General features: G+C 43.4%; 3 protein-coding genes across 3 annotated transcripts; 1 reads left to right on the top strand and 2 right to left on the bottom strand.

Annotated features, from left to right (window-relative positions):
* Positions 1-15877: 15877 nt before the first annotated feature.
* On the top strand, positions 15878-28953 carry AMDHD1 (amidohydrolase domain containing 1; the record flags this gene model as incomplete). Its single annotated transcript, XM_082062339.1, has 9 exons — positions 15878-16014; positions 17266-17372; positions 18309-18373; positions 18969-19246; positions 23782-24007; positions 25039-25163; positions 27744-27837; positions 28234-28394; positions 28839-28953. 9 exons carry the CDS (start codon positions 15878-15880, stop codon positions 28951-28953), a joined length of 1308 nt encoding a protein of 435 aa, XP_081918465.1.
* Positions 28954-32316: 3363 nt separating this feature from the next.
* HAL (histidine ammonia-lyase) lies at positions 32317-45358 on the bottom strand. Its single transcript, XM_082065705.1, has 20 exons — positions 44999-45358; positions 44522-44582; positions 44323-44350; positions 43944-44018; positions 43761-43833; positions 43611-43677; positions 43370-43407; positions 43165-43290; positions 41731-41870; positions 40942-40989; positions 40379-40526; positions 40199-40294; positions 40023-40081; positions 39137-39217; positions 38046-38111; positions 37786-37951; positions 35255-35389; positions 34080-34188; positions 33918-33987; positions 32317-32959 (listed from the first exon to the last, which is right to left on the bottom strand). The coding sequence occupies exons 1-20, from the start codon at positions 45243-45245 to the stop codon at positions 32810-32812; spliced, it is 1983 nt and encodes a 660-aa protein (XP_081921831.1). The 5' UTR covers positions 45246-45358; the 3' UTR covers positions 32317-32809.
* Positions 45359-47732: 2374 nt separating this feature from the next.
* LTA4H (leukotriene A4 hydrolase) lies at positions 47733-64757 on the bottom strand. The gene is made up of 19 exons (XM_082069728.1): positions 64534-64757; positions 62872-63002; positions 60686-60806; positions 60117-60185; positions 59352-59456; positions 57012-57064; positions 56308-56380; positions 55856-55996; positions 55614-55637; positions 54702-54772; positions 54477-54588; positions 52740-52884; positions 52551-52654; positions 52165-52235; positions 51541-51595; positions 50587-50682; positions 49979-50061; positions 48649-48753; positions 47733-48326 (listed from the first exon to the last, which is right to left on the bottom strand). Exons 1-19 carry the CDS (start codon positions 64687-64689, stop codon positions 48206-48208), a joined length of 1836 nt encoding a protein of 611 aa, XP_081925854.1. The 5' UTR covers positions 64690-64757; the 3' UTR covers positions 47733-48205.
* Positions 64758-71113: the final 6356 nt, after the last annotated feature.

Here is a 71113-nt window from a genome sequence, read left to right as displayed (position 1 = left end):
CTTTGAAGACTTCTTGCTCATTTGATATGACAAAGACTTTGGAGCCACAGCTCACTTTTGAGCTGCAGACCAGGGGGCTTGTGATCCAGCAAGCTGGAAGGAGTGGTGCTGCTGTATTCACACTCACTTTCATTGGCAAGGACTATGCTGACCACCTTGGCTGTCACGCTGCAAACACACCTTTTCCTAAGCGCTGAGCCAAGGGCAACTGCTTTAGCCTGGATCCCGACGTGCGTTAGATTCCAAGGGCAGAAACTTCCTCTAACAGGCTCCTCTCCTTGCACTTTTCCTTCTACCCAGTTGCACGTGCTGCAAAAGGCATGTGTTGAGCTGCAAGAATTTCCTCTAAGGGAGTAGGTAATAAACCATCCATTGGAAGAGATTTTCTGCAGGTTGGAGGAAACCGGTAGCAAGCACTGCGATGACCTCTACATCGCATGAACACACAAGCGTATGGGTGGTGCGTACGTGACTACTGGAATGTTGCTCCTTTGTGCCCTTCTTACTGTACTAGAGTGAGCGTGTCTACAGAGCTGCATCGTGCAAGCAAGCTGTGCGCTTTTCCCTGTTTGACTGGGCAGGTCTTCTGGAATGATGATACATCTATTACGTGTTAACTCTATCGCAATATCATTCCTCAGCCTGACAATGCTAAAAGCAACTTGCTTTGAGCCCTACAAAAAACAAAACCAACCAAACCAAGAAAAGCCATCCAGGGGAAGTCCTGAAGAGCCTCCGAGGTAATCCTAGACATGTTTTCATGGAAGATAAGAAACAGTAAAATAGACACCATGAACAGTCTGTAATGCAGTTTACAGAAATACGATGGTGTCGAGGTTTTTGATTGCGGGGTGACAATAAAACCCTGGCAGATGTATTGTTAACCCCCTCTCCCCCCTGTTCCCCATTCAGCCTCTCCCTCTCCCCACTTCCCACTGAGGACAGGCAATTGGGAGGAAAGAAGGACAGAGAGAAGAGAGTGGGAAAAATTAAAAATGTTTTACTGATGCTACTAATAGGAATAGAGAAACTAATACAAAATCTACAAAACCAATCTTGAAAGTCCCAGCAACTGCAGAGCTGGCACCCGAAGTCCTGGATTGGAGTCTGCAGCCAACCGGAGCTGGATTCAGTCTCTCACTAGGCCTCAGTTCGCAGGGACGACTCGCAAAGTCCTCTCCTAATGTCGGCCATAAAGAAAAAAGGAACGAGATCCTCATGATTGCCCACTTTTACATGAAGTATTCACGTGAATGGGATGTTATACTCCATTGGTCAGTTTCTTGGACACCTGTTTCTCGTTGCCCCTCTCGTGAGCGGTGCATCCATGCTTAGCAAAAACTGAAAGAGAAACTTGTTTTTAACAAAACCAGGACATAGAGTGGTTTTAGAGATGGTTACATAGAGAAACCCTGTATTACATGGGCAATTTTGTTGTATCAAAATGTATTTAATACAGAGAGAGCCATGCTTTATGATAGAATGAAAATGTGTAATTGTCCTGGTTTTATTAAAAAACAAGGGATCTCTGGCAATGCTACGGGCGTGAAGCATCCTGAGACACCTCCACACAGACTTGTGACCCAGAACAGCTTGGCAAAGTTGCTGGTAAAGAGCGTGGCACAAATGGTCCTGGGCTCTTGGGGGACACCAAGTTAACCAGGAGGCAGCAAGGTGCCCTTGGCCAAAGGCGGCGGCGAGTGGTACCTTGGGCTGCACGAGGCAGAGCATTGCCAGCAGCTGGAGGGAGGTGACCCTTCCCCTCTGCTCAGCGCTGCTGAGCCCAGGCCTGAAGTGCTGTGCCCAGGTCTGGGCTCCCAGTCCCACAGAGACATGGGCGTACTGGGGAGAGCCCCCAGTGCCCCTCCCCCACCGCTGAGGTCATTAGAATGGCGTGCTGGGTTAACCCGGCGCTGTCCCGGCAACGGTTCTGTGCCAACACGGAGCGTCACGGGCAGGAGCCAAGCTCTTGCCCAGAAGCACCACTCGGCACTGGGCGTCCCTCTGGCTGGCTGTTGCCACCTGCCTGGCCACTCTCTTGCGCCCCACAAGCAAGATTTGCAGGAGGCTTCTGCTTGCCTCGTCGGGATGGGACAGGTCAACTGCTGCCGCGGCTCCAGGTAGGTGTCCCCATGCAATGCTCAGAGACACCGCAGAACAGCCGTACACCGCAGCAGCCAAATTTCTCATGCCCGACACCGTTTGCTCTGCAGGGACGAGCCTGAGCCCGTGCAGCAGTGCGTGCCCATCCCGGCATCATGGGAACCACTGCTCCGGCAGCGTGTGCGGGTGACCCAGGGCCGTGTGACGAGGAAGAGGGACCTCCTCCTCTTCAGGGACACGCTGGTCATCGCCAAGCACCAGTAAGATTTGCAGAGCCCAGCTGCCTTTCCTCCCGAGCACTGGCCCTGGCACCAGGGCAGCGTCATCCCAGGAGCAGCCCCGGGCCAGCAGCACCCTGGTGCTGGATACAGCCATGGCCGTGACTGTGGCAGGGGGACTCGGGAGGGGAGCCAGCGGGCTCCGGCTCCTCCAGCTCACTCCCTGCCGCTCCTCTCTGCAGACGTGGCAGCGCCCCGCGCCCAAAGCTCTGCCTGGCCCTGGGCCAGCTGCAGGTGCTGGGCAGCACCAAGGGGGCAGCCGGCGATGCCTCTGAAGAGGAGGAGGGCAAGCACACCACCTCACTCCTCCTCGTCTGGCCCTGCGGCTCGTGTGTCATCACTTTCCGGTGAGTCTGGGTGCCACCTCCCATGGCTTCGTCCTGTCCCTGTGACCAAACCCACGGGGCTGGGCTGTGCCAGCGCCTGCCTGTGCCCGCAGGCTGGGGAGCAGCGGCACTCAGGCTGTGTCTCCTCTTTCTGCAGCTGCCGGGCAGTGAAGGAGCTCTGGCTCAGCGCCCTCCTTGGGTAAGCCCTGCCTGGCAGTGAAGCCTGGGGGACCTGTGCTCACCTCATAGGGGGATGCTCTAGGTATCATAGCCCTACGGTGTGGAAACAGGGCTCTACAGCTGAGAAGAGCTGCCCCAAAGGCAGTGGGCAGCTCTTGAGTGGGCAAAGCTGGTGGAGCACCTTCACCAGGCTGTGTGCACACAACACCTGCCCAGCCCCACCTGGACCTTTGCTGCTGCTCTCCGCTCGGCTTCCGAGTGGTACTCGGGTGCTTTGGGCAGCTTGGAAGGGCTCCCTGGGCTGGCAGGGCAGGGAAAATGTGGCTTGTGTCTCACACAGCTCTTTCTTTGCTCCTTCCCCACGCACAGACCACCGGAAGGAGTGGAGGGAGCCCAGGTCACCCGGCTGCCCTCCTTCAAGGCGCTGCTAAAGGAGCTGAGGAGCCGCAATGCTGTGAGTGTCCCTCCTGTTTCCGCTCGGTCCCCAGAGCCTGTTCCAGCCCAGCACCAGCGGCATCACTTCTTACCTTCTTCTCTTTTTGCTTGCCCAGGCCATGACACTGCACGCCGCCAGCCTGGAGAGGCTGCTTGAGGGCCAGGCAACGGTGAGCATCGCACAGAGAGAAATCTCAGCCATGCCCATCACTCACACGTGGCCAGGGCACGATGCAGCTCGCTGGGGGCCCTTTCTGCTGCAGGGCTGTTGGGCGAGCACAGCACATCTCTTGCAGGCTGATGCAGAGGAGCGGCCCCCACCTGTCGCCCCCTCTGGTGGCCGAGGTAGAAGTGGCCAGTTGGCTGGTGAGTTGGGAGAAGACGGGCGCAGAACAGCCCTTCCCTCCTCCTCTTGCAGGCGGGCACTCATGCTGCCCTGGGGCTGCTGTTGCCCTTCCTGCAGGGCAAGTCTGTCCCTGTTATTCTGCAGCAGGAGAGACCTGAGCCCCGAGGGTCCCTTCTTCCCAAATGACACTTGTCCCATGCACTGGCGGGTGGGGTACAGTGTGAGAGGTTCCAGGAACGTTGGTCTGGTGCTTCTGCTCCACCTTGCTTTGTTCTCTTCTCCTTGGCAGAAGGTGAGACCCGCAGCCAGAGGAGGTGGCTGCCCTGGCGCTTTGCGCGGCCAGGGACCTCGGCGGCTGCAGAGGCACAGGGGCCGTCGCCCTCTGCCCACACGGGGGTTCTCTTTGGCCGGCCCCTGGCAGCTCTCTGCAGCCAGGATGGTGCACTGCCCCAGCCCATCCAGGTAAGCAAGCCCGGCCAGGGGATCCCCATCCCGCTGCCTCCTCTGCAGAGGCAGTGTCCCCATTGGAGGCATCCCAGATGAGCCTTGGGAATAAAACACACTCCTCCACGTCAGCCAACTCCAGCCACCCCTCTGTGCAGCCCCAGGGAGAGCTGCAGACCATCCACACTCCCTCCTGTCCCTGAGGAAGCTTGGCCTGTCCCAGGGCCTGTCTCCAGCCCAGCAATGTCCTCCTCTCTCCCCTGCAGGACCTGCTGGCTCTGCTGCACGAGCAGGGCCCATCCACGGAGGGGATCTTCCGGCTGGCGGCCAGCGAGCGCGCCTCCCGGGACATCAGGGAGGCCCTGGACACCGGCGCTCAGGTCCACCTGGCCAGCCAGCCGGTGCACGTCCTGGCTGTCATCTTGAAGGTGAGCCCTGCTGACCTGGAGTCTGGCGCTGCTGATGGGCAGCTGTGCGAGCAGGAGCCCAAACCCAGGAGCTGCTCGGCACCCAGCGTGCTGGGGATGCCGCCTGTGCTCCCGGCGGCACTGCTCGCAGCCTCACCAGCAGCCCTTGCCATTGCAGGACTTCCTCCGCAAGATCCCCTCCAAGCTCCTCCACTCGGAGCTTTACCAGCAGTGGATGGACGCCCTGCAAAAGACCAGCAGGCAGGAGAGGCTGGCGGGGCTCAAAGAGTAAGTGTGGCCAGCAGCCTGGCGGCTCCACAGGGACTGCCAGAGCCCGACACCTGCCTGCAAAGCCACAGCCTGCCTGAACAGGCCGTGCTTTTGGCCACCCACCTCTTGCTGCTGCTGTGGGCTCAGCATTCTGGGGGGAAAGTGGCACAGAAAAGCATTTGTCTCTCTCCTTGGAGCACTGCCTGCAGGCATTGGGGGTGGCTCCACAAAGGGACTCTCAGCAGAAGGGCTGGCAGGGAGAGAGGTGCCCATATCTCAGCGAAGGCAGTCCCTCTGCTGTAGAGCCAAGGAGCCTTGCTTGGGATGGGCTTGCCTGACACCAGCATGGGACACCTGTCCGGACAACACCTACTTCATCCATTCACGTTGCATTCCTGTTCCCGCAGGGTGGGCAGCAAGTTACCTGAGGCCAACCTCCTCCTCCTCCGAACCTTGCTCAGCCTGCTCCACAAGATCAGCACCAATGTCCCTGTCACCAAGATGACTGCCAGGAACCTGGCCATCTGCGTGGGGCCCAACCTCCTCAGCCCACCCGAGGAGGACACGCTGGCCCTGGATGTCCTGATGCAGGTGACAGGGAAGGTACGCTGTGTTTGCCAGCCCGCTGCAGCCTTCCAGGCCCATGCCAGCTTTGCTCTTCAGGGCTTCCTGGCTGCCTCCTCTCTTCAGCAAATGCTCGTGGGGGAGCTGCTGCCAAGAGCAGCCCCACAGCTGCAGCTTTCTGTGCAGAAGGCAGCATCAGGAGTGGGAAGGGCTGTTGGACCCATTTGCAGCCAGCGGGTTGGCAACCAATGGTTTCCTGTGTGCAGGTGACGGAGCTGGTTGAGTTCCTCATCCAACACCAAGAGGAACTCTTTGAGGAGCAGGAGGAGGAGGAGGCTGAGCTTCCAGGTGCACCGGCCGAGGCTGAACTTGCCAGCCAACAGGCCGAGGAGTCACCGGCACCAGAAGAAGAAGGAGAAACTGCCCAGGTATGTGAGGTCCACCCAGAGCGTGAGAGAATGCCTCCCCACCCAGAAGGTGGGATGGCCACTGTAGGGACTCTTTGTGCGGTGATCCCAGCAGAAGTGGCACAGCTGGGCTGAGCAAACCCATCCAAGGGATCCGCCTGTTAGGGCTGAGATGGAGAGTGTGCAGGTGTCATCTTCTATGTTTCCATTGCAGGTGCCTCCAGTTGCTCCAGAATGTGAACCCCAGGAGAGCACCTCTGGGCAGACCAGGTGACATGAGCTAGCTGTGATTAAGAGTAGAATTGATTCATGGTGATCATGGCTGTGCCTGTCTAACAATCCTCCTGAATGGACAGGTGTCCAACCTCTTCGCAGCGAGGGGAAACACCATCCCCCAGGAAGAGAAAGCACAGCTGCGAAGAGGAGGTCGGTGGCCCGCCACCCAAGCGAAGCCGAAAGCTGTGAACAGAGAGCTCAGCAATGGGTAAGTGAGACCACCCAAGCAGGGTGAGAAGACCTAGGAACCCAGGTGTGTAACAGAGCCTGTTCTCCCTCTTGGGAATTTTCACGCTGCTCTGAGTATAGGAAATTGTTCTGTGGTGCCCATTGATGGTCCCAGAGAGGAAGCGGTCACCTGCCCTTGGGCAGTATACTTTGGGTTGGAAGCGACCTTCCAAGGTCATCCAGTCCAACCCCCTGCTATGAGTAGGGACATCTTCAACTAGATCAGGTTGCTCAGAGTTCCATCCAGTCTGGCCTTAAATGTTTCCAAGGAAGGGACATCTACAACCTCTCTACCACCCTGCATTCTTACTGCAGCTGCACCCAGGCCTGGCCCTTACAGCAGAGATTTGTCCAGCAGTTGAGTCAAAAGCTGGTGTGTTCACTTAAGCCTCCCCAAGCTTCAGCAATCTAAATAATTAAGAGAAAAACACCAAAGCCTAATGAGCAGCTCTAAGGAAATCTGCAGTGGAGATCTGCGGATGGATATTGCCTTTCACGTCAAAGCACAAGTTGCTTGTTCGCCTCTCAACCCGGTGCCTAATGCCTGTCCTTTCCCCCCATCTTTCTCAAGGCAGGCTGTAGAGGTGGCCGAAGAAATCACCCTCATGCTGCCACCCTTTTGGCTCAGCTGGACGATCTAGTGGGGCTTCTGAGAAAGAAGATCACATCTCGTCCTTTCTGCAGAACTTTCACCAGCCCATGAAGAAGTCTCACAAGTGTTGGCTGTGCCAGCCGTGAAAAGAGCTGCAGAAAGGGCACTTGAGAGCTTCTAACGCATTTGTTTTCACATGCCAGTTGGCAATTTTCAGATGTTTAGAACAGTGTTTTTAGCCACTAGGGCGAGAGAGTTTGTTCGTTCATTCGTTCGTTAGTTAGTTAGATAGTTAGTAAGATAAGAAGTTAGTTAGTTAGTGAGTTAGTTAGTGAGTTAGTTAGTTAGTAAGTTTCTGCTGTAGGTAGCTGTCTACTGAAGACGTTTTTTTCACATTGCAGTTTTCACTTTTCAAGTATTTCCAATAACGTTTTGAGCCAGTTTGGCGAGAGAGTTTGTTATTTAGTTAGTTGAGTTTCTACAGTAGGTGTAGGTGTTCACTGTAAATCCCACCGAATTTGCCTCTGATATGACTGTGATTACTCTTCGTCTCCAAGCAAAGCACCGTGTCAGAAGAGGATGCGGTCCAAAGAAGGATTTGTTGGGCCCCTAAGCATTTCAGGCTTTCTGAAATCACATCAGAGCTAGCAGGAGATGCAAACGGGGAAATATTGATTTCCACGTAACCAACTACTATTCCTGTCGCTGAGCCAAGCGCACAAGTTGCGGGTCACTACATTTTAATACCGGCTCTCTTGATTTGGAATGTTATTAAGACCTTGTGAGTCCCTCAAGGTAATGATTCCAAATGAGGGCGGAAAGTAAGGCACGGAAGATATGTTATTATTTCTGGGAGACACTAACCAGAAATGTCAGAGTGCACACCTACAGAAAAGTGCTGGAACCTGTGTCTTTCTGTAGAAATGAATAAATGCTGAAAATAATTCAGTTAAACTCAAGTTTATTTTAATAAAAGCCAGAGGGACTGGAGGTCGGGGGTGTGAGAGGGACATGCTTATCTGATATTTACTCTGGTCATTATTTTTCTGGTTTTAGAACTGAATAAAATGTAGTTGTCTATTGCTTTGAATTTTTAGATCCTACAACACAAAAAACCTCTATCCACCTATACTTGTGTGTGAGGGGGTGCAGCAGCGCCTCTGCTGGATAGATGTAACTACCATACTCCAGAAGCTCCCGCTACCATCAGACAGTTTTTTCCTGCCCATTTCTCCCTCTTCCCTATCAACATTCTTCCCTATGACATCCATTTTGGTTTGGTTTGGTTTATCTTTTAAACACGAGACAACAACATCCTAAGAGAAAAGATGTCATTTCCTTTAGGTGTCCTTCCCTGGAAACAAACTCAGTTCCCAGAAGCAGAAAGCAAACACTGTACTGCCTGCTTTTGTAAGGCAAGATGCAGTAGCAGAAATACCTACTAGAATGCTCAATTTCGGAGCCAAAAGGCTATTAATTAATGAAGTACCCTTAGTGTTACTTTTAGCAATGAATCAAAGGTCAGAATCACCATGCTGAGACATAATTTTCAACTCATTTGAAAATATAGGAGATTTTGCGTATCTAGCAAAACCTAAAATTAAGGACATAATCAAAACCATACTTGCCTGTTCAAGGGGTAATTTAGTAAAATTAAGGAGAGAAATCTGTTAGGTGTTTCCCTTCCCCCTTTCTACAAAATGGAACAAAACAGCTTGGGTTGGGGATTTTGGCTTCTCCTGACTTGGCTTCATAGATTTGGAGCCAAAGAGACAACAGGACTTGCTTGAGGAGGCAGAAGGACAGCTTTCTTCTGTCTACCAACTGTCTCAGGCATGCCAGGAAGAGTGGGAAGAAGGCAATCCCCCTGGGTTGCACTGTTCTGATCTGCTCTGTTTCTTGGAGCTTCTCCTCGATGTTTTAGAGGCTGGGGTCTAAAAGGGAGTACCAGCCACTGTCTCTCACAGTATGCTCTTGGACAAGTGGCACTTGCCACTCCTGGCAAGTGTCAGATTTTGCACCTGGGACACGGCAACCCTGGCTGTACATACAGACTGGGGGACGCGATGCTGGAGAGCAGCTCTGCAGACAGGGATCTGGTTCTGGTTGAGGGCGGGTTGAACAAGAGCCAACAGTGTGCCCTGGCAGCCAAGAGGGCCAACTGTGTCCTGCGGTGCATCAAGCACAGCATTGCCAACCTGAGGTGAGAGGGAGGTGATTTTCCCACTCTACCCTGCACTGGTGCGGCCTCACCTGGAGCAATGGGTGCAGTTCCGGGCGCCGCAGGATTAAAAGGATACAAAGCTACTCGAGAGTATCCAGAAGAGGGCTACCAATTCGGTGAAGGTTTTAAAGAGGAAGTCATATGAACAGCAGCTAAAGTCACTTGGTTTGTTGAGCTTCAAGATGAGGAGACTGAGAGGAGGCCTCATTGTGGTCTACAGCTTCCTCCCAAGGGGAGCACGAAGTGTAGGCACCAAACTCTTCACTTTAGTGACCAATGATAGAACTTGAGGCAACGGCAGAAAGATGTGCCAGGGGAGGTGTAGACTGGACATTAGGGCAGTGGAGCACCGGAACAGGCTCCCCAGGGAGGTGTCACAGCCCCAAGCCTGACAGTGTTCAAGAAGAGACTGAACAATGCCCTCAGACACATGGTGTGAACGGTTGGGTTGTCCTGTGGAGGGACAGGAGCTGGACATGATGATCCCGGTGGGTCTCTTCACACTGAAGACATTCTGTGGTTCCACGATTCTATGAACCACCACCTTTTACCCAGATGTTCTGTGAAGAACAAAGTTGGTGTGAAAAAGCTGGACCTAGGGAAAAAAGACAAAGATGGAGTTCTGTGGAAACTCCATCTCTGGACCCTGTCAACAGGGTGCATCCTCTTTCTCCCTGTCCCATAACAAGAGAGAGCCTTTCCACCTGCACCACTGCTTTGGCTGCAGGAAACATGCCCTCCACATCCTCATGCATGTGGCACCTGGAGACCTGCAGAAAGAGCGTGGAACTGACTGCAGATGGCACCGGTACGGGCATGAAGCATCCCAGGACACATCCACATAGACTTGTGACCCGAAGCAGCTTGGCCAAGATGCTGGAAAGCAACATGGCAGAATATGTCCTGGGTGTCCTAGCGGACACCAATTTGCTCCACAAATCCAGGCCGGGTCCTTTAATAGGTGACCAATTCCGGTAAGATAAAGCTCTGGACATTGGTTATTAGTATACAATATACCCTGCAGAATGACTCTATACAAATTATTTACCTGAAAAAAATCTCCCTTACATGTACTCCCTTTCTCTGATCTCAGAAATCTGATTTCCTCAGTAGCAGGGTATTTTAGAATGCGGTTGATTTTCACTACAAGCAAGGAAACACCTACCCTGTCCATGTCCTACTTGCTCTTTGGCCAGTGTGCTTGCTGCCACCCAGCACCTGCTCTGGGGCAATCTTCTGTCGACCAGGTGCCTTCTCATACGCAAGATCTAGGAAGCTGCTCAGTGTTCACTGTAAAGTGCCACTGAATTTGGCTCTGATTTCAGTGGGAGAGAGCTACTTAGTTAGTTAGTTAGTTAGTTAGTTAGTTTCTGCTGTACGTAGCTGTGTACCGCACAGAGGAGGTCAATAAGACATCCCGCTGTGCTGTCACTCATAAACTAGTTGAAAGAAAATCTAACTGCTCGTGACATCACTGGGATTTTGCAGGAGTGATATTCTTGAATTAACTCATAGAATCATAGAATATCCTGAGTTGCAAGGGACCCACAAGGATCACCAAGTCCAACTCCTGTCCCTGCATGTGACAACCCCACAGATCATACTGTGTGTCTGAGGGTGTTGTCCAGTCCCTTCTTGAACACTGTCAGGCTTGGGGCCATGACACCACCCTGGGGAGCTTGCAGTGTGCCCTGAAACTGCACAGGTATGTGACGTCCACAAACAGCGTGAGAGAATTCCTCCCCCTCAGAAGGTGGGATTGCTGCTGTAGGGATAAGCAAGTTCATCCGCCAACCTGCAGCTTTGCAGAAGTGCCGAGTGAGGCTGATGCAGTTTGGCCATCACTCTTTGTACATTAATCCCAGCAGAAGTGGCACAGCTGGGCTGAGCAAACCCATCCAAGGGATCTGCCTTTTGGAGCTGATCTGGAAAGTGAGCAGGTGTCACCTTCTACGTTTGCATTGCAGGTGCCTCCAGTTGCTCCAGAATGTGAACCCCAGGAGAGCATCACTGGGCAGAGCAGGTGACATGAGCTTGCTGTGATGAAGAGTAGAATTGATTCATGGTGATCATGGCTGTGCCTGTCTAACAATCCTCCTGAATGGACAGGTGTCCAAGCTCTTCGCAGCAGGGGAAACACCATCCCCCAGGAAGAGAAAGCACAGCTGCGAAGAGGAGGTTGGTGGCCCGCCACCCAAGCGAAGCCGAAAGCTGTGAACAGAGAGCTCAGCAATGGGTAAGTGAGATCACCCAAGCAGGGCAAGGAGAACAAGAAACCCAGGTGTGTAACAGAGCCTGTTCTCCCTCTTGTGAATTGTTCTGTGGAGCCCAGAGATGGTCCCAGAGAGGAAGCAGTTACCTGCGCCTGGCAGAAGGTGGATGTCTGGAGGAAAAGAGCACTCCAGCATTGGCAGTTTCCATTTTGCACTTAGAATCATCATATCAAATAATAATTTGGGTTGGAAGGGACCTTCCAAGGTCATCTAGTCCAACAATCTAGTCCACAATCTAAATAATTAATAGAAAAATGCCAAAGCCTAATACCCAGCTTAAGGAAACCTGTGGAGGAGAACTGTGGATGGGTACTGGCTTTCATGTCAAAACACAAGTTTCTTGTTCTCCTCTCAGCCTGGTGTCTAATGCCTGTCTTTTCCATCCATCTTTCTCAAGGCAGGTTGAAGAGATGGCTGAAGAATCCACCCTCATGTTGTCACCCTTTTGGCTCAGCTGGGTGGTCTAGCAGAAGTTCCAAGAAACAAGATCACTATTCGTTCTTTCTGCAGAACATTCACCAGCTCATGAAGAAGTCTAAGGAATGTTATATGCTACAGGCATCAAAATAACTGCAGAAAGGACACTTGAGAGCTTTTAACACTTTCGTTTTCACATGCCAGTTGGCAGCTTTATTAAGTTTACAAGAGTTTTTTTAGCCAGTAGGGTAGAGAGTTAGTTACTTAGTTAATTAGTTAGTTAGTAAGTTAGTTAGTTAGTTTCTACTGTAGGTAGCTGTGTACTTAATGCATTTTTTTTCACACATCAGTTGGCAACTTTGAAATATTTACAATAGATTTTTGAGCCAATATGGCAAGAGAGTGAGTTAGTTAGTCACACTATGCTTAGAGAGAACCATTCCTGCCGAATTAGGTCCCCTGGGGCAGGCTGTGGTGTTCCCCCTGAAAGGTTCTCCCATCCCCAGGGGGTTACCAACTTTGCCAAAGAAGTTACAAGACAGAAGCTGGGAACAAAAGGGAGGATTCAGAAAGTTCATCTGAGCAAATGCGATGTTTCCATGGTTTGAGAGATGTGAAGTTTCTCTAAATAGGAAAAATAAAATTCATAATTACTTCACCTTTGTAAAACTGCACAAAAAATATTTGTAAATCCAACGTAAAAATCTGATATGAGGGGAGCCAGGAGCACACAACAAATTTGTAGTTTTGTCTGGGTCAGTTCCACATCTGAAGGTCAGTTTTATCCACACGATGCAATTTTGATTTTTGATCCTGAGGGTCCGGTAAACTATGCTACTTTTGTAAACAGGGAAATAGCATTAAGTAAATTCCACTAGCAATTCATTCATAAGCCATGCATAGTATCTCTTTTTGGGACATTTCATCATCCTGTGTGTGTTTTTGTAAATGTCTATTTGGTAGACCAAAAAACTTACATAAAAATTTAAGGAAAATGTAGCAAATATTGGACTAAGACTATTGGACTAAGACTCATATCCAGCCTTGGGCCTTCTGTATTTAACTACATGTTGTTTACAAGAATAAATATTAGAAGTAACCCTGACTGTATATTTGAAAATATGTTCCTTAAGGAACAAGTGTATCATACACAAAGCACCAGCAAGAATAGATGAAATTTCTGAAATCAATAACCTGATAGTAAATTGACCTTTTTAGTTATTTCCACTTGTTTTTTTTTTTTTCTCCATTCCTTCTCCTGCCTTAATTTGTTTAATTTTTGTTTAATTTTTTTGTGAAATGGGTTATTTCAAATGCGAACTGGCAAACTGACAGAACTTAAAACATCCAGTGATAATAACATAAGTAAAAATAGCATAGGATATAATATCTCAGGCTGTTTTAGGAACACACACCTTTTCCACAGGCAAACACCCACCAGCTCTTTAAAGAATTGTCTTTCCATCTTTCACTGTCTGTGTGAACGAAATAAACTCTTACCTTATAAGCACAAAATCTTCACCTATTCTAAGGATTTAAATCAGGATCTGCCCTTGGTTCTTGGAAAAGTCCAGTGTACAGAACTGAATTCCATCCTTGTAGAGTGTAACAACACACTTCTCACAGGTATAAAGCTTAACACAGAATTTATCTTGCCTTTTTTCCCCCTTTCACCAAAACTAATGTGATAAATTACTAGAGTCTGAGATCGGATCACCAGAAATGGAGCTGCAGATGTCGCCTTTGCTCTCTGAAATTCCCTGGTATTGCTGAAAGAGACAAAAAGCCAAAAATGTGTAGATGTGAGAAAGATAAATGTAAGAAGTGTTCAGGCTGGTTTCTGTTCGAGTTCTAGCCCTTGGTCACAGAAGCAGCGGATGGTCAGGCATGCAACTAAACATGGGGATGTGCAAATACGGGTGGGAATTTAATGTTGACTGGTCGTCCTCACAAGAGCAGAAAGAGCAGGTCCTGGAACATACACCCTGAAATATTTGTGACTACAAGGAAGACAATTTTGCAGGACTTACACTGCCATAGGACAGTGCCACGGTGAAGCCATTCACTCCCGATCTCTCCCTTTGCTGCCACCCCACTGCACACAGAGGAGTGAGCTGCATGCAGGTGGGGGCTGCTCCCTTCTGCTCCAGCTGGATCACCTTCTCCCCGCTGCTTTTCTTGGCAGGATCGATCCGGCGAGCGCTCAACTCCACCACAGCATGTTGCGTTTCACTCCTGACCCACCAGCTCTCACCCCACCACTGCTGCTTAAGCAACCCCAACCACCATGGAGTGTCCGTCTGTCTTTGCTATGAGTCTGTTGGAAGGTTCCTCTTTAATTTCAGCTTTCAAATGCTGATACTGCCGGGGAAAGCTGAAGTCAGCAGCAGGAACTCCTGGCGGCAGCAAAGCACCATCTCTCACCTCACTTGTCAATCTTTGCATGTGTAGTGAGAGAGAATGTTTAGGAGGAAGATGAAGATTATGCCGTGGTGCAGTATTGAGCCAGTGGAGCAGTATCACAAGATAACACCCAACACTACCATAGTTTTACTCACTTTTCAAGTTTGTATTGAATGCAAATTATTGTGGTTTAGCTGCATACCTTGTCTCTTTTACAAACAAGACTTCAGCAGAAGGGCTCATTCAAAGAGCCAACATATTCATCTGTTTCTGCTGTACAGGAATATGTATATGCATATGGGTGTGTTACAAGCATTTTAAATCAATCCTTTTCATAAAAGAAAAAATGTCTAAAGTAGACTACCACAACCAGAAAGCTGTTGAGAGACCACTTATTTAGAAACACACTCCCTTTTCCAGCTGGGAATTACTGGAGCCCTAGGCCCACTACGAATGTTTGGAGAGAAAAGAGAACCAAAAATCCACGTAGAGGTTAAATATTTGCTCCCCAGCTCTCCCATCCCTAATTCTGTAGGGGGCAGCAGAATCACATAAACTTTTCAATTGTGGAATGGGATAAATTAATATCTGCCTGGATAAATTAATGTGTGCCTGAATATCCTCTGTGGTGAGAAGTGTTATGGTCCCTCAGGGGCTGGTGATACTGGCAAGGTGATGGATGTCGACAAGTTGATGGACATTAGCAAGGTGATGGATCCTGGGGAGGGGGAATGTGGGCAAACAAATGCTGTGAATGCAGAAACTTCTGTTTTCTTGGCAAAGGAAAATCTCCAGGTGGTACAGTGTGGGCAGAAGGCTCCAGAAATCTCCAACTGGCAAACTGATGCTTCAGAGCTTATCATAAACCAACACAATGTATAGATGTTGTCATGTTGCCCTGGACCACACCAAGAGCAGCATCCTCTCCTAGGGCAGGCTGCTACCAAGTTCACTCTTAAAGCCCTGTAGCTTTTTCAGCCCAACTTTCTGACAAGTGCCGAATGTGGCACGGGTGAGGATGGTCACTGTCACCCACCTCCCCCACGCCCCAGAGGAATCATCCAGCCTGTCCCTGGCTTTACTTCCCACCTCCATGTCTTCACCCTCTGTTGGGAAGCTGGTTAGTAAAGACTAGAGGTCAAGTTTTATGGGGGAGGGAGCTGGGGCTGTTCAGCCTGGAGAAAAGGAGGCTGAGGGGAGACCTTATTGCTGTCTACAACTACCTGAAAGGAGGTTGTAGCATGGAGAGTGTCGGTCTCTTTTCCCAAGTAGCGAGTGATAGGATAAGAGGAAACGGCCTCAAGTTGCATCAGAGGAGGTTTAGATTGGATATTAGGAAAAGCTGCTTCACAGAAAGGGTTGTCAGGCATTGGAACAGGCTGCCCAGGGAAGTGGTTGAGTCACCATCCCTGGAGGTGTGTGAAAGAGATATACACGAGGTTCTTAGGGACATGGTTTAGTACCAATGTGAGGTTAATGATTGGACTCGATGATCCTGAGGGTCTTTTCCAGCGAAAATGGTTCTATGATTCTATGACCAACAAGCGTAGCGTGATATTCAGGGCAGGGTGCGGGTCAGGGCCAGGCCCGGCCCGAGGCGGGGCAGCCCAGCGGGGCAGGAGGCGGCTTCTCCCGCGCCGCCCCGGGGGACTTTGATCCGAGCGGCTGCCGCCCCCCGCACCGCCCGCCGCGCTGCCCGCTGCCATGGCGGCCCGGCACCGGCTCCTGCTGGAGAACGCCCAGCAGCTGGTGCTGGTCTGCGGCCGGGGCGAGGAGTTCCTGCTGCGGGACGGGGCCGCCAGCCTGGCCGTGCTGCGGGGCGCCAGCCTGGTGGTGGGGCTGTGAGTGCGGGCGGGGGCGGCCGCGGGGCCGGGACCGGAGCGGTGGCGGGAGCGGGGGGCGCGCCGGGAGCGGGTCTCTGCGGGCTGCCCGCGTCCACACAGCCTGTCCGATGGCTGCCAGCCTGCCTGTGCCCGGGGCTTGTTTGTGCCCGGTGGTTGCCCACGCCCGGTGCTTGTCTGTGCCCAGTGGTTGCCCATGCCCGGTGCTTGTCTGTGCCCGGTGGTGGTGGGACTGCAGAGATCCTGCCTGCACTGAAGTGTGCCTTCGTAATTTTGATTATTTCAGTCCTTGTCGTGATAACTTCCTTTGTCATGCTGTATTTGTACATCTAGCCTCGTAAAGATAACTTCTAGCCTGATGGTGGTCCAACCCTAACCATTCTGTGATTCTGTAACTACTGCTCTCTGCGGCCTCTGCATTGTTTGTAGGTGAACTGACATGAACAAATAACGGTCATATAAATAATTTCTGTAATTAAAGGAATTATAGTTAATAATTAACCTAAATAATTACATCTCTGCCATTTCTAAATGCCCTAGCTGCCATTTCTCTCCTAAAAATTCTGCTGTGTAGTGTGGGGATGCCTTCAGTCAGGTGCCCATGGTGACTCCTGGTTACAATTCCAATGGCTTGAGAGCTGGAGAAAGACAAGGCTGAAAGGACAGAGGAGCCGCTTGTGCCCTGGGAAGCCCCTCTTGTGTAGGTGAAGCGTCGCTCCATGTGTGGCTGAAGATCATCTCTCAGATGCAGTGTAGGATTCCCAGCACCATCTCCCAGCTTCACTGGGAGAAAATTGGTGGTTTACTGAATATCAGCCCCAAAGAGATTTATCTCTATGGCTTCCAAGGGCACAAGGGTAGGAGTCACGTCCAGGCAATGGAGGCTGGAGATGACAGTTTGATTTCTGTGAGGTGTGTTTTGCAGGTACTTGCTGGAGGAGTGCTGTATCCACAGGAGAAAAATAATGTTGTCTAGCAGAAAATAGAACAAAAGTACCAAGGTATCATCCTGAGGGATCTAAGCAGAGGATATGACAAGTGTTATGGGAAACAACTTAGAATGCATGGCATTACCCCATCGTTTTCTGTGGGTCTGTAAAATTAGCAAACTACTTCCTGTGTGCATCTTGAGTCAGGCTGAAAGTCCCTACCTCTGCTTTCAGAGAGTTCTTGCTCCAGGAGCTCTTGACAATGAGCGCTTGACTTTTCAACAGGCTCACGCTGCCTTTGGTCGCTGTCTGTTGTTTGCAGAGATGGTTGTATCAAAGCTGTGGGCCAGGCAGATGTTATTCGCAATCAGTTTTCAGAAGCAACATTTGAAAGAGTAATTGACTGCTCTGGGAAGTGCGTGTTACCAGGTAAGTTTATTTTTTCATAATGTCAAAATGCTGAATGCACTTAGAGACTGTATTCAGTACTGGTTTGACAATATCTTGCATTGAGGGGCAGAGTATTGTAGTTTCTTCATTCGGAGTGCTACAAAGAGAAAATTCCAGCACTTGGGATTTTGGGGGGGGGGGCTTCGTAGTGGAGCTCTGTCTCCTCTTGGTTCATCTTACATCTGTTTCTCTGTATCATAGATCACAGCAGTAAAGTAGTTGGCCCGCTGAGTGACTTTTCGGAGTCGCCTCTATTTTCTGTACCATTTCAACACCAGAGCTCAGACTCTCCCTCCTGCCCACAGCTGGCTTAAGGCAAAAGGGCAGCACAGGATTTTAAGCCACAGAAGCTGCAACTTTCCCTGATAAAAAAATAAACCTGGGCAAGTATGTTGAATGTTAAACTTCACAAGTGGTGTTGGCACAGGAGCTGTTAGACCGCTGTTTTGTTTGCAGTGGACTCGGGCATTCAGTAGAGTTGGTTTCACAGCTCATAGAAAAAGCTCCCTCTGGAATAATTGGACTATTACTAGAGTAATCACGTACTAAGCCCAGCCTAAACACTTTGCTTTGTAAAGAACCTGGACTTAAAGTCTAATGACCTTTGTAATTAATTTTGTAATATATAATTTCTTGGACAGTTTGAAAATGTCACCAAAACAAAATGAAAAGCTCAGCAACTGATGCACTTACTTAGAGACATTTTACATAAGGTGTCATAAGGAAAAAAAGTAGAAAGAAAATTAATAGCCTTTGAAGAAAATCCTAGATTTTGTCTGGTTTGATTTTTCTTTTTCTTCTAACCAATAGAGGCTTTGTAGGGGAGCTTCTGCTCTACACTTTGCTTGCATGTTCATAAGATTTTCTCTTACACAGTGAAATAACCTTAGTGTATGTTTACTTTGTTTTCTTCAGGCCTGGTAGATGCACATACACACCCAGTATGGGCTGGTGATAGGGTTCATGAGTTTGCAATGAAGGTAATGGCATAAAATTACACAGCTGGATTTTTCTTTCTCTCTCTCTTTTTTTTTTTTTTTTTAATTATGCATAACTAACTATTTCTACTTTCTAGTGACTCCCACCTTTCATTTATGGAAAATATATCACTTCTGACAGATAATCTAACTGAGGGAGGAAGGATGTCTTTTTAATACTAGTAGGCTGAGAGAGGAGTATAACTGCAGCTTTTTCAGCCAGCCTTGATAAATTTTGGCACTGATTGAAGCAATACAGGAGTACTGCCTTCTATTACCATCTAAATCTTGATTTATTTTCTTTTTTTTTCCACATAAATGAATTTTTTAGCTAGATATAGGTTTTCCCTTTGGGCTCAGCGGGAAGCAATCTTCAGAGTAATTCTCTTTGTGTTGCTTCTTACATCAGTTCTTCACTTAAGTGGAGAGAAGAGGAAGGAAAGAGAGGAAGAATTAATGAGGATTCAGCCCCCCCCTTTCTTCTGTCTTACTACAAAGGGACTTCAAAGCACTTTCCAGTGTCCCTTGGATAGAAAAAGCACATTTAATAGCTAATTGTATGGGGGGATTGGTTTTTGTTTTCTTTTTTTTCCCCAAGCTGGCAGGTGCATCCTATATGGAGATCCACCAGGCTGGAGGAGGAATACATTTTACCGTGGAACATACTCAGAAAGCCACGGAAGAAGAGCTGTTCAATACTTTCAAACACCGACTCGAACGCATGCGCAGAGCAGGATCTACGTTGGTTGAGTGCAAGAGTGGATATGGCTTAAACTTGGAAACAGAGCTTAAAATGCTCAGGGTGATCGAACGTGCTCAGCAATCCATGGATATTGGCATTTCTTCAACGTACTGTGGAGCTCACTCTGTGCCGAAGTAATATGACTTGGTTTTTCTTGCTCTTTTTAAGTATTACTGCTTTGCATTGAAAACTGGTTGTTGTTTTCAGAAAGGTTTCTTCTGCCCAGCCCTCCTAAAATATAACATATTTGAAATGAGAGCAAATATTTACCTAAGGCTCTCCTAAATTTTAATTTGAAGGAAGATGGGGAAGCATTTTTTTAAGGGCTACTAAATGCCAGTAAAAGCTTAGCACAGAATCACTGCCTTCAGCTGATGCTCACTCTGAATATAACATGGATTACAGGGTTTCCTGTACAGGAAGTTCTTCTACTTGGACTTGCTGCTACCCTTCAAGTTCAGTCTCTGCCATGAGCTTTTATTTTGAACAGCTAACAGAAAAAAAATATTGTATTTAATCCTTTTATACCTCAGTAAACAAAGCTTAATTGTGCTTCCATGCAATGAAGAATTGCCTACATCTTATAGGTATGAGATGAGTAGAAGATACATCTTATAGGTATGAGGTGAGTAGAAGATCAAGTGGGCTTAATCACAACTATTTTGATAGCTCAAGTAGACATACCGTAACAAGCCTTTCTCACTTTGACACTTTTTTCTCTATGGTGAAAATAGCATCTTCAAGTTACCAGGTTGCATTGTATGAAAGAATTAATGAGGAGTTTTAACTAAGTAGGTGTATGTGAAATGTATATTTTGCGAGACCAAGCAGTAGGCTGCTGCAAAACATAGCATGTAAGGTGGAGGCAGGCCTAGCATCACAGAGATACTGTGGCAATAATTAGGAGATGTTAATTAAAATTAAAAATACTCCCCCCAAAAATCTGCCTTTTCCAACATTCAAGAAAACATGACCTAGAAAAAGTTATTTGCAGTCTAATTGTTGTATATTTGGGGCAGGATGGGAAATTATCTTTTGTTAATGTAACTCTTTAAAAGGATTCCTTCAGTAACTGGAAGATGGTCAGGAATAAAGTAACTAAAATCTGCTGAAAACATCAAAAATATTTTTCAGGAAGTTCTACTGAAGTTTGGAGGACTTAATGGTAAAATAGAATTGAGATTTTAGCCCAAACTGTATATAATTCTTAGCTCTTCGTTTCCTTTTCCCTTAGAAAGCCTTGGGAGGATTTCAGTAAAAATCCTGATAGTCTTTCCCACAAAAATATTTCAAGCATTTCTATAAACTAATGAAATAAATTCCAGTGTTTTTACAAATATTTCAAATCTTATGTGTTAAAAAGACAGGTGTGCCATCTCACTGTCTGCACAGTTCTGTCCCCACTGATGCACGTCAAGCGTAACAAAATACAGGTAGTGAGGATATTGTGTTTTAAGTAAGGATAAAAGGTAGTTGGGCATTTGAGGAAATTTCCTGAAGGAAATACTGAATTATCTATATTTTCCAGTTTGGGTCTTCTTAAATCCTCTTTTCATTCAAATGTTTATGTCTAGAGTATTTTGCTTGAATTTTCTGCTACCCTTCAAACTTAGTCTCTGCCTTGGGTTTTTATCTTGGCCAGGAGGAATCCCGCAGTTCTTCCCTGATCCAAGGCCTGATGTTCAGAGCCAGAGTTCTCAGCCTTTGGCTGCTGAACATCTGGGCCAGTAACGTGCTGAGGGAAACATCCCGCTTTGTTGAGCTTCAGTTTTGAACTCTGAATTTCCTGCAGCTTCAGTAATTGTGGAGGATCGCAAGGGGAACATGATGCCTGCAGGCTTGGGGCTGGAAATTGCTCTTTGATATTATTTATGCAGATGAGATTATGATCTTGTAGGTTCTAGAAGCTGTTAGACATCTTCCAAGTCACTTAAGCTCATGCCAGTTTTCTTTCATCATTATATTCCATAAGACTGCCCTGTAGTTCAGTTACGCATGAATGATGCAAACAAAAGAGTAAGATTGGTACAACTATTTTTATTTAAATCTTCTTCATTTATATAGGACTTAAAATGTAATGCCCTTTTTTTGTAGGTACTTAATGGTAATTCTTGACTAGATAGGCATTCAAAGTCTAATAATCTTCTGATGGTTTTGGAATGATCATATTCATGCAAATTTGTTACTGCCTATCTGCTAACATTGAATCAATTCAAAATCATTCTGCTTAATGTGAAACAAGAGAGGAATGTTATGCTTGATTATGGAACATGCTGCTTAGACCCCTGTGGGACTTGCTAAACCATTTGTTTGCTTTCTTACACTTGGCTTAATTTACTGTTGCAAGTCTGGCCTCTTAGAGCAGAAGCATCACCAGAGAGTTCATTTAATTGATGAAAGTGTCAACTCTTGCATGTTGCCAAGTCTTGCAATATGTGGCGTGGAACCCTCAGTACAGGAAAGACATGGACTTGTTGGAGAGGGTCCAGAGGAGACAACAAAAATGATCAAAGGGATGGAACACCTCTGCTGTGAGGACAGGCTGAGAGAGTTGGGGTTGTTCAGCCTGGAGAAGAGAAGGCTCCACAGAGACCTTAGTGGGCCCTTTCAGTACTTAAAAGGGACCTACAAGAAAGAGGAGGACAGACTTTGTAGCAGGGCCTGTTGTAAAAGGACAAGGGTCAATGGTTTTAAACTAAATGAGGGGAGATTCAGGTCAGACATGAGGAAGAAATTTTTTACATTGAGGGTGGTAACACTGGCCCAGGTTGCCCAGAGAGGTGGTAGATGCCCCATCCCTGGAGACATTCCAGGCCAGGCTGGACGGGGCTCTGAGCAACCTGATCTAGTTGAAGATGTCCCTGCTCATTGCATGGGGGTTGGACTAGATGACCTTTGAAGGTCCCTTCTGACTCAAACTATTCTATGATTCTATGTCTTATAAAGCTTCAATATGTCTTTTATGGAGTCTTAAGATGAGCCTACTCCAGACTTGCCAGCACTGGTTATTCTTTTTTCTTACCTGTAAATTAACTTTGAGAAGACGTTGAGAACTTGCTGCATGTATCTGTTCATGATTCTCGGTATACAGTAATTCAGTCTGATTTTCTGCTTCTAGAAGGCACCACTGACACATGATTCAAATTGACCCTGCTCTGCACCAGGGGTTGGATCAGATGAGCTCCAGACATCCTTACAAACACAGTTATTCTGTAGGACTATGATACAGTGCATTGGTAGCAGGCAGTACTCACTGAAGTGTGTGCCAAACGGTGCAGGCTACCTTAGTTTAAGCCATCCTAAGGAAAAATAAGGCTGCTCTGTTCATAGTGATCCTTGTTCCTGTCCATCACTTTTAAAAGCGTTTCAAGCCTCAGAACTTCCAGTTCTTTAGGAACGGAACCTAAAAAGCTCACAGCAGGGTGGCAAGGAAATAACTGGTCTGTCATGTATCCAGTCATCATTTTGAATCAAATCAGTGATTCTGAGGATGTCTGATTCTAATTTTTTTTTTTTAATTGGCAAACCCTCGCTGTGCACTTTTCATCTGTAGGAAGAAACTTTTGAAGTGATTTCCTGAGTAGAAGTCTCTTGCATTAAAGCAATGTCAGTTTTGAATTTTGGGGCATTATGTTCCCCCAAAAAAGTGAAACCAAGACTTACGTTTTCCTCTGGTTTGTCTTTTCTCTGATCCTAACCTTTCAGTCCAAATTCCTCCACAGACTGCTGAATAAAAGAAGGAAAAGGAGGAGGCTTGGCATGGTAAAAACCTGAGCAACCCCAATGACCGTTGCAGTGAGACGTGAATAAAAGGACCATAAGCTGGATTCTGCTCAGCTTTATAACTGCACAGCCTGTTAATCAGAGCAGAATTTGGCTCCTTGAATATATTGCCACTGTAAAGCTCCCAACTTGCCCACGTGTGGCACCCATATAATACTGTTCTGAATATACAAAAATACAGTGCCTGAAATGAGGATTGAGACGTCAGAGGCATTTAGCTGCAGTACGTCACTTATCTTTGGATCTTAAAATTGCAAACTGCTAACTCAACTGCACATTTTGGGATCGTTCCCTCTCTCAAAGGCATTTACTGATCTCTCCTGGGTTATCTTTGTGTAATAGGGGGTTCATAAGTGCTTCTGACTTTGACAAATTGAGACCCCTCTGATTTAGAAAGAGTTATCTAGCCATCACTCTGCATGATATAAAAGGAGGAGAGGTAAATTTAGAATAATGATTTGTGCTGCATATCCCCTTTGAGCTTTCATACTTGCATAAGAATATTATATTAATACCATTCAAAATATTTAAATAATAATATACATATTTTAAATGCGTTTTACACTACAGTATGAGTAGGTCGGAATGTATGAATAAGAAAGCAGAAGAGTTCATTTTAAGGCTCCCATGTCTTGGTTAGCATCCAATAAGGTAACCTTATAAAAAAATCTAGTAATACAATCTAATATTCTTTGAGTGGAAAGCAATTAGTGGTTTTTTGAGTACCTGAATTACCGTAGTTTTAATTTTTTTTTATTGGAAAGTTGAGTGATTTTTATTTGCATAATTTTCTAAAAAAAAGCTAGTAATTGTATGTATAATTTGAATGTTTGCCAGACTTCAAGGATGTAGTTCTTATGGATCTGTAACATTTTCTTTTCATTAGAGGGAAAACTGCTAGAGAAGCCACAGATGACATTATCAATAACCATCTCCCTAAACTGAAAGAACTTAAACTAAGTGGTGAAATACATGTTAACAATATAGATGTGTTCTGTGAGAAGGGAGTCTTTGATCTGGATTCTACTAGGAGAATTCTTCAAGCTGGAAAAGATATAGGATTACAGATTAACTTCCATGGTGATGAACTCCATCCGATGAAATCCGCTGAGGTACGTCTTCTTAACATCCAGTTAAGCCATTTTTGCTTTTTGCTTTGCTTTCATGAGAGCTGGATCTTTGAAATAATTGCAGTTTTCAAACCCAAAGTTTTCTAAGACTTTATAAAATAGATCATTCATAGATATCTGTTTCTATCAGATGACAGAAAGTGCAGCCCCCGTGCGGCTCTGGGTTAAGGACATTGGAGGAAGCCTTGACCTCCAGGACTGACACGTGCTGCCTGATCAAACGCTGACTTTGCTTATCTCCCACATGGGATACAGATGGGGAAGGTGGATATCTGTGAACCCAAGAATGACAAAAACATGGTTTCTATGCAACTTGAAAAATCTTTTTTCCTTAAGTGCCCCATTAGCAGCAACAAGTCAGATGTGTGATGAGCACACTCAGAGGGATGGTTTAGTCAAAAATGTGCTCCCAAATATCCTGATAAAGTTCCTCTGAGACCATGTTTCACCATCATTTAAACATCGCTTCCTTCCTGTGAGGTCTGCTCAAGTTATCCTCTGCTCTATTTAAAAACAAAAACACCACAACTAACAAGAAAAAAAACAAACAAAACAAACTAACTAAAAAAAACCAAACCACAAACAAAACCAAAACTTGATGGATCATGAAAACCTTTTTGGTGTTTTGCCACTGAAGGCAGCAGTTGCCCTACTAGTTTTGCAGCCAGGGTCGGCTTTGTCACCCCTTTTTTGCTGGATACTTTGTGAACAGGAGTGGATAGTGGTTTTATCCATAGCTGACCCATAGTTTGCATGTTCATCTGTTAAAAACACCACTGAAGGTGTGCTTTCACTCAGTGGATGGTTAATAGCTTTTTGTGATTAACTTTTCCAGTAGTAAATTAGCAAATATTTTGTCTCTGTTTTGGGTTTGTTCTTTCAAGCAGTCTTCATGACTTTTCTGTTAGTAAATTTACATTAATAGTGAATTCCCTCCTCCGGTCATTTGAAAATAACATTGCTTTACTGAATTAATCGAGAATGGTGACTAAATTTCTTCAACATTTGCTTAGCTTGGAGCTGAACTGGGAGCCCGGGCTATCAGCCACCTGGAAGAAGTTAGTGATGAAGGTATCACAGCGATGGCAAGAGCTAAGTGTGCCGCTGTCCTTTTACCAACAACTGCCTACATGCTAAGGTGAGGCCACTGGCTTGGAGGAAAACTTTTGTAACAGCACAACCACGCTTATGGTTTTAGTCTCTTTTAATATAAAAGCATAAGCTTTTATCTATGCCTTAAGGGTCAAGCTGGATCAGTGAAGATGATACAAAGAGCTGAATGAGCCTACTCATCTCTTGGTTTTGGTGGAGTTCCTCACAAATGAAACAATACCCTACTTCTGAGAAGTCCCACAGTAGATTTCAAGTTGTTCAGTCAACACTGGAATTTAACCCTTATGTCAGGCTAAGGTGATAATCAGGCATTCATTTAAGGAGGGAACTAGAGTGGTTTTCTGTAATCCATTTAGCCTTTAAACTCTATTGGTTTATTTTCAGGCAAATTAAATCTGCAATGTATGTATTTTCTCTCTTGCAGAAGGTTTTGCTAGGACTTGGATCCTTTGGTTATCTAAAGCACTGAAAATCTTTGGGTAGCATTTTTAGAATCCCATCTGGTTTTACCCAGGCAACACTGAGGGAAATCACCTGAAGAACACTATTTTCCCTATGCAGATACTCCAGATAAACATGGATGGATCACCTGCTTACCCCTAGTGCCAAAAATCAGCCAGCTAGCTGATGAGGACCATGACCCAATAATATCTTCCCTCCTGTGAAGATCCTTCAGCTAATTTTGGTTTATTTTCAGCAGCCTGCTTTCCAAGGCATTAAGGCTTGTGCCATTGTCACCTGTGTCCACATGTGTCCGTGCTTGTGTTTATTTGTGGTTAGCTGTCCGTGCCCTGCACCAGTGCTTTTGAACCATTGGCTGATTGCAACTACATGCACCACCAGGATACAGATCTCAGAGAGGACCTGTGGTCCTGCAAACTGACCCCCAGGCAGGGAGGTAAAGGAGACAACAGAGAGGCAGCCACTGTGGAAAAAGCTGTGGCTGTAACTAACTCAAGTGTTACTCCAGACACTCTATGTGGTGGAAGGTTTATAACCTCAGGATAAGTCTCAGATGGAGATAATAATGAGCCACAGGAGATAAGGCCTTGTTTGTCCTGGTGTCTATTTATTGAACACAGGCCTCCCAGTCTAATACACCCAAAAATGAAGAAGAGACACAACAGATAATGGGTTAAAAGAGCATTAGAGGGCCAACAGCTGCGCAGTGTGTAGAAGTTGCTGTGAGGTGATGTGGTGCATCCTTTGCTGACCTCCCTCAGCTCCTTCAGTCCCAATGGTGAGAGCTCAGACCTCAAGAGGTCCCCCCCATAGACTGTCCCCTGGTTTTAAGAGAAGCGGTAGCAGCCGGGGCTTCACCTGACGGCCAGAAGTGGGCCAAGGAATGCAGCTGGAGAGATCGAGGTCTCGTTTATTGTTCCTTTCTGCTAACTGCAGTGCTTTTCATACTACTTTTTTGAGCAGCAGTTGCTTTGAGGTTCCATTTTTACTGTTACACTGGTTTATTTTTTTGGACACAATGTTTGGCACTATTAGCTTTACAGCAACTGTGGCTAAAACTTCTTAGAGAGCATATTTCACACAGTTTCACAGTTTCACAGTATGTTTGGGATTGGAAGGGACCTCAAAAGATCATCTAGTCCAATCCCCCTGCTGGAGCAGGAACGCCTAGGTGAGGTCGCACAGGAACATGTCCAGGCGGGTCTTGAATGTCTCCAGAGAAGGAGACTGCACAACCTCTCTGGGCAGCCTGTTCCAGTGCTCTGTCACCCTTACTGAGAAGAAGTTTCTTCTCAAATTTAAGTGGAACCTCTTGTGTTCCAGCTTGATCCCATTACCCCTTGTCCTATCATTGTTTGCCACCGAGAAGAGCCTGGTTCCATCCTCGTGGCACTCACCGTTTATATATTTATAAACATTAATAAGGTCACCCCTCAGACTCCTTTTCTCCAAACTAAAGAGACCCAGCTCCCTCAGCCTTTCTTCATAAGGGAGGTGCTCCACTCCCTTAATCATCTTTGTTGCCCTTTCCTAGTGCCCACCCTTGCAAACAAAGACTAATGCAGTGGCTGAAAGATTTTGAAATGGTTATTCCAGATATTGAAGATTTTTTTTTCCATTAACATTGCTAAGAGAGAAAATACTCCAATCGACACAAATTAAATTCACAGCCTCAACTGACTATTTCAAATTGCCAACAGAATCAATAAAGGACTATTGCATTACTTATGCCACTGCAAATGTTTGGGAGCCTGTCTTTGAAGCTATAAGGACTAGAAAATTACTTTCTTGAGAAAACAAGATTTTCACCTTGTAAATCCTTAAGTGGTCTGAATAAAAATTCTGGCCCAGAATTTCAGTGGCCTGAAGCCTGATGGTTCACACTGACTGCTGCCACATGCTGTTACTGCTGCCACATGCTGTTACTGCTGCCACATGCTGTTACTGCAAAAGTGGCGGATCACAGTTCCTGTTTATGCTTTCCATAGGCTGACAGGTAGAGAGCCAAGAGGAGAATTTGGCCTTTTGTCTCCAAAGCATTAGTGTAACTGAAGGCATGAATGCAGCCAAACCGAGTGATGATCTGTAATTTATCATGTAATAACTAAGTAAATTGTACTGACAAGTGTCTTTTTCCCACTAGACTGAAGCAACCTCCAGCTAGAAAAATGTTAGAAGAAGGAGTTATAGTTGCTCTTGGCAGTGACTTTAATCCTAATGCATACTGTTTTTCAATGGTAAGCTATTCCTAATACTTTTAACACCACAAAATTATGAAATGTCTTACCAGTACGACTTGCGTATAGATCTTGAGCACTTAAAACAGTCTTTGTAACTGCAAAGAAAACTCTATGCCCAGCTTAGGCAATGGTGCATGCTTATTTATGTAGTTGGTACTTTTTGCCAGAAACTCTTGAAACCAGAAGAGGTTCTATTCTTCAGATGCATCGAGAAGCTTATAAAAAAGGCTCTAGAAGTTCGTGGTTTTAGAGTTCTCATTTTGGAGCTGGCAAGATTTACATTATGCAGGACAACTTCTGTTGCACAAGGAGGGAGTGCTTAGGGGTTGGAGGCACAAACAGCTTTATTCGTGTTACTGGTAACTCCAATTTTCCACTTAACTTGCCTACTAGCCTATGGTGATGCATCTGGCCTGCGTAAACATGAGGATGTCAATGAATGAAGCACTAGCAGCTGCCACCATTAACGCAGCTTATGCTCTGGGAAAATCGGACACACATGGCTCCATACAGACTGGCAAGCAGGGGGATCTTGTCATCATAAATTCATCAAGGTTTGTCCTTCCATTGTTGCTTTAAATGTGATTTAACATAAGGAACTTTGTTTTCCACCATATTGTGGATAGTGGAGAGGTTAATGAATTCCTCGTTCTTTAGAAATTATTTTCATCCAAAAAAGGGACACTGCTAGCATTTTAGACCCATTTTCCTCCTCCTTAATCACTACAGTGGGAAATAGAGCCTAAAATTTGGGGGCTAATATTACAAATAATCCATGCTTAATTACAAATTATCTAAAGATAATACCTGTTTATTTTGTGGAAGGAATTCTCTGCTGATTTGTACATTCACTGTATTCATGCACCAAGAAATCAACATGTAAACAGGGAATAGGGTTTTCCAATGGCTCAAGCAAATCTTTTATAATTGCCAAGTATACTAGGTATGTGACCTACTTTTAAGTCTGGATAGACTTAAACATATCATTGTCTTTTTAGGTGGGAGCACTTGATTTACCAGTTTGGGGGACATGAAGCATTGATCAACTATGTTATTGTTAAAGGAAAAGTTGTCTATCAAAATGAGAGGTGTGGGACAATGAGCAGTTACTGAGAGAAGACTAATTTAGGAAGCTACTATAATCAAATTAGCATGGAATATTTCAAAGCAACAGACAAATTAGATTTGTACTTACTGTTAAGTTGCTTGCCTGCTCGCCTTACCAGCCCTCTTATTGAAATAAACTTTATCAAGCATTACCAGTCTGGTGCATCTTTATGTCCATTGTTCTTGTCTCCACTGCATGAAAATAATTTTTAATTGTATCAATTAGAAATAAGACGGTTCGCAAATATGGTTTCCTATACAATTTTGATCTATAAAACTACTATATTTGAAAGTAGCCTCAACAAACCACCAATGAATGAAGATGTTTGCATCCAGGTTAAGATTTATTGGGAAGAATGATGTGAAGTAACCTGCAATGGAGAGCCAGGGGCTCAGGTGTGCACATTTAGGATGGTCTTTGGTGGTGCTGGGAGGCCACAGCATCCTGAGGAAACACTCACAGCTCCTGAGTCTGCTCAGTCTCAAACTCAGCAGACACCAGGAACCACAGTCATGGTGGGAAGCACAGTGTCTTTCCAAAATACCAAGTCTCCTGGTTTCTGAGGACCTGACACTCAACAGGAGCCAGCAGCTGGGAGCCCAGCAAGGTGCTGCTTACCAGCTGGTCTTGCCTTGCTGAGGGTCTCAGCTCCTCTGGGGCTGTAGAGGCTCGAGCAAAAGAAGGTGAGAAAAATGCGATCAGGTACACTACTCACTGGGCTGCTGAAAGCTGGAGCACACTGTTGGTTAGGGGTTGAATTAGGCCTACTATTATAAATCAATGGTGCCAAAATCTTACAGTTTACCCCTCGTGGCAGTTAGCCCAGCGAGGTTATGGCCTGGTGAGTACAGCCAACCTCTCAACTTTTAATCACCTTGAAACTTAGAAGAAGAACACTTGCAATCTCATACAGAAGTTTCAAAAAGACCTGATCTCATTTATTCTAGGCTGAATCTGAAACAACACATGATTGTGCATGTAAGTTTGTGCTTCTGATGATGAGTATGATGACTCCTACTTGGAGCAACTTCGAAACTTAAAATCCTGGGGTTTTTTCAGCTACTATTTTTTTTCTGGGGCTTGAAACATCATTTGAGGATGTGGTATGTAGAAAAAAGGATGATACAGCTCTGGAGCTGAAGCTGCTGCAGTGTTTAAGCAGAGTCTGGGGGAGGGAGAGTCTCTGCATACTGGCTGAGGCTTTTCTTCAACTTTTCAAATGGATGGTGGCTGCAGAAACAAAAAGGCTTGACTCTCTGCAGGTAAAGTCATAAAACTACACCTGATGAGCATGAAGAACTTGGCATCAAAGATCATTATTGATATAAGCAGGTGACATAACCTCTGGTACAAAGGGCTTTAGTGAACCAGACTGCTGAGGAAGGACAACAGTCTCATTCTGCTTAACAGATATTTGAAAGCCATTACAAACATGTATGAGCTTCATTGTGACCTTCTGATCTCCCTGAGCCTTGGGCACATCTGCTAACAACCAAAATATGTAAGCCACCCCGAGCAATATATTTTCTCCTGCTTTATTTGAGCCTGGCTAGCCAAATAAATCAGTTTTCAAAACAATTCAATGGCATTCCTGCCACTAGACGCATTTTCCTGCAAGCAGATGTTGCACCAGATGTGAGTGCGGACCTTTGTTTTTATAGAGCTGGGAAGAACACCTGAGGTATGTGATTGCACGATCCGTTCTACCCAGGAGGGCACTTGTGAATAGCATTTATGCAGGCTGTTGGCGAAAGCTGTCTGGGTATGAGCATGGGCATCTCTGAAATGCAGCTGGTGTGGTGCCTCTCGGCTTAGCGTGGGTGCGAAGCTGAGGCCACCCTGCTGCAGCACGTGCTGGTGCTTCCTTGGTCCCAGGCAGCCCAAAGTGGAGATGAGCAGGAAGCAATGCCCAGCACCTCCTCTCTGAAGTGCTGAAGGCATTTGAGAGCCCAAGATTGCATAAGGAAAACCTCAAATATCCTCTTGCTGGAAAGGAATAAGCATTTGTGGCCTGAAACTACTAATGTGGGAGGATTCTGCTCTCATTAACAAGGTCTGATGGGAACACCAAACCATGTACTTGCCCAACAAGCTTGGCTGAATCCAGTAGCCATTGGGGAGTCCACCCCAGGGCTGTAATTAGTGGCAGGTTTGCAGTTAGAGGATGTGGTTATACTGCAGTGGCGCGGCTGGCTTAAGTGGTTCCCGATGGCCCGCTGTGCGGTCCTTGCCAGGGAAGGCACACCAGACTGAAACGTAGGAAGATTTTATTTCCTTGTTTTTAATGTGGCTCACTTCAGCGATGACATTCACTGTGCTGGCTCCTGCCACAGCTGGGAACAGGACGTAGGTAACAGCGTGGTGGGTAGGAACTTCTGCTGCCTTTGCTGCTGAGGGAACCGTATTGTTTAGCTGTAACATGAGGCTGAAGGAAAATGGCTGACCCTACAAAGTATAAGCCTGGCTGTTCGTTCTCACACTTGATTTTAATTAATACCTGATTTTATACAAAATGGAAGAGCTTCAGGGGGAGATTGAGATACGCCTGCTGCATAGACCCTCAAGCTGGAAGGGTCAGGGCTTACTTGGCACATGAGGGGGAGACAGAGGCTGGAGATGCTGCAAATCAGGCACAGAAGGAAGGAGCTGAACTGGGAGCTCACATGGGTGGGTACATTAGTTCCCACATCTTCTGGCCAGGTTAGGTGTCTCCCTGCCATCCTGCCAACAGGCAGGAGTCCTCTCCTCAGGGCACACTGAACACAGCAGGTCTCAGACACACGAGGGCAGCGCCACACTAGTGCTTTAGCTGCCCCTTGCAGCACAGCCAGCAGCCTGGGGAGATTCCAGCCTGTGGTGAACCCCCTGCAGCCGTGGGTGTCAGGCCAGCGGTGCTGAAGCTGGTGGTGGTTAACAAGCCTGTGCGTGTCCAAGTGATGTCTAAGTCCTGACTCTTCCCTTGCAGAATGAGTCCCGTGCCAGAGGCCAGTGCTGTAACATGGAGCACGGTGTGACACGAGTCACTCCATGGCCATGGGGCCCTGGGCGGACAGACAGGTCCCTGGCAAGCCATGGGAGTGCTGATCTCGCACTGGTTCATATCCACCACTCCTACACCTTCTCTTCCTCCCCCTTTCCTGGCCCCTGGTCCCACCTGCCCTCCTTATTTCTCTGCTAAACTTTTGCTTTACATTTTCATCATCACACATGACAGGAAAAGAGATTGCTACAGCTGTATGTGAAGCCTCAGTTTATTTATTGCAGGTGTAAGCCCATAGCTCTTAGAAAGCTGCATTAAGTGCAGTTCATCACCGGAGTACAATATATTTGTTCTGGAGCGATGATCTCCATAGCACATTTTTATGCACACATATTTTCAGACTTCTGAAGCACCTGCTCTAAAATGCTCTTACTATACGAGAACCTGTGCCTCATATATGATCTGCGAAAGAGAGAACCAAGTGTAAAGATAACTTTGCTTGTGGCAGAATGAAGGGGACCATAGCAGTTACACAAAGGAAAAAAAAAAAAGTGAGACTAGCAGATGTATGCTGTTCAGTATCATTGGCACAAAGTGAAAACAAGTGAATAGCTGACAAAACATCCACTTGTTTCAGCAGGAGTCTGCACGTTTTGTGTTGAGAAGCTCAGGAAATTCAGCCAAAACCAGACTATCATGACAAAGCTGTCTTTCACATGCGAGGAAAAGCAGGGAGCCATTTCTCTACTATCTGTAGGTGCTCCTGAGATAGACAGTCACGTCCTTTGTGTCACTTGGAGAAACCACGTTGATTTCTAGAACAGCCACCCTTAGGCAAGGTCCTGGACAGGGACGTGCTCTGTACCATTTGCTCCGTACTCTTAAAGTTCATCCTGATGCCCATGGTCATGACTAACATCTGTGTTCATTTCCAGTGATCCCAGGGAGAAGGCTGTTGGTGAAATGGGTCTCGATTCAGGGACGTGTTCCCTCCTGTACTTTTCAATGTAAGGTTCGGCCACTTCCCACACCTGTGAAACGAGAAAGTGAAACAGTAGAGTCAGGAGCACAACAAAAGGTCAGGTCAGGCATCAATGCACAAGTTCAGGAAACCCCATGGAAGAGTTAATGGGATGGAGGTGAAAAAGATAAGTTGTGTGCGGTCAACAGAACCAGAGAGGCAGCCAGAGTGAGGCTTTGGGAAGAGCATGTGGATGGATTTGGCAGGGGATGGTAAAAAATACAGCTCCAGGGGGATGAGGTGAAAGGATTCAAGGTGAAAACATTGCATCTTGTCTTGTTACCAGGTTAACACTCTGTGTGCAACAGCTGGGAGAGGATCACTGTCACTTGCTACAAAAATCACTTGGTCATGAAGGGGCTGGGGGAGTGAAATAGCAGCTGGCAAGGACAAAGAAAAAGGGAAAGGATAGTGGCTGAGATTTAAGGCAGAAAAGGATGATGTTCTACGGTCTTCTTTGCCTCTCCTCCTGCAAGGGCTGCAGGGCAAACTGCCTTGCAGAGGACAGGCTGGGATTTTCTTCTCCCATTTGCTTACTCTCCCCGATTCTTCTGTTACTTATGTTTTACAAACAAATAAAAAAGATGGATCACATAGCTGTACAAACACTTGGCCCAGGTTAACACATTTCTCCACTGCTCTTCCCCTCACCCACATCCATGTATTGCTTCCAGTGGCCCACCAGCCCAAGGGCCTCAAGGCTGGGGAGCTCTCATTGGCCCAGGAATGAGGAACACTGTCTGGAGAGAGACCACTGATGTCTCTGGAGATCTGCAGGGGTATAGGACCCTGCCTTCAAATGGTTCAAAGCTGGACCTATGTCTTTGAAACCCCCAACAGAATTAATAATGTAAGCTATTTATTACATAGGGCAACTTCAGGAATTAGTTTCTAAAGATGGCCCATTAAAACTAATGAAAACCAAATCTCAAAAAAACTGGTGGCTGATGCCCAAAGTCAACATTCACCTTCTGTTCCATGAGCAGCCTGTGAGCTGCTTCAATGTCTGGGGCCATGAAGCGATCCTTCATCCACGGCCTGTAACGAGACACATTTGTGAACATTGGCCAAACATTAACCACCACCGCCAGCAGCCGGTCTCCAGATGGGTGACCTCTGGGCAATCTTACCTCACCACGGAACGCACAAGGTCGTAGACCTTCTCCAATGGGGTTGTCGTTTTCAGAGGGCGTAGGAATTCAATGCCCTGGCAGGCTGCGAGCAGCTCAATAGCCAGAACTAGGAAATCAAAATGGCGAAAGGGATTTTTTGGCAGCTTAAGGTGAGGTTTCCCTCATAAAGCTATCCTTGGTGGTTGTTCTGGGTAACGAGATGTGGTTTCAGGTAATGTGAAAAGAGCAGCACATCCTCACACCTCAGAGAGGCAGCCCAGAAGCAGGATTGTTTTATGGATGGTGCTGGGGGTCGTATCCAGTATTTTGGAAAGCAGATTTTAGGTAGTGTGCTGTACAGACTTTTCAGTGTACCAGGAACTCCTAGTTATCACAGTATTGAATCCTTAAAAATCTCTTCTAGGGCATCTTGAATACCCAAAATAATGGGCATCATAAATCAGAAAAATTCTTTAGGACTGAGAAGAAGAAAACGGCCTGAGCTATAAAAGTAAGTCTGCCCATAAAGCTTGCAAAAGCCCCTGTGAAAGCCCTACTAAAATTACAGAGCTTTGGAAGACAGTCTTCTGTCTTGAGAATTTTGCACCATATCTGTGCACCTCACACCTGATCATTATTGGTATTGGATACTCATTTTCATGAGCCAATCCACCCAAGGAACTGGGAAAACAAACTGGATCTAGGACACATTCTTTCCCAACACATTGTTGAAACACACGGTTTCTCAAACTCATTTCCCTGCACACAAAAAAATGTATTTATATAAAACTAAATCTTCAGAGCATTCATATGTATAAAATCAAGTGAGTCCAGTATTTCTGTGCTGTGTATTACTCTGTTCTTTCTCTAACAACTGACACCATCTGCCAAATAAATAAATAAAAAGCAAGAGGGCAATCTGTCCTTGTAAGCAAGAGAGGAAAGTTTGGCAGAGTGTCCTGCAGTAAACAGTGCTGCAGTAAACTTAGTGCTTGATTTACCTCACTTCTGTTAGAAAGATCTGAATGCTTGTAAAATGTGTACTTAATAAATATTTTTAGATAGTTCCTCCAGGTGCGTTAACTCTTTTTTTTTTTTCCTTAAAGTATATCTAAAAATATCTTAATAATATCTAATATCTTAATCTGGTTACATACATAAGGTCTGTCTGGAAAACAGAATTTTAATTTTACCTTGTTCCACATGTTCAATAACTCTCAAAGCTTTTCTTGCAGCCCATCCTCCCATGGACACGTGATCCTCCGTAGCAGCGCTGGTTGAGAGGGAGTCCACAGAAGAGGGGTGGCACAAGGCTTTGTTCTCAGAAACTGCAAAATCCCAGCGCAGTGAGTGTAGGACAGAATGGGCACAAGACAGCAGAAGCAATGGAGCAAAGAGCCCGTCTACCACCTCAGGTCCAGCTACTGCTCCTCTTTCAAGAAGGCATCCATACTTTATCTGAACTGAGTAATTTGTAATAAATATATTGAAAACTAACATCGTATCTGAGAACTGTAACCAATATCAGTCTTTAGGTGCAAATATTAACCAAATATAGAAAGACTGCTCACTCCTTCCCCTTCTCTGGGGTTGGGTTTCTTGGGCTCAAAGGCCTGAGGGAAACTGAAGAAAAAAGAGTGGACAGCACAACTGAAATACAAGCCTGGTCTTGCCTGTTAGTCCAAGGCAACTCTTTGTAAAGAGCACTAGTTCCCTCTGTTTTCGATCACAGATGCTGCCCTCCCCTGGTTTCAAGGGAAGAGCTAAAGGTCAGCATCTGGTCTCTTCTCATCAGAGCTGAAGCACTTGCAGAACTTGCCCCAGGAAGATGCAGGAGCATGATACAAATTCTCTCCCACCCTCCTGGCCCCACTATGAGGCTGCCCATGTCCCTTCTCCAGGCATGAAAACCCTTAAGGGTGCAAGTACTCTGGATATGAAAGCCTGGAGTAAGTCTCTCAAGCTGCACCCAAAAGCAAGGAATATTTGGCTGCAGGAAGAGCTGTAGGCACCATCCAGTAACAATTTGAGGTTGAAAGTTGTTCTTTAGAAGAGAAGAAACAAAGTCTGCGTTCACAGTGCTCTGGCTGCACGCAGACCTTTTCTTTCCAAAGCCCAGCAGGATGCTGCAGAATGCCCTCGACAAATTAGGGGCTTCAGAAAAGCAACAGGAGCAACAGAGAGGTGGTGACACCGATTGCAAATAGGCTGGAGTGACACAGTCCAGGGCCAGAGCCCAGCTGGCACATTTAGGAAGGCAATAGCAGGTCCTAGAGAGGCTGCACGTGGCGACTGCAAACAGTTTGGTCTGGCAGGCACAGCGCTGCTGGAGAGTAAGGGACAGACGCATCCAGCAGCATTGCAAAACATCTGCAAGGTTTTTGCAGTTTTGTCTGTTTACCCTGAGAGTGGACAACACTAACTGGCACACAAACACCTTAGAAACTCACAGAGTGACTTAAAAATATTAGTAATACCTTGCTTTAAAAAAAAGAAAAAAAAAAAAAGCTCAAACTTTTCTTTTAGATAAACTCCTGGCTCTTTTGACCAGGGAAAGGTGATTTTAATCCATGGACCCGCAGGGTCACTGCAGCAATGAGTTTAGGAGGCACGGCTGTAATTTCCATTCCCTGGGGCTGAAGCCATGAATGCTCCAGAACCTCTCGCTCCAGACTACAGAAGTGAGCTGCAGAACTTGAAACCAAGCAACAACTCAGGCCTGAAGCCACCCTGAACTCTGCCCAGCTGAAAGGAAAAGTTTCCAGCCTTCAAAGAATGGCATGAGAACTTCAGCTCCTTGTCCAGCCCCACTTCCCAACACAGTCTCTGAGCAGGATTTCTTTGTTACATCAATTTAGTTCATTGACTTTTTTTTTTTTTTTCTGCAGGATGTTTATCTACACCTTTATTTGTCATTCTCTGTTTCTTTGTCTGTTTGCATCTCTTATCATTCACCCTCTGCTCATTCCATGATGGCTCATGCTTTCCTAAACCTATGAACTGTAATATCCCAGCGGCGAGCAGGCTTGTGGTTGCTTTAGGCACATGTACTAGAGGGAAAATGTACTAATGCTCATTTTTAGTGTGCTCCTCTAATAACCAGCCCTGGGAATTCCAGTCTCCTGCAGACTGTGAGTCTCACAGTGATGTACTGGCTGTCAAATGGAGACGCCAAGTACTGAGGGTACCAGACCCAGCCTTGAGACAAGTGGTGTCTCCATGCTGGGGAGCGGTGAGGAACCCCTGCTTACAGATTCAAGCAGAGGTTCTAGGTTCAGCAGAGTGGCTCAGACCGATGTATGCTTGTTGCCTGCAGTGTTTACTGTTAATTTGAGCCCTCTCTGAGCTGATTTGCAGGCTCCTGAGTACAGAGCTGTCACTGATTTTAACCAGAGCTCCTAGGCTGGTGACTGTAAATCAGAGTGCCCCCTGACAACCCCATAAAGATGCAAGCAGGCAAGCATTCCCACCAAAGTCCACCTAAGGGTTTGCATGCTCAGAGCACTATACGTGCCCATGGGTCAGTGCAGAATAAAGAATCCCGAGCTGAAATAATTGCAACTGCACTCAACACTCAAAATTTTCACTCAGAAAGCACAAAGCATGTAGAGAAGAGATGGAAAACATGGTGAGATGCCTCTGTATCTACTGTCAAATCATAATTGTCTCAATATAACTTGGTCTTTCTAGCTTGCTATCTTCATGATACTACTTAAGCACTCACCCAGGGCAGCTGCTGTGCAGTGTGCAATCATGAAGCCAGAGTTCAGACCTCCTTCAGTGACTAAAAACGCAGGCAGTTCACTGAGTGAGGGGTTGCAGAGCCTCTCAATTCTTCTTTCACTAATTGCAGCAAGTTCATGCACACCAATTGCCAAATAGTCCAGAGCCTACAAAAGATCTCATTAAACCAGATGACAGAAAACAAACAAACCAACCCAAAAAAAACACTTTTTTTTTTTCTTTCTCCAAATGCTTAATTACCTTTGCAGGATATTCACCATGGAAATTTCCTCCAGAAATGGTCTCTGCTCTTTCAGCAAACACCATCTTTAAGGATAAGTTAAGGCATAAACATGAGTGAAATACAGTTTAAATGACAGATAACTGCCAGTAATCAGAATATCATAATTGTTTGTGCTAACAGGCTTTTATTTGCAAGCACATTATATTACATCCGTTTGTTCACTTTTCAGAAAATGAAGACCCAATCTCAGTTCTCCAAACTTGTAGATACAGTTTGGACATGTATTTTTTCAAACAGACTACATAAAATGAGGTCCTTGATTAAGGGGAGCGGGGAGGGCAGGGAACTATCAGGGGTGCAAAGAAGCACACGTGTTTGGATTCTGTTATAGTTTCCCCATTCCTTGGCAGATTCTCTCCAGGGCAGATGTAATTTTGGACAGGTTACAAGCAGGAATGCTGATCAGCTATTGATATGATGTTACGTACAGCATCTTTATACTGCCAAGGGGAATCCAGCCTTGCTCAGCGCCGGTACCAAACCTGTGCACAGAGTTTACAGGCTGAGCTGTGATGAGGCTTTTTGTCTGCCCTCTCTGACCGAGGACTAATCTTGCTCTGGAGTGCAGGTTTCACTCCTACTGCACTGCCAGATGTTTCATACAACAAGTCACCATCCAGGTCCATTTGGTTGCCAAGCCCCATCTATCTAATATTCAATATAAGCATACAGAATCTCACCTAGGAAGCATTACACTAAGCCAGGGGTGTCAAATTCATCTTCGTAGGAGTAGTTACATTTATACAGTCCTAAAATAATATTCAGTCCTTTGAAGGCAACCAAGAGGCTGATGTGGCCCCTGGTGAAAATGAGTTTGACAGCCCTGCACTCAGCTGTGTGCACACATTGTTTCCTTGGCCAACACACACTTGCATGCATCAATGCAGACATGGACTAGGGAGGAGAGGTTGCTGTCATAACCAAAGGTAGTTATTGTCTGAAACCAGTTATTACTTTTTTGCCGTCTATGCAAATAATTTTTGAGAAGAAAGAGATTTAAAAGGCCAAGCAAAATTTTACACAGAAATAAAGTTATCAAAAAAGATACAGGGTTGTCTGTAGCACTGTTGATTTCAGTCATCATGATGTCCTTCACAAAAGCAATTGTATCATTTACAATGCCGTGGACCTAGAACAAAAGACATTACCACCCAAGTTTAGTGTTTAGACTTAGTTCATCTTGGGCATGCTGACCAAGCTGCAGGCACTCTCCCATTATCCCAGTCTCTACCATCCACACGTTAAGATGGTTTTGGATTTGCTCTTAAAATCAGGAGCATCACTGTGGAACAGTGCTCATCCATGACAACTGAAAGACTATATTTACTATTAATACGGCAATATTGCTAAAAGGGTGATCTGATGACATCATTCTTTACTTGTTTGGGTTGCTACCCTAAATGGAAGATACTTATGCAGTGGCAGAAGGGTTATTATGGGAGAAGTAACCTTCCAAAGGCCCCACAGAAAACACTCTCATTAATTAATTAACTTTCATTAATTCCATTTAGTTGATAGCTTTGCTCATATTAAAAGTCATGGGATGGAGTTCTTCCAGCTTGTTTGAGATACTACTGGTAGATGAACAACCTGCCACTCTGGTTGCTTCTGGAAACACCTTTCCGTACTTCACCATCTTAGCAGCAATGCAGAAGAAATGCTCTACAAAGCCTGCAAGTGTGGAAACCAGCATGTTCCCCCTGCTTCTGATGCCTGACCCCTTTCAGATTTGAACACAGTTTTGTTAGATGCTGCCTGATAGCTGCATGCATGGGATCCACTAATTACACATCTCCATTAATACTATCTTTGAAGCAAAATAAAATCACTTCCTCTAATGGAGTCAGACAGTGCATAGTTGGCCATATTTCTGGTGTGGGACCCTCGCCATCATTTATGTAGTGCTACAAAAGGAAGCAAAAGTCAGTTTTTACCTGAGGGCAGCAGCGCATTGTGTATGCGTCCTGAACACGGTCACAGAATCTATGGCTCTCTAGAAGGAACAAGGAAGGAAAAAAACGAATATTCCTCACACGAAAGCATATGAGCTGCTACTGCAAGACCCAGCCGACCTGTGTAACCTGGAAGTGTGAAGGTTAAGATTGTTCACCTGCTATTTCTGATGGATGATGGTCAGAATCTAGAAGGGATCGGAATCGAAATGCCACTTCAGCCTGCCCTCGGTGTGGGCGCACTGCATGGATATCTAGTAAAACAAGTCAGACTGTTAGGTTTTGCTCCTCTTGGCAACGGCTGTTAAGCAAACAGAGGTGAAAGGCCAAGTACCCACCAGTGTCAAAGGCCCTTGTTGTACCCTTCAGGACTTCAAGCGTAAGAGCAGCGATTATGTCAGCTTGTCTGGCTATAGCACTGGCTCTTTCAACCGCTTCGCATCCCAGCGAGGTGATCATTTGTGTCCCATTGATGAGGGCCAGACCCTGCAAAGAGAGAGCAGATGTTAAGAAAATTCATTGTGGCTATTCCACACATGATGACAATCACCCACCTCTGTGTGAATTCTCCTTCTCATATAAATGTGTTAAAGACCTCTGCTTAGCTTCCTGGATCATCCCAAAATCATAAAATCCATGGCTTGACTGGGTATCTTTGCTACATAGATTGGCAATGTTCATCACCCCAGTAAGTCATCACAGACATCCTTGGAGCTCCAGTAGTTCCAAGCAAGAGCTTTATTTAATGTCGATCCCACTACTGATAATACCTCGTTAATAACTTTCTGGAGCTTGATTTAAAATGACTGTTAATTCATTTCAGGCTTACAATGTAAGTATAAAGCACCTAGTGACTGACAATGCTTGTTTTCCTTCAGCTGGCTTCATTATACTTTATTACCTCTTTCGGTTTCAAGGTAATTGGTCTCAGACCATGGGCTTCCAGGACCTGTGAAGGAGTTTAATGACAAGGTAATTAATGAAAAAAGTTTTTCAGTAATTCAGTCATCAAAGCTTTTAAATCCTAAATGTTTCCATAAATAAAAATATTAACAAATTCCTTAAGTGAAGGGAGAAAAAGAGCTCTATATCACAAACATTTAAAATATTTTTTTTTCTGCTAGGCCAAAATAAAGGAAAGCATTTTTGGTCTTCCAAACCTTCACCTCATTTCCCATTGCCAGCAAAAGAAGGTAGTAGGAGCAATGAAGCGAGATACTGTCGCAGCCTATTAATGTCTTGGCCTGGTTTTGGTTAAAACAAGACCAAATGTCTTCTAGTGAATTTTCCTTTCATCTAAGTCCTTCTAAGTAACTGCATTTTTCTGAAGCTGGCTGCATGTTTTTCAGACAGTGTGCACTCCACAGCTGATAACACCTGATGTTTATATTTTTACTGAGCTAACGGTAGGAATGGTAGGCAGAAAAGGCCCATGTTTATATTTATTGCTACAACAGCCAAGGTCACTGATAGACCTCTTATGGTCCACAAGTGAGAGTTTGTAAAAGGGTCATACTTGCAGGGAGGGGTGGACAGGTGACCCAAATTGACCAACGAGGTATTCTACATACACACCATACTCAGTGTGAAGCTCTCGCTCAAGGCTACACACAATTTGGCAAACGAGCCAGCAAGCAGAAAAAAACAAAACAAAACAAAACAACCAAATAATCAGGTGCATGAATCTTACATATTTAGCATCAGCCCAGCCACTCTTTGGGGACCACATCTTTCCCTCTCCAATTAATCCCAGAGCGAGATGAGAGAGGGGGGCCAAGTCTCCGCTGGCTCCAACTGTCCCTTTCTCAGGAATATAAGGAAGGCAGGATGCTAGAAAGAAAACAAAAAGGACTCCTGTTAGAGCTTCCCTTCAATATGCTCCTTGGAAAACAGAGAAGTCAGCACATGAGTGTGGTCACAGTAACATCCTGCCACCACGGTCCATGGCACCAGCAGGACTACTCTTGTTGCAGACTGGGATTTGCCTCTGCTCTCAGGCTAGCTGCAGTTTATAAAGAAATAATTTCCCTTCTGCATTTAGTTCTGGAGTGGGTGGACCCCAGCCTGGGGTGATTGCATCTACAGCCACATAGCCAGGCAGGTAAAACATCGCTCCTCTCAGCCCTCCATTGCAAGGTGACCACCTGGTATGGACAAAGCTATCTCTTCTTTTCTCACTCCACTAAACACTGGGTAACACCTAAAAATCATCTTTGAACCTTCTTCCCCACACCCCACTGAGCACTGAATGTGTGAAAATGAAGAAACTGAGCCCAGGGAACTGCAGAAAAAGTAGGGAAGGGACCACCAGTCTGTTTCTCTTCTTTTGCAGAGCTGAACGCTGAATTGCAGCTCCTTCACCCTCTGCAGGAAGAGGAAGAGGAGGAGGGTGTACCAGAGGTCACCACTGCATGGAGAGGGTGCTCTTTGCTTATCACTGGGATGCCTCATCAGAGGGACCATTAATGGACAGCAGATAATGAATGGCACACCCACTTCTTTGGTTTCCCCATTGCAGCATCTGGCAAGGCCACCCAGCTTCAACTGATCTCACAGCCATGGCCACGTGAGCTGCTGACCACCCGTGGGCTCCTGCATGGCTGCCTTGTAACCCTCGCTCATAAACATTTGTGCAGGTCTCAGAGGGTCTACTCACAAAACCAGGTGCTGCTCAAGCAGGCGTGCCTGACAAACACCAACATGTGCAGTTTTCTATGTGGTAATAGCCCCACCCCAAAATTTTGGCATCCCTGAAGATGGTGGCACACGCAACAGGACAAAGGTTAGAGACTTGAGGCTTTGTAGAAGAACTTTTCCAGAGTCGCAGTCATGCTCTTAGTCAGGCTTAGTCTTAAACTAGTTACTTGCCCCCTCAGAAGCTCATTCCCCAAACTTGTAATTGCTGTATCCCTTTATCTCAGCATTTCCTGTCACTTCTGCCCACACCACACGTTCAACAGAGGAATGGTCTCTATCCATGATCTTCTACAGGATCAGTCACAGCTGAGCTTTGATCCTGATCTCTCACAACTACCAACATCCATAGTTTGATCCATTTAACAAAACAGTTAAAAGGAAAAAAAAAAAAAAAGGAGAATGGGATTTTCTTTAAACATCTTTTTACCATTAAATGCTTCAATAACTTGCTGGAGCGTTTCTAGGGATATTCCACTGTATCCTTTTGCTAGGACATTGATCCTCAATGCCAACAGCATGCGAGATCTCTCTGGGCTCAAAGGTTTCCCCACACCTGAAACAGATACCCTCTCGGTTACTAACCCACTACCAACAGCGGCAGAAAAGGGAAACATCGTGCAACTTCTCATTACCTGCAGAATGTGAACGAACCAAGTTCACTTGAAGCTCCCTATGGGGAAAAAAAAAAAAAAAGAGAAAAAAAAAAGTAAAACCACAAATAAGACTTGTCAGGTTTTATTTTGCACAGAACACAGGGAAATGTAGAAGCAGCTCTCTCATCTAACCACAGGGTATAGATGTACAAGGTCAAACTGTTCCTTTATCTTCCTTTCCTGAAATGAAAGGATGGAGAAAGCTGCACACACAACTTACTTCAGCTTGCTGTTTGGGATGACGGTCCTGGCAAACTTCCCAAACCCCGTGGTGATTCCATAAACAACTGCAAGAAATGTACATGACTGGTTAAGGAGGGAACCCAACAAAGATTTCTAAACTATTAATAGTTAGAGGAAAAATATTTACTTGTCTGTTCCTTTATGATCCTTTCAATCACTTCTCGTGATTGTTTGACTTTAGCCTCAGCTTCAGGTGTGAGCTAAAACATGAGTAGTTTAAATATTAGTTTATCTGTCATTATTTAATTTTAATTTTAATTGTAGAAAGATAAACATGTAATTTTTAGCTGGGTTTGTTCAGAATCTTTACCTTTATCTTGTAGAGCCCCTTTCCTAGATCAACCAAGTCCTCCGTTGTTAAGCTGTTGCCATCTAAAGAAATATACTATACCAAAGAGCCACCTTTTAGTTTGGGATATGTGTAAGTATAAAGTTGCTTAATAATCAGAGTTAAAACCAAACAAAACAACCAACCAAAACCCAGTCAAAACTCAGCAATGAGAGGAAGCTCACTCACACTTTTCATAAGACAGGAACTCTCTAACAAAAATGTAATAAACACATTATATTAGATTCCTAGACCCAGCTAATCTAATAGCCCCTAAATGTGGCAGTGGCTCAGCTCTCGGCATGTTTTGGTGAATAAGCAGGATTTGTTACCCAGTTGTAAAACTGTTGGCGATTCCTACCTGTTCTGGTTCTCTGTATTTGCTGTATCTGAAAGTTCTGTAAAGGAAAATAAAGGGTAAACAGGATTTAATAGGTAGTAACCATTTGATTACAGTTGGCAACATATTTTAAGAATGAAGGAACACTAAAGGAACAGGGAAATCTAGAATATTGTGAATCTGGAATTATAAAAAGTTCAAAGTGCTCAAAAAAGGATACAAATGAACTCCTTCTGGCTGAGATGGTATGAAATCTGGAGACATTACATCTCCTTCTATAACTAGAAGAAATAGGCAGAACACACACAAACAGGATTAAATTGCGTTCATTACCATACACAGCAGTAAAAATTCTAATTTGCAGTTACCGGCACTGAACATCTTTGTATGCTTCTAGGAAAATAACAGAGAAGTATGTATTTATTTGAAGTACTCTAAAAGCAAAAGCAGAACAGCCCAATCCAAGCATATACTATATATGACATCATAAACAGATTATGCATACAGAATCCTGTACCTTCTAAACCTTATACACTTCTGCTTCTAAAAACTAAATATTCTTAAAGCATTTTGGCATTTTTCCATAAAAATTGTAGACACTATCTCAGACACAATTTTAGACACACTGAGTCACAGTTTGCAGACTCGCATGCCAATGCAAGTCGCTCTGCGATGTATTGCTTGTGGCTTTGCTTACCAACTTCAACAAACTCATTGTCCTCTAGAGCATCCTCCACCGTATCATCAAGATCCAGCAGCCCAAGTCCTTTGCACCTTCGCACATAAAATTTTACTTCTTCCGCTGAGGCAAATCCCCCGTTGTCGGGTTTGTTTTTCATGTACCGTCTCACAGCTTCCTTCCCCAGCCACCTGATGGTGTTGGTGCAGCTTCGGCACGGCACCGCCAGCCATTCTCCTCGGACGTGCACGGTGTACCTCAGCATGCTTCCACTCCAAAACTGTCCCTTTTCAGAGAAGGGCTGCAGCGTGCAGCAGTTTTAGATTTACCATGTGATGACCTGAAGAACAGTATCTAGCTGGAGTCCAGTGTTGCAATCAAAAGCAAAATCCCCACTTTTGTAAATAAGTGAGATCGATGTATTTGGCTGACTTCATCCAATCAAACCAAACCCAGGGAGCACACCCTTTTCATGGAAAGGCAAAACCAGTCCCAGCTATTGCCACAGGAATTTTTTTCCAAAGATCACATCAGGAATATAGAAACAAAAATTCAGGAGCTGCAGCTTATGTACCGAGAAGAGATCCAGAAATCAGACTAAGCTGGGATGCAACTGTTCTAAAAACTTAAGGTTTTAACATGAGTTGAGAGTTGTCACCTGGCATTAGATCACACTAATGAAATAATCCATGAGGGACATGCCTGGAAGATGGTCAGCCCATTATTATGGGTTGCTCATGGCTGCTAGGATTGAAAGGAGACTGGATTATACTGCTTTTATATCTCTATTCAGAGTAAGATACAAGCAAGGCAGTGGAGGAAGTAAGCCTGCTGCTCTCAGTCCCATGCTAAAGTTTTGAGAAGATAATTTTGTATTGTAGGTGAGAAAAGGGTTCAGGAATTTCCATTGCCCTTTCCCTTCTGCTCCGGAAAATTTTGCTGCAACAGGCAGCAACAAATATTAGGCCACACCTGCACGGCAGCGAGCCTGGTGCTGCTATATCACGCTTCTTTTGCGGGAAGATACAAAAGAAAGAATATGTGGAGAAATACCTTTTAACAAGGTGCAAAAATAGAGTTTGGCAGAAACACAGAAACCGCAGATACCTTTGTCTTCAAAGGCAAAACAACTCATAGTCCATGCTCCCCACAATAGTGTTCCCAGACCAAGGGACTACTATAAAGTGTATTTACTGGGGGGAAGTCTTATAGAGAATTTTAACCTGACACTTATCAGTGGGAGTGTCTCTGTGGGAGATGCTGTTCCAGGAGAGCAGGACACCACCACTGACTGACACGGTTTCTTTTTTCTGAAACCAGGATTATCTAGCAGCATGAACTCCAACTGCCAAATCACTGTATATGATATATGGGCTTTTGCGACAAAATGTTACCCCAAAAATGAGTAACTTAAAACATTTCTAAAACAAAGGAGTTTTCAATACCCCTTCCTCCTACCTGAGCCTCACCTGAAAACAAAATTTTGAGAGAATCCCTGTTCATTCAGGTGATGCTGTGGCAGAAGCCTAATTAGATTTTGGGAGTGAGTTAAAGGAACTGTGTACATTTCTAACCCGAAATATAGAAAAATTATTTTCCAACAGAAGTCATCATTCATTCAGAAGAGCAGAATGAATGGCTCACTGGGTTTTCAACACAGGAAAGTGTATAAGTTCTTTATGCACAAGGAGATTACACTATTTTTGTTCCCCCAAAAAAACAGTATTTTGTTGTGTTTATTAAAAGCTAAGTGTCACAACATGCATAGAAAGAATTTAAACTTTTTGAGGCTCAGTCATCTAGGAGTTGACTTTTCTATTATTTTTATTTAAACTACTTAGACATATGAAGATTAAAGTTGAATGGAAGAGCTCAGGATGCCTTGAATCAATAAAAACCAAGAAGATATATTCATGCTTTAGTTTATTTTAGAGCTGCCAGCAAGCAAAAAAATAATCTCCTGGTAAAGTACGTAACTTCATCTACTTGAAAGCTTGTACTGATCAACATTGGGATCAGAAATAAATTGACTGACAGACTCTCCACTCCTACTCTGTGGGCTATTACTAAATCCAAACCTTTTGTCATGACCGAGATTGGGCATCTTCCTCTAAAACAGCACACTTTTTTTTTGTTACTCCTTAATAGGGGGGTAACCTCTACCTCAAAAGATTTAATTTATGCAGTTCTTCTTAAACTCACTTCAAAAAAATCACCTGTGGATGGCAGTATTCACAAGTGTCACCTAAACCATCGACTTGAAATGCTGCAGCAATTAAAAGAAACACACTTTATTTCAAAGTTGTTACATAAGCCTAAGTGGTAGTGCCTAGAATTTGTTGTTATTAAAAAATGCAAATATTAAAAAAGTCAAATGGGGGAAGGAAAGACTTGGGCTTTAGTACTCCTGCAATAATTAGAATCTTTGAAAATATGTAATGAGTTAAAATAATTCAGGTTACTAAGAGCATAGCAAGATATTAAATCTGAAATTTGGCAAAATTCCCAAGTTTGCTAAAAAAAAGAAAACACAAACCTACTTCAGACAGACAACTATTAGTGCACAGCATAGGATTCAACAGGAATAACTAAAAACTATCATGTTGTAATTAATGCAAGTAATTGAGTAATAGAACAAAGCCATGACAAACAGGGCTAGAGGGAAATTCTGCTCTAACACTAGAATGTTGGGATGCACTCAGGTCTTCGTAGTCCTCCTGAAAACATCAGCAAAACTTCTCCCACCACAAAGAAGAGCAAATAAACCAAAACTATTATTTGAAAACTTTTCATACAGATCAACAGTCAGACAAGTAGACAATGAAAAGATTTATTTTTTTAGTCTTCAGATACTTGAAGTTTCAACCATGTTGCTAGAAAAAGAAAGCTGTGCACAAAGAGCCATAGCATCCACCAATTAATTTTCCATGTTTTTGAATTCCATGACTGACAAATCATTACATCTCAGAAGAGCTTTTCTGTGTGTTCTAAAAATTGCTTGTAACAAAACCATTCTGACAATTTCAGAGATTTAGCAATTTTGCTGTTTTACTTGGAAGTGCAAAATAGAAAGTACTGAACCTGATCTGGAAAGTTCAATTTAAGCTAAATTAGTACCAAAGCAGCAGAGCATTTAACGTCATAATCAAGCACATATATCAGCAGTTTGTGGAATCAGTCTCTTCTTTCAGTAAGAAGAAAATTCCAATGAAATCCATAAATTTGTCACTGATCTTGTTTCAAGTCTTTGCCCACAAGCATTGAAGTGACTGGGTGCATTGAGGCTCTATGCTCCAGATACGTCTTGACAGCCAGATCTCGAGACTTGTCAAAATTGTAAAGGTCCCTGGAAAAGAAAGAGGGGAGAAAAACAAAAAAAAAACCCCACACCATTACATAACTCTATGAAAACAGCACAATGGGGATTTTCTCAAAGTTCTACTTTTCCCTTGAAAGCCTCACATTAAGGTACACACTGAGAGATTATTAAAAAAAAGTCAGCAAGTGGAAAGCAGCTCCAAAGGTAAGCTTTTTCACAGTATACAGAACATTCTGTATTATATCACTCTGAAGCATAATGAGTACACGTAGAATGGCAAGTATTATACATTTTGTTGTACTAAAAATGCCAACAGCCTGAGCTCCTACAGTTTGGAGATTACTTTTACCTGAACAAGGGTCGAGTAAACTTCATCCTGCCCTGATCTGTTGCCATTTTTAGAGCCAGAGGAATAGCTTCTTCCCACTTGGACCTGATGCACAGGCGCAACCATCTGAAAAAGAAAAAAATTTATACTTTTATTTTCAATTGCAGTGGTTAGTTATGATTCTGTTCCCATAAATACCCTGAGCAGTGCTGTGTTATCATGGGAATGGGTTTCTAGCTAAATTCAACATAAAGTATTTAGTGTCTGACTAGCACATTACAAAAGTGGACTTTTCTATTAAATAAGAAAAAAATGCTTCAAATTTCCTCCAAAATGGTCTGATTATTTTCTGTAGCTAAGTATTTCTTTCATATTATAGTAGTGTCCCATTGCACCATTCAGAATTAGAGCCAAATGATACAGCACTTGTCACTTTTGACCAAGTGATTAAAAAATAAAACCACAACAAAAATTCCAAACAAAATATCAACAGCAACTGGGATGTGCTTCTTTCGTTTTAAAAATAAGAAGAAATTGACCTTGTTACAAGAAGTAGAAACTTTGCTGTATGCTTAAAATACTTAGCTTTGTTAATAAGAAACCAGGAACTCTAAGTTAGCTATGGCAGAATAACTGTCACTATTGCAAACGTATCTAAGTACATAACAGCAACAAAACATGCAATACTTCAAGATACTTGCAAAGATTACTTACATCCTCAACGATACCTTTTTTTAACATGCAACATGTAAACACAATGTACAAATATAAAACAGAAGAAATTAGGATGGCACAAGAATCACGCCATTGAGCTAGAAGCATTTCCTACTTGTTTAGAAACTTTGATATTTACTTTTTTTTGAGGAGACAAAAACTTTGTGATAGTAAGCATTAAAATACGACAAAAAGTTCCACGTTGTGTTGAAAAAATGCTGCACATCAGCAGAACTAATTAGGTAAGTCCAGGAGACCTGTTCCTGGCTAAATTTTTTAAAATATTTTGCAAGCATGTTTGAGCACCAGAGATGCTTGCTATTGCATTACCACCCCCCAAATAAGTTATCAGATCATCAGGTTGCTTTGCTAGCATGACAGATGAAAACAAAGCACCGCTAATTAACTGCTCACTTCCAGTTGTTCTACTAAACTACATTCACCCGTTTTATAAGTAACAGAATAACCACTCTGGTAAGCATAATTGCACATGCACTTTCACGACAATCCCCAACAACACCCCACCAAACCCCAGCACCAGTTCTGTACAACAGTCTGTCTCAGACAACTTATGAAGCAGGACAGTTTGTTTTATGAAAGTATTTAAGATTAGAAAAATGCCCCTACTAGAACAAACCTGAATCTTATTTCAGAATTGTTTATAGCATTGAAGTCATATACTTCCTGCATTCGTTTGACATGTGACACTGGAAGAGGAGCCTGAAAAAGGAAATTGCATAGTCAGAATAAGCCAGAGGCAACACTTCCATACACATACTTCAAAAATAAACAGGTTCATTCAAGATTTACACTACAAAGGAAATAAAAGCTTATCATGACAAATACTTGTATTTGTTCCTCTCACCTTCTCATAGTTTTAGGGAAGGCGTAAGGAATAAATGCCAGCAAATTCCTACATCCAGCACTACCAAAACATTCAAAACTGGAAGTATTTTTATTCTATTTATAGCTTATTTGCTATTACACCAAATAGAGACAAACTCAAGCACCTTATGATTTTGTTTTTTACCTTTCAATCCACAATACTCTACATGTTGCTCATTAGCTGAAGAGCCAGACATTATCAGGGAGGCACAGCTGAATGTTTTCGTAACTGTGTATGGTGAGAGCAGCTTATTTTAGCAAAACTTAAAAGAAAATGGACAATTTAATTCCAAAGTACACTTGGGCTTCTGTGTCTGTTTTTCTGATACCTGAATCATGTTACCATAAATGTGAACTTACCTCCAGAAGTAACTGTGCCAGGAACTCAATCAACTGATGAGATGACATTTCCTTCAGGTCTGCTGAGCTGAATGAGCCCAAGTCACACTCTTTTGCCTAAAAGATAATGGTTACTTCAGTTTTTAATAGGTATTTCAAAGTACAATCAGGTGTAATTTTCTGTTTGGATATCTGCATTTACTATTGGGCCATTCCACATAAAAATGTCCTGATTTGTATTTGTGCAGGATGTTACAAGAATGGGAAGGGAGGGACTTAAGCTACTCTCTGACATTTGGTATTCCTCAACTTTCACTTGATTTATCTCCATTGATCCTTCTATCTCCACTGTCGTTCTGTTAAGTGAAAAATCAAATACTTTTTATATGCAAAGTAATACTGAAGAAGAAAGTTGAAGATAACATACAAGTGTAGTGAAAAGCCACAGAGCCAACAAAAGGAAGCTATGCTGAACTCAGTAGGTGTATGAGTTTTATGGCTAAAATTATGAGAGAATTGTATGGTATTAGCTCGTTATTATGATTTATGTATTTTGTTTTTTGATGAGAAATGCATACTAGGCTCCTGTATAATGTAAGGGAAATGATTGCTAATACAACATAATCGGTAGAGATACCTTGGCATTCATTTTTAAATCAAGCCATAATATCACAGTTTCATAAAGAATATAAGAATATTCTTAGTTTAGTTACTACATCCATATAACAAAATTCTGGCTCTGTGTGTGTGCCTTGCTGAAGTATGCACAGCACTTCGTGTACAGAAGTCACAGCAAATCCAGAGACTCTACAATGAAAGGCTACTCTACAAAACACAAAACCCCTGGCAGCCCTATTCTACCATAAACAGATCCTGCCTCAGCAAATTATATATGTCAGAAGAGAATGGCTCACTTTGTATAAAGAAAACTAGCTTTTCAAGATACAGACACTTCAGCATTCTTTAACCACTCACTTGGATCCACCTTTGGCTCAAGGCAACACAAGCATTTGATAGTGTCATATCATACCTGTCAAATATTAAAAACAAAGATCACACTTTGGAAACACAAAAAGCTCCTATACTACTTTTACAAGAATGCTTAAAAATAATTTTCAAATGGCTCCACAGTTGTTTGTACGCTCAAACTCAATATTGCAACACAATTTATAAAAGATCTATTATAACGAAATATATAAAAAGTATCGGTGTCAAGTATTTCAATATTCTTGTGCATAGGTGACACTACCCCTTGATCCTAGACATTCTTAAAATGATCAAAACTTCTGAGCATATACGCTTATACATATATTATAGCTTATAGCTGGGAAGAGACTATTTTTGTAGCAAACTATCAGAAAAAAAGAATCTTTCCTGGCAACTTTCAAAGCAAAATAAATTTCTACCAGAATAAAAAGTTGAAAATATTAACAGTGTCATTTTTTTATCCTATATGCACATATATCACATTCTACATAGTACTAAGACATTTTCTAATAAAACTTTTGTGGGAGGACTTTCACCGTGTTTACAAACTGTTCGGAAAATTGTGTGCCATCTGGAAAAGCAAAAGATGAACTATGAAAGAACACAGCTTACGTAGGCTTCACTGGTGGCATTCCTGGAGCATGAAACCAGGCATTCCAATCAACTTTATCAAGAACATCTACCTACAAAGCAACACAAATTCTCCCTCAATTTTAAATGTTATTTTTAGAGAAAAGCATATCCTACGAAAACTAGTTTCAATTATTATTTTTTTTTTAAACATCCCTCCGAATAACCAATTACTTCAAAACAAAATATTCCCTTCTAGGGAATAAAAAAATACATCATAATGCAAACCCATCTTCATAAGATGTCAGACTACATCATATTAAGATATTGAAATAAAGAAGAGAAAGATAAAGCACTAGTTCCTTAGCGATGCCATAGTTTCACACAATCAAAAGGTTTCAAGCAATTAGTTTTAAATGCTACCCAACCTTGTCCTTGAAGTAGGAGTACAAGAACTTCTTCCAGTCCTCGGTTATTATGCTCTTATAAGCAAACTGCTGAATGTAAGCCTTCAAGAAGCCAGTGAAGACATCTAACAGTTAAAAACCAAATTGTTTCAGTGTTTGAATTTAAAATGGGAAACAAGGATATATAAGGTATGACTAACACATACTTACCTGGTCCTCCAAGAAGTTGTTCAAGGTAAAAAAGCAAAGCAAAGCCTTTCTCATATGGAACGGATGAATAGGCAGCATCAGGATCTACTCCATGCAGATTAGGAACGAGGTTAGTTATAGGATTTTTATCTCCAAGAGTATTTATCTGTGACAAAGACAAGAGAATATATTCATCTAGGAAACCAGCACTCTTGGAAATCACTACTAATCCTATTTCTTAAGGTAAAATCCATCCAAAACTAAGATGGCCTCATTTCAAAGCATTATTTCTCATTCTTATTCTGGAAGTTCTGAATCTGCACAAAAGGTAGTCTACTAAACTTTTTTTCTCATTTTATCAGTGTCTGAGCACATATCAAGCAGAAAGACGTTAAAATCAATCACCCTGTGCTCCAGCTGTCTCAAAGCGGTTAATTACTGTCACGTCTGTCACAATGACAAGTACCTGATAAGCTATATTTATCCCTTTATGCTAACAGGTAATATTGCCATTTAGCCATACCCAGAACAACTGGGAGACTATAAATATGTTCATCCTTACAGAGCAGCTTAGAACAGTTCAAAAAGCTTTATCTCAGAGCACATTAAGCTATTAACTTCGAAAGAGATCACACACCTTGTCCTTCGCCTAATAAGAAAGTGTTACAAAAGCTAACTAGACAAATCCAGTTGGTGGCCGGTCATGAGTGCTGGTCGCCAGGGCTCAGTATTGGGGCCAGTTCTGTTTAATCTCTTTATCAATGATCTGGATGAGGGGATTGAGTGGACCCTCAGTAAGTTCACAGATGACACCAAATTGGGTGGGAGTGTTGATCTGCTGGAGGGTAGGATGGCCATACAGAGGGATCTGGACCGGCTGGATCGATGGGCTGTGGCCAATTGTATGAGGTTCAACAAGGCCAAGTGCCAGGTCCTGCACTTGGGTCACAACAACCCCAGGTAGCGCTACAGGCTCAAGGAAGAGTGGCTGGAAAGCTGTTTGGTGGAAAACGACCTGGTGGTATTGATTGACAGCCGTCTGAATATGAGCCAGCAGTGTGCCCAGGTGAACGGAAAGGCCAACAGCATCCTGGCTTGTATCAGGAATAGTGTGGCCAGCAGGATCATGCCACTGTACTCGGTGCTGGTGAGTTGCCACCTTGAATACTGTGTTCAGTTTTAGGCCCCTCATCCTAAGAAGGACATTGAAATACTAGAGATAGTTCAGAGGAGGGCAACAAAGATGGTGAGGGGTCTGGAGCACAAGTATGATGAGGAGCAGCTGAGGGAACTGAGGCTGTTTAGCCTGAAGAAAAGGAGGCAGAGGGGAGACCTTATCGCTGTCTACAACTACCGGAAAGGAGGTTGTAGCATGGAGGGTGTTGGTCTCTTCTCCCAAGTAGCAAGTGATAGGACAAGAAGAAATGGCCTCAAGTTCCACCAGGGGAGGTTTAGATTGGATATTAGGAAAAACTTCTTTACAAAAAGGGTTGTCAGGCATTGGAACAAGCTGCCCAGGGAAGTGGTTGAGTCACCATCCCTGGAAGTGCTTAAAAGGCATTTAGACGAGGTTCTTAGGGACATGGTTTAATGCTAGAGTTTGGTTATGGTTGGATTCAATGATCCTGAGGGTCTCTTCCAACCAAAATGATTCTATGATTTTATGAAGTCTTATTTGTGGGAAACACACAAAATCAGCTTTAGTTTATTTAGATATATGCCTAAGCATAAAGTTAGCGTAACTTTAAAAATATTTACCGTATTCTGCAGTTCCCTCCAACCTCCTAAGGCTTGGAAGTGCCTGAACTGCTCACCAAACAACCGACCACCAATCCTGCGTTCCAGGTATACAGTATGTCCCTCATTCAGCCTGGAAATATACTGATAAAATCAGCACTGGTAGAATGGCATAACAAAATTAGTTGGTCTCTTCACAGATTAATTTCAAAATAGGATATGTACTGCATTGAACATTGCACCTACCAAAAATGCTCCCATGTTTTGTTTGTCACCAAGTTTCCTGTCCAGCTGTGAGAGATTTCATGAGCAATAACCTAAAACACAGAAAACAATGACAGATCTACCATTTATACTCCTCTGGAAAAAGAACATCAAAATCCCAACAGAAAGAAAAAAAAATCCCAAGGGGATCTCATTTACTACACTACATTCTCAAAGCCAGTTAGCATTAACAGCTCTGTTTAACTTATCCATATAAATTTCATTTAGAGGACTAACACTATCCTACCAAATCTTCTCCAGAAATAATTTTGAATGTCCAGCCCGCAAGTCATAGAGCCACACTGATCAACAAAAATAGTTCCTCTGGTAGCACAGTGTAGGTACTTTATTAAATCACATTTCAGAATACTGGATCCATGTCAAGTAATGGACTAGTACTGCTTTCTCACTAAGCAACTTCTGCAGTGCTGGGATGTTCTAAAATATCAAAAAGGAAGAAAAACAGTCACCTCTAGAAGAATAATGATTCAAGATAGATTAAGAAGTATCAGTGTCAAGTATTTCAGTATTCTTGTGATAAGGAATTTTTTTCATCAGTCTAGCAGAAAGACATATGAGAAAAACCAACATCCACGGTAGTCAGCTTTCCAGAAAAAAAACCAGAATTTACTCAAATAATACTGATAATTTTAACTTTAAAAGAAAACTACACAATGCGAGTTCTAGTGTATAGACAGGTATAGATATGTCTCCAGTTTTCTAGCATTTACTCAGAACTAAAACTCACTTTCTAAGACTTCTTGAGTTACTGTCTTAACTTTTAATTCCCCCAATGAACATGAGACCAAGTTTTCAGGTGTCTATTACAAAGGAATGTAAGATACAACTTCAAATTGTGTCCCACTCGAGGACATGAAGCTATTTTGCACTTACGTTTGATAGAGATCGATCACCTGCCTGAAGAAAAAAGAAAAAGACAAGGCAGCTGTCAGTTTAAGTAAACCTCAAAATATACCACTTAATACAGTTTCATGTATGATTTGAAACTCCAAAGGAGGCAAGAACATTTAGAGTTCTTTCTAGGGCAAAGATTAATCCAGTTTGGGGATTGATATCCTTCACTTGACAGATTAGGAAGCCCTAAGGAAAAGCTGAATTTTATCAGAGTTACTTACCAAAAGTGTTGGAGTTACAAAAGTAAGACAAGGGTTCTCCATACCACCGTAAGGAAAAGAAGGTGGCAAGACTAACAAATCATACTGTCCCCATACATAAGGTCCTGCTAAATCTTCTGCTACTTTCATCATAGCTTCAGCCTGGAACAAGAATTCATACTAGTTTCTAACATGACCTCTGACTAAAGAAACTGAACAAGTTATAAGCTATTAATCCCACATTTCCTTTTCTTTCACCTTGGGATGTCCCCCCATGCAAAACAAGTATAAGACACTATCAATATCCACATTCAGTGGTAGTTTTGTGTTGGAACAGAAGAACAGCTTTTTGGAGGGGGTTGAAGTAGGGAAAGGAGGACTATAGATAAACAAAACACTGAACTACAGTCTGTTCCTCTTCCAATACTATGTGAAAAAGTCAGTTTACAAAACATTTTTTGTCAGTTACCCACCTCAGCAAATTCATAGGCTGATTTATCCACTAGCTCCTTTTCAGCCCACACCAGTGTCCTTGGGCCAATCTTTCTGTTGAAAGTAAAAATGCCACTAAGACACTATGAACTGAAAAAAAAGTCCATGGGAAACTGTTTAACTGTGCTCGTGAGCAACCCACATTGCTGAAGAAACTCATTAGAGACTCTTCCTCTCTCTTCACTCTCCACTGCTAAAGTAAAACTTCAGAAAAAACAAACCATGCATCCACTGTTCAGAACAAACAAATAGGAAGCACATCTACAGATTTCAGAATGCTGTAAAGCTCTAATATAAAAGCATTATTATGGGCTAGATTAACACGTCCTTGTGCAGATGAACAACGAGGCTGAAGCTATCATTTTATACCTTTTGAACATGACAAAGCTTATCTGTTACTGAAGGAAAAAGATACTATCCCCTAAGCTAGAAAACACCCTTAAGTGGTTCGAATAAATCCCAAACTCTTCATGGTGTTTCTTTAACTTATGGCAAAATACATTCTATAGAAAAAAAAAGATGCAAGAGTGAATCACAATTCCTGCAGTTTGATGCAAATAAACACATTTATTGAACCCCTAACACCTTTTAAAACTAGAAACAATACCAAGAAACACAAAATAAGAGATAACTCTAAAGATTTATTATGATTATTAATGTTTATACTTTGTACAGATTCACTCACCTGTTTTCTAAAGCTCCAACCACTAAAGCAATCAAATAGCAAGGTATGGGAACCTAATGGAGAACATGAGAAAAAAAGAAATCTTATTTGTAATGCGAGCTATCAACACAATTGATCCACTCAAAGGAAAACAAAGGTGTATAAATAAAGAAGCATGCACATTTCCTCCAGTTTCCTGCCATATGTTAAAATAAAGGCATTGTTTTTTCTCCCCAAATGACATTCCTGTATCTACAAGAAGTACTTGTTTCATGTAAAGGCCACAAAACTGTAAGCATCATCTCTGAAAAAAACCTGCATATATAAAAGCATACAAAAATGCCACTGGTTTGGTTACTGTTCAAAAGAAAGACAGTTTTCCATATTCATTCCAGTTCCATTAAATTCTATGGAAGGAGAATTTAAGAGATGATGCTCAGATAACAGGCAGTTGTATCACACAGAAAGAAGAGCTTTAATGAATTCAAGTAAACAAGAATATTTATGGATACAAAATTTCAGCAAAAATCAAAACATATAAATTTGGTTTCCATGATTGGAATGAAAATAAATTCTAAATATTTGTTACTTAAATGAAAAAAAAATCCAAAGTATCTTTATAGAGAACTGCTTTCTCCCAGTGCTCTGGAAACAGAATGGGATAGTACAGCCATCCCTGTAAGAGTTCCATTTTATCTGACTAAAGAATGTTAAATTAGTACGACTTTAAAGCATAACTACTCCAAGACAGCATTTCAAAAAACTTTATTCCACCATTTATCATCCCCAAACCATTTCAACAGCACTCATTCAAATACACATCATATGTGTTTTAATTTTACATATTAATCCACAGAACACACAATTGAAAAGATTTACATCCATTGACTTGTGTTATAGACATGTTATTAAAAGTTTGTCAATATATCCCTACATTTTAATGGCCAATTTGCTAATCTGAAATTTTGAAATGAATTCAAATGCCAATGCTTGTTGGGTTGTAAATTCATTTTTACAGAAGCTGCTCTCCACTGCACTTCTTACCAGCCTGGCCATGCAGGAGCAGAAAAAAAAAAGTGGTTTTAGGTAAGCCCTACACACATACACATCCAAAAGTTTGCTGCATTTATCTCCTTTATCTAATGAAGCACACGCCTTTTCTAGCAAGTCAGTCTCATGGTTTTGTCTGTTGGATGACACGTATGTCTTTTTTAATGCATTTGTCTTTTTCATTTATATATTTTGTGCTTAATGCATTTGACTTTTTTTTGTTTAATGAAACACATGCCTTTTCTAACAAATTAATGGTTTTCTATATGAGAAAGTGTGGTATAATTTCAATTAGATTAAATGTTATTCCTTGTACAGGTTCACCCAACTTATCAACAGTGTATTTCCGGATAACATACAGCTCTGGACAACATACCACATAGAAGCCTTACACACAAGACTGAGAGTGGCAAATGTTTTGGCTCTCCAGAGAAGGCAGAACACCACATATCAAAGAACTCAGAGGTAAGGTGACAATTTTTTTTTTCTCTCTCCCCTCCCATCCCTCTCAGGTTTCATGCAGCAGCCAAATCAACCCAACAGCTGCTGCAGTTCAGAGTAAGTTCCCCTCTTCTCTCCCATAGTCACACAATTCCATTCCTCCTTGCATTTATTCAGACCCTCAGCAGCCCAGATCAGCTTGCTAAAACAAATTTCTTTTTTAAACTTAGGTTAATTTTTATCTGCTTGTTCAGCAAAATGAACTAGCATCACGAAGAGATCCTATAAACATCAGAACTGTAACCCAAAAAGCTGTGAGAACAGAAAAAGCTAGGACAGTATATTGAGACTGTCACTTTAGGAGCAGTGCAATCATTAAACTAGCTGAACTACTTAATAAAACTCCATCCTGAGAACAGTAACTTTTAACCTCTGTTGCCAGAATTTGCTTAACTTGAAGTTAAAATCAGTCCAAATGTACAGCTTCACTGCTAAGATCTTGGTAAGCTTAAAATCTGCAGGATCTGTTTTTCAAAACTCGCTCCCACGTTATTCAAGTCCACACATTATTTCCCAAGAATCAGTGCAGACAGAAAAGGTTTTGACAGTACTAGCTTTGAGTATACTAAACATTTTCAAAACTCAAATTTGGCTTTTCTGGCAATGCCAAAACAAGAAGTGAACATCACCAGCACCAACAGGTTGACTTTTCAGAACTGGAGATTCACAATACCTCATATTTCTAGTGACAAAGGCCCATCGTAAGTCATGTGATTTATCATGATATCAAAACCATATCTGAAGTGCTTGTGAACTGCAGGAGTTCAGAATAAGACCTTAGGCACCTGTTTACTAGCTTGGAGCACTTACATTCTGACTGAAGAGATATATCTTCCGACTGCTGTCCTCTGGGTCGGGCATCTCTCCCTCACGATTCGCGCTCATAAGAGCCACCAACTCTTTAGGAACGGATATCTGAAAGGTTACCTGACTGTGAGGAACTCCAGTAGCACACAGGATTATACAATATACTACAAGCCCCAACAGCAAAAAGAGTAGCCCAGATTTGTTCTGTTAAGTGCTCCCCCTCAAGTAGAATACAAGGCATATAGAAAATTTTGTCTTAAAGGCTGGCAATAATTAATTAACCAGAAGGACTACCTCTGAAGAAAACAAAACTTTTAAACTACTGTTAAGAGTACTGAGTTGTAATGTCACATTGCACAACTCGTTTTTTGGTTCCTTAAAACAATCAGACTATTTATGCCAGGACTCCAAAGATCCCCCAGCTATGCACCAAAATATATTACTTAAGGCACAGATTAGAGTAATTTCAAGTATTTTTACTTTACAGCACTCTTTGTTGTTTTACTGTCAGATTTTCCTGATTTAAGAACGTATTTCTTTCTACTACAGCACTTTTTTTTTTTGTCTTTTGGAAATAAAGATATACCTACATGAAAATAAGAGATTATAGATATATAAAAGAAAATGGCAAAGCTAGAGAAGTGCCACTTTTGGCACATTAAGCTAAAAGTCAATATACTTTGCTTTTATTTTAGGCCACATGTCAGTAGCTACATAAAATTTCAGCCATTTAGTTTATTTAGACACAGGTGACTTAGGTTCATCTACCTCTGCATAGTAGGTTAGTTTCACAGCAGGTGTATCTTGGCATGGAAAGATGGCTCTGCAGTGGTTAGCCTGGAGAGGAAATAAAACCAAAAAGGATAAAACATAACAATCTTTCTAATGCAAAAGACTAGGAATAAATGCAACTAGTATATTACATTGGATATTTATACAGCTCCTCCAGAGAATTCATTATCTACAAACCAATACATCCTATCACTTATAGCAGTTTTCATAGTTAAGGCTTTTCTAAAAGAAATAATGGCAGGTAAGGAAGATCCATAGCCACGTATATTGATTGCAAAGGACTGCATGTTCTTCAACAAGAATACTGGAGAGGGTAAAGCAGTTCTGGAATTATTAAATTGCAAACATATCATAAAATCTCAGCAATACCCTGATTTATTGTTTCCATTTAGGACCTCTGGCACACACAATTAGAGGTTATGGGTTACTGTATTTTCCTCTACCTGCCTTTTTCTCCAGCTCTTTGGAAACCAGAGGGAATTATTATAATATGTAAACAACAAGTTTGAAAAAAAAAAAAATAAATAAAAAATAGTCCACTCAACCTGACACTGGCTGAAAAGATATGGGTGTTTCTTTCCAGAAGTTTGCTCTGGAGTAAACCATTGGAGAGCTGAAGACTTTGGAGAGCTTTCAAAGGAGATTTCAATAATTGCTTCTTGTCCCCTGTGTAACAGAAAATAAAGTCAGACTGTTTTGACACAACTCCCGACTGCTAACAAAATTCATCCATAAAGATTTCCAGAAAATAGGTCTGCAGCATTGTCTCAAAAGCATTAAAAATAAGAACAAGTAGCACATTAAAATCAACTTTTCCTTTTCAATTATGCTTGTAAAAAATAGATGGCTTATTTCAATTTTAACATTCTAAGACACTTTATTACTGTTTTAACTAAGCAGAAACTTTTCCTCTTCTCTCTTCAAGGAGAACATGGACTTGTTCTTTAAACTAATGGACCAGCCACATACATACAGTTTTGTCACAACTATCTAACATGGTACACGTTAAATATAAAAAGACCTACTGGAATAGGCAAAAGTGAATAAAGCCTATATAAGACGAAACGTGCCTTAATAATATTTGTATATTCTGTAAATTAAAAAAAAATATTTTTGCAGTTAATGTTATGTTCTGTAAGTATGATCCTTAAACAGAAAAAAAAATACTGAAAATAGCAATTACTGGAAAACCCTATTAACTGTAAGTTAACAAGGAAAATTAAAAGTGTTCAAATTTCACTCAGGGTTTTACAACTGCTGTAAAGGAAAAACTAACAGCTCTGTGCCAGACAAGTGCCTGCTTGGTAACAAACAAGCACACACAAACCTGATGCATTCATACTCTTGTTTTTTAAAAATGTATCAAAACCATCACTGGCACGAAAAGCACACAGAAGCACTCACTTCTGTTATCGTAACGTTCCAGCTTATACATGCAACTCTCTGGAAGTAACAATCTAACCATAAATCTGTACGAACTTCAGCTGATCAGAGGAGTTGGCTCCTAGATAAGGTTACCAGGTATACATATCTGGTTTACAACCAGTATTCCAAAGTACATATTTGACATGAAAAGAGAAAATAATTTGTATCACCATAAGGCACATTGCATACTGAACAGTCCAACTCTCAGTTGTAACTCCTACCCTTTCCTATTGCTGTTTTATTAGGATTTAGATGGGGGATTGTATCTCACACAAGATTATAAATTCTTATGATCACAGCTCATAACTCCCTCTTTGTTGTTTTTTTTTCTTATAAGGAAATCTAGCAATTAAAAAAAAAAGCTGAAAGTCAAACAAAAGAAACAGGCCTATGTTTCTGCTGCGGTCTATTTAAGCATTTCATTTGTTCGGTTTCATATCAGATCAAAAGTGTTTCTGCAGAAGGGATGGCTATTGTATGACATTCCTTTCTCTTCCACATTGTGTGTGTTTCTAAACTGCACTAACAGAGAACAAACAAACAAAAAAAAGTGACATAAAAATTACAAATCAGACATGACTTTGTAAAGGCACTAACCAGTTCTGAAAACAAAACAATAAAAAGCAACTTAGTATACAACTTTATTCAAACAAGGGAATCTCCATATACAATTACAGCTTTCAGCTTTGGCATGTGAGATACCATGGAGGTAAAACATACAAAGCAAACTGCCAAAAAATTTGGCAACATCTTCTTATTCCATGCAACTTAAGAGGTAGATTATGTTTAAATTAATTCCTCATCATGTTGCCAAAACTCAAGTTCCAGTTTTTAGGGACTTGGACTTAAAAACACATTTTCAAATAATAAGTTTAATTGTATTGACTACACTATCTAATCACAGTGGTAACCTGCAGTTCTACAGAAGAAGGAAAATAGGGTCTTCAACTTCATATGTGCCATACTGTAGCAATTCTGAACATGACAAAATTCAGATTGTTGAAGCGGAAAGAATATTACTGATGAGAAGCACTGGAAAAATTGCGATACATTACACATTTCACTACTTACTTTAGCAAGTAGTTTTGTACATGACATTTGACTTGGAAACTGGTAAAAAGACTCCCAAAGTTTTGGCTGCCTAATGAAACCAAATATTAAATTCAACTACTAGGTCACATATGAAACAAATGCAACACTAATTTACAATTCCCTTTGCAAGCTCTACATAGCAAACTTGCAGGCAGACAAACAGCTTACACAGTGCATTTTGGAAACACCAAAAGGAATAGCCAGAAGTGTATACCTTCTTAGTTCAAAAGGCAGCGTGATTTCCAGGGGTGCCCCCTTGAAACTGTGCTTTTCTCCAAAAACAAATTTTGCATCCTGTCCATTTACAGTCACTTTAAATACCTGTAGGTCTCTTGTATCCAAGACCTGTAATGAAGAATATATTACATACTTGCTAAATAGTGTAACAATTAACGTAGCACTCATCAAATCTTAAACAGAAGTCTCTCTGAAGGAAAAAGTATTTACTAAGAAAAAACAGAAAAACCGAGTAACTATGTTGAGCAGCACAAACCATTTTAAGAGAGCAGCACTGAACTTACAAAACTGGAGTGGGAAGAAGAAGAAAACCAGCTTCTGATTGCAAAAGTGGATACAAGAGTTTACTAAGTAAACTACAAAGGTAAAAGTCTCCACAGGGCTACTATGAAATAAGGAGAATGACAGAATGGCCCCTGTCAGGGCTTCCATCCTGGAACTTGCCACTGTGAATCAGGACTTTCGAACAACAGAAGATGAATGAAATAATGCAGCACTCCCATGCGCAGCATGATGGAAGTTCTGATCTTCACTATTAACAGGATCATTTCTTCCTGCCAATCACAAAAGGATTTGATGGAGCCAGCTTGAAAGAAAAACACCACAAACCCCAAACTTCACTTTGCATGTAAAGGAAAGCTAAAGAGGTGTATACGTTTACTTGCATAGCTAACCAAGAAAGTAGCTGGCATGCTATAAACACAGGAGAAAAGGTTATAGGCACAGCTTTTCACTGGTTTATTCCCATCTTTATGGTTCCCATCTGTTATGGTCAGACTCTATGATCCTGAAAGTCTCTTCCAACTGAAATGATTCTATGATTCTTTTTGGCAACAGGCTCCTCACCATTTTAATGGGAAAACACCTGTTTCTGCCCTTCCCTTACACACAGCGCTGGCTTGAAGCGGAACAAGCCCGGGATGCCCAGGGGCAGTGAGGCGCTGTCAGCCAGGGGTGATGGACACGCTAAGGCCACAGGGTCAGAGCAGGCCAAAGGGGCAGAGGATGCTGAAGTGGCAGCCGACAGCAGCTGTATCACAGAATGTTAGGGATTGGAAGGGACCTCAAAAGATCATCTAGTCCAATCCCCCTGCTGGAGCAGGAACGCCTAGGTGAGGTTACACAGGAAGGTGTCCAGGTGGGTTTTGAATGTCTCCAGAGAAGGAGACTGCACAACCTCCCTGGGCAGCCTTTTCCAGTGTTCTGTCACCCTCACTGAGAAGTTCTTCTCATATTTAAGTGGAACCTCCTGTGTTCCAGTTTGTACCCATTGCCCCTTGTCCTAACATTATTTGCCACCGAGAAGAGCCTGGCTCCATCCTCGGGACACTCACCCTTTACATATTTATAAACATTAATGAGGTCACCCCTCAGTCTCCACTTCTCCAAGCTAAAGAGCCCCAGCTCCCTCAGCCTTTCCTCATAAGGGAGATGCCCCACTCCTCCACTGCAGCCTGAGGGAAGGCAGGACCGGGAGGAGACGTCTGAGGGAAAGCGACGCCGAGGCAGGAGGAGACGGAGCGTTCCCAGGCACAGGCCCCGACACCCCCGCTTCCCTCAGCCGCGGCTCCGGGGTCGCCCCTCACCAGCCGCCGCCGCGCGGGGGTCGCGCCCGCACCGCACCGCGCCGCGCTCTTACCAGGCAACGCAGCGCCTCGCCCTCGGCGCGCGCGGTGAAGGCCGCCGTGCCCCGCAGCGCCTGCGTGCCGAAGTCCACGCGGCAGCGCAGGTAGAGGTGCCGCGTCAGGCAGCGGGAGGGCGATGCGAAGGAGCACGGGTCTTCCTCCGCCGCCATGGCTCGCGCGCCGTCTGCCCCGCTGCCGCGCGGCCCCGAGTAACGCCGTGGCCGCCCCGCCCACTGCCGGGATTGGGGGAGGGGGGTCCGCGCGGTCGCCCATGGGAGGCGTAGTTCCGGCCTCTCCGGGAAGCGCGGGGAAAGCGCGCGGGGAACTACAACCCCCGTGGTGCACTGCGGGGAAGGCGGCGCGGGGGGCGCCGGGAAACCCGAGGGGCGGGGCCAGCGCGCAACCGGTCTGTGAGTCTGGAGAAACCATCTGGTGGCGGGTAAGGCAGTACTAATCGTACAGTTCCTCGTTAGTATAGTGGTAAGTATCCCCGCCTGTCACGCGGGAGACCGGGGTTCGATTCCCCGACGGGGAGGTACATGAAATTTTTGTTGCGTTCTTATCCTCCCCCATGTGGTTCTCATCCCGAAGGCAAAAAGCACTTCGTGAAGTCAAAGCCGCTGCCAGACAGCCGCTGGAAAAATATCATGATTTAAAACCAGGAAAATAACATGGCCGTTGCCTGGTTGCCTACCTGCTTCAGGCCTGAGGCAGCTGGTGGCCAGCAGGGTTTTACAAGCTTAGCTGCCTGATTGAAAGAGTGCATGGGGAAAGTATTTTCATATTTAAATGGATCAAACAGCTGAACAGGGCAGGTAATTAAGCCATCCAAAAACATTCACCTTTTTTCTTAAACCAAGATGGGAAAAAAACAACCTCACCAAAACTCGTGAGGTGGAAACCATGGGAAGGACAGGTCAAGTGGACATGGTGCATAAGAGAAGGTGGGAGGTTGATGACAGTCTTCTGGCTGGCGGTAACACATTCTTATCCTCAAAGCAAGAACTTCAGAGCCTGGGAAGCTCCAGGGTTGTACCAAATCCCGGCCTGAGCCTGTGTGTCCAGCCAGCGGATCAGTGTTGCCGGCTGCACCAGCTCAGTGCATTGAAAAACTGTGAGGCTCCAGCACCCCTGCTTGCATTCACTTAGTATCCTTGGAAACACTTTTTTAGGCACTGCACACTCACCCCCCTCCTTTTTTTTTCAATCCTTCTGCCAAAAGGCATTATTTATTTATTGATTAACATTTTAACACAAGGATACCGAAAGAGATCTCCTCTCTTCTGTGGGGGGACAGCAGATGCTGAGCAGTAATTGCAACTGCCCATATTTCTCTTTCTCCAAGTCAGGAAAGATCCCTGCCACTGATCACATGTAAAAGGGATGAGGAATTAGGACCCAAGACAAGAGGCCAAGGCACCCTGGCTGTGAGGGGCTGTGTGTGCCTGGCGTTCAGCACGGGGGGCCTAGGGGATCCTGCTCCAGCCCTGGCTTTGTCCCCTCAGACAGTTTCAGTAAGATGAATTTGACACCCTGACCCGGGCATTGAAAACAAATTATTCTGTACCGCAGGTGAACTCGCATCAACCACACAAACGCAGCAGCAAGTGCTCAAGTGAGGACATACATAAGAAAAATTATCTCTGTGTAGTAAGAGTTAAGATCCAATTTAACAGCAAAGTTTGGCAACCAAGGGCGATTGCTCTTGACAAAACATTGCCGGAAGCCACAGACATGTAATGCCAAATGCAGAACCTAACCTTTATGCCCTTTAGAAATCAGTCCCTGAAACAGCACATCTGCACCCTGTGTGCACACAGCTGCGGGAGCAGCACACCAGGAGCTGCAGGCACAGGAGGGACGCAAGGCTTGAGGTATAGTGCAAAACCAAGAGGTGCTTTCCATGGCCTTACCTGCTGGTGGCAAAGCCCATGGGCCTCCTGAGAGCATCCCACTGCCCCAGCTGTCCCATCCAGTTGTGACCCTGAGATGGGAATGTAAGAAACACATGAAGAAGAGGGGATGTGACATGGAGTGTCATCCACAGTGACACTCAGGAGCTTTGTATAAACCAGCTGGACCAGGGCCACGTACAGGGAAGTCCATATAAACCTGGACAGGAGAGGGAGTTTCCGTAGGTCTATTGCCGCACATATTACAGAAACAAGACAAAAATAGCCTCAACTTTTTTCTCTCTTGCATTTTCTAAATTTCCTCCCATACCCACTTCCCTTTCTCGAAATCCACATATATACGTTATCAGAAACACAAGGAAACTGATTTTGTTTAGTAGGCAGTTCATTTCAAAACAGAAGATGGACCACAAAGTAAGATGTAAGAAACATTTAGTAGTTCATATGTGTTGGCAACCAGTGAGGCAATTTCAGCTGCCATAAACAAATAAGCGATTAGAAAAGCAGTTAATTCAAAACAGCAATATGCTGACAGAGCTTTGCAGGCATAAAAGAAGTCTTGCAAGCACCTCCATAGCTGCTTAGTCAGGGTTCCTGCTTTTAGAATACGCTTTCACAGTGCACAAGCAAACCACCCAAGAGGCAAGGTTTTGCTATACATGTGCAGCTTCTAGAGTCCTGGGAAGTCATTCTCATTTGTGAGAGGGCAAAGGTAAAAAGAAGAGGAACAAGGAGCTCAGGGCACTGAGCAGGGTTTTACAAGGTCAGCCTTTCTCCCCCAATGCCAGCAAGTGCAGCCGCAGCTGCTCACACCACCTTGGACCTCCCTGAGAATTCTGGTGAGGTCCAGGCTGGCTTCCTCATGGGCAAAGTCCACAGGAGGCACAAGGTGAGGGAACACAGACAGGAAGCCTCCTGCAGTCTTTACAGAAGAGAAGTTTGAATGAGAGCAGGCACTGATGAAATCTGGAGGAGCAAACACTGTTGTATCGCTAGTAGAAATCTTGCCCTGATTTCTTCTTCAAATGCCTATTGAATTACCAACTTTCATCTGCATCTCTTTTGATGCTTCTAGTCATCCCACTCAGCTTGCCGTCATGGGTGTATTTTATTATCATCACCTTATCAAAAGCTCAGGGAGAGCGAGTGTCAGCATTATGTTTGGAGAGAAAGCTGTGGCCAAACTGGCAAGAGAAGAGCAGGCTGGAAAGTGAAGTAATACCACTTGCAGCCCTGCAAATCATGCAGCGGGGTAGCAAAGAAGCCCTGAGGGGAGGTGTGGGCTGGAGGCTCAGCCTGAGCATGTTAACAGCATTTTGTTAAAGCATCTTGTTTAAGCATGTTCAGGACCTGGGTACTGTGTAACTCTGTGTATTCTGTGTGTTGTATCCATATGTGTATTTAACTAAGTGTGTTTTATGTCTGCTTAACTCTGCCAAACGTTTTAATTAACCTTTGTCAGGAAGATTTTTGGAAGGAAAAATATTGCTTGCAAATGTTGGAAACTGCTTTATGTCATTAGTAATGAGGAAACACAAACTCATGAGCACTGGTAATCTTGGAAGTTTTATGTTGTTGGTTACTCTAAGAGCAAGGAAGAGACGACCTCCTTCTTAAACTTATAACTATAGCAATAAATTCAATTGTTCCAGGCAGACCCAATGGGGAAACTTCAACAGAACCAGCTACTGAAAATATGCTAATTGTGTTCTCATGTAGAAGGAAACTAATCAATGAATAGGGAGATCAGGTAGAGCAGAGTAAAAACTGTCACAGTAAGTGCTCAGCAAGGGCTAATAGCAGGAATAGACAATTGCAAATTGTTCAGAAGCTTTATTGCAGGTCAGGACATCCAATGTAAGTGTCATGAACGGACAATTTAGGAGGTCATAAGCCTTCTTCTCCACCTTGATTTTTATACAGAGATTCCTGGTCCTAAACCTTTTGTCTGGGACGAGGAGAGAGGAATGTGGTTGCCCCTCAGAAGGTGCTGAAACAATTTGCACCAGTAGCTGCTATAGGCTTCTGATCGCTGCACATAGTGAACCAGCTGATTATGTAAATTAAAAACAAACAAACAAAAAACCAAAACAAAACAAAAATAAAAAAAAAACAAAAAACGAAAATAAACACAAAACAAACAAACAAACAAACAAAAAACCAAAAAAAACAACCCAAAAACAACCATCCTGGAAGAATTTAATCTTAATTCGAAAAGTTTTAGCCTGTCATCATTAGCATCCACTAACTGTCGGCAGCGAGGACCCCAATGAGCTCTGCCATCTTCTCCCTGCACCGTGGAGTCTGGCTGCCAGTGCACCTGACCAGCCCCGATGGTGCCAGCACTGGATCGGCTGCTGGGAAAAGAGCCACATGAGGATGAGAGCTGGGACGTGGCTGTCCCAGGTCACTGCCACTGTCCCTGTCCTGCTTACCTGGTGTGGGTGCTGCAGGTTTGTGCCCTTGTGGGTGGCAGCACGGCCCCACCAGTCCCCGAGGAGCAGCCCGCTGCCATGGCTGCTTGGCATGGGATGTGGGTCTGTGGGCACGGCGTGCCACCGAGGAGGTGGCCACTGAGTCTTTTCTTTGAAAATTTCCAATGTCTTCACACAGGTCTGGGTCTGAAGGAGCTGCATGTGGCTGCAGCCCCACTTGGGTCAGTGGAGCAAAACTAATCTAAGCCAGATGGGATGCTGATCTATCTGCCAATTAAAAAATACTCAGGCCACCATCAGGCATTCAATTCCAATGCATGCTGTGGTTTTATGACTCCTCCAGACTAGCCTGGCATCCTTCCACGTTAGCTTATAATGAAAGTAAATTAGATGTCCACTTTTTCTTCAGTAGCTCTTAACATATTGAGCACTTAATGCTCCAGTATAATGATTTACAAGGAACTGTTCGGTTTTGTACATGAATGACCAGTAGCAAATCCAGTTTTCTGGGACAGTTAGAGTGGAAAATATTATAAAGCAATATCTTGTTAATAGTTTATCCTGCATTTGTTTTTGAGCAGCTTTAGGGCATCTATTCTATTTCTGGTTTGCTGAAAAAGACAGTTTCTCAGTCCTGTCTTCCTTGCAGAAGCCAACAACCATTTCATACAGCTGTTTACTACATGTCAGATGTTCTGTTAAATATCATTTCCATCATCCTCCTTTTCATTTCAAGGGAAGCTGTTTTGCAATTATTTCAGTTCCTCCTTCTGATTTTTAAAATACTTTTGCACAGGCAGTCCTCTTTTATTTTGAGCTTCCATGTTGCTAGACATGCACACAGATTACACCACCAGAATGACTAGCCTTGGTTTTTAGCTGCTGTGTTGGAAGTACTTTAGAGACCTGATATTCAGAGTCATTCATTTTGTTTCAAAACTAAAGCACCCAAAAATCACAATACACATTTGAAAATGTTAACCTACAACTTTGGGTTACATTATTAAGTAACTAATATTAAAGTTGCCACTGGAGTTGCCCATATTTGCATTTCTACACAGTTATGACATGATTCATTTTTACCACTTCAAGGTGTGCAGTGTGTTTTCTTCTCCAGAGACTGTTATTTAGTTGTATGCAGAGATCTGGCAACCTCAGGGCGTCATCATAACAGGCTCAGATAAGGACAAAAACAAAAATACAGATGATGCACTGTTAACTCTTCTGTTAATTTGATGGTAAATGTCTATTACAACAGCTTGGATTATGCTCAGATATTTTATTTGTTAAAACCTTTAAAATCTGGATGGCAACACTCCCTCTTTCTGGTCACGTTATTCACATTTACCAACAGTGGGTTGCAGCATCCTTCTCCATCTGAGAATACTAGCATGCACAAAACTTCATTATACAGACAATTGCAGTATATGAAGAAATCATCTAAGTTTTCTATGTATCTATAGCTATTATTAGCTTCATAATCTTCTCAATTATCCATTTTAAAAACATCTACTTCTGGGTGATTGGGTCATTTCTGCTCCATGAGGTACCAAACAAACAAGCTTATACTGATTTTAAGCACACAAGAATCAACACTGAAACAGAAGGGGTGGTATATATGTTTCACACAAAGCATATTCATAAGCACTTTGCTTGAATAGGATGCAGATGCTCGTCTCCTGGCAGAATAAACTCCATGATCACAAAAGGGATTTTTGTCTCTGTTGTTTATTATCTAAAGGTTTCCAAGGTGAGGTTTCATGTTTGTTTTCAGAGAGTTCAGCTTTAAGTGGACATCGATACAAACTGACCTGTGGATAAACTTGGGGTATTGTCTTAAGGGTAGGAGCGTTATTAAATTGCATCTAGGTCTGGTGCTGTCTTTCACCAACAGATGCACAGAAATAAATCCTTCTTCTCCCACTTCCACATGAGGCAATGGCTTCTGGTCAGTGTAACATCCAGTAATTAGGCTGCTTTTGAGCCAATAGTCTACGTCTATAGATCAGTAGGTTGGATTTCCCTTAGCTAGACAAGATTTTTTATTATTTATATATGCCTCTTGGAGCTTTTGCATGTAATTATCTGGATATTTGTCCCTCATGTCCAAGCTCAGAGCAGAAATGCAAACCAGACCAAGAACACAAGTAGAAACTAAACATTTGTGCAAGAAAATACCATATTACCCAAAGGCTTCAACAAAAAGCAGAAATCTCACACATCTCAACTACAGATGTCTTTACTCA

Source organism: Streptopelia decaocto (assembly GCF_964273445.1).
Source record: "Streptopelia decaocto genome assembly, chromosome: 1".
NCBI lineage: Eukaryota > Metazoa > Chordata > Aves > Columbiformes > Columbidae > Streptopelia > Streptopelia decaocto.
The sequence above is the reverse complement of the archived record's forward strand: the minus strand, read 5'-3'. Positions and strand labels throughout refer to the sequence as shown.

Bases quoted from the DNA above. Each gene is read 5' to 3' on its own strand.
- LTA4H (XM_082069728.1), bottom strand. From the start codon at position 64,689: ATGGCGGCGGAGGAAGACCCGTGCTCCTTCGCATCGCCCTCCCGCTGC. The intron at 51,596-52,164 runs GTAAGCTGTGTT...AATATTTGACAG, and splicing joins ATGCCACCAGTGAAGCCTAC to GTATGATATGACACTATCAA. The intron at 50,683-51,540 runs GTGAGTGGTTAA...ATTATCTTTTAG, and splicing joins TGAGCCAAAGGTGGATCCAA to GCAAAAGAGTGTGACTTGGG.
- HAL (XM_082065705.1), bottom strand. From the start codon at position 45,245: ATGCTGAGGTACACCGTGCACGTCCGAGGAGAATGGCTGGCGGTGCCG. The intron at 43,291-43,369 runs GTAATGAGAAGT...TATCTGTTTCAG, and splicing joins GGTTCGTTCACATTCTGCAG to GTGTGGGGAAACCTTTGAGC. The intron at 39,218-40,022 runs GTAAAAACTGAC...CTTTTGTTCTAG, and splicing joins CAATGCGCTGCTGCCCTCAG to GTCCACGGCATTGTAAATGA.